Source organism: Podarcis muralis, chromosome 1 (assembly GCF_964188315.1).
Source record: "Podarcis muralis chromosome 1, rPodMur119.hap1.1, whole genome shotgun sequence".
NCBI classification, from domain to species: domain Eukaryota; kingdom Metazoa; phylum Chordata; class Lepidosauria; order Squamata; family Lacertidae; genus Podarcis; species Podarcis muralis.
This window is the reverse complement of record NC_135655.1, coordinates 63,397,677-63,469,765: the sequence shown is the minus strand read 5'-3', so window position 1 is coordinate 63,469,765 and position 72,089 is coordinate 63,397,677. Positions and strand designations below refer to the sequence as shown.

The window sequence follows — 72,089 nt, the reverse complement described above, 5'->3', positions numbered from 1 at the left end:
GGCTATCAGCTGAATACAACCCATAATATTCCTTATGGTGTTCTTAAACGTCCTTCTACATTGGGTTGTGGGAGCCCACACTGGAGTGATGCGTGAAGCTTACTCCACAATAAAGCTTGCAGAAGTCAGTTGAACTTAATTAGAAGTAAACATATTGACTGAGGTGCTAATAAGTGATCCTGCTGAATATGCCCTGGCCACACTGTGGTAATTTGACCCGTAGGTCTTACACAGTGGACCTAAATGTGCCATCACTGCCACCTAGTGGGTGATTAAATTAGCATATTCAAACCCCTCTATGGCAGAAAGAGCAAGTGATGGTTCTGAAACTTGATCCAAACTTTGAATTTAGCACATACTTCATATGTATAATGAGCCCCGACTTTAGAGTTTGATCCAACAAAATTTTACAGTTCCCATAGCATTTGGCGTTGTTTAGCTGGTTCATCAATAAGAAAGTGGCAGCAATAATATTTGAACTTAACAGTCCTGGGGGACCCTAGTTCAAATATTCATTCAAACACTGAGTGTTCTTGGATCTGCTACTGCCTCTCAGGCTAAACAACCACACAGACCTGCTGTGGGTAAATGTAAAAACAGTGGAGGGAGATTACTCAAGTAGGATCCTTAGGAAATGGGCAGGATAGAAATATTCCTATTAATTGCAAACAATGGATTTGATTAATCTCAAGATATTAATGTATATTAAGAATAGCGTTTATTTATTTATTCATGCAGGGACACGGGTGGCGCTGTGGATTAAAGCCTCAGCGCCTAGGGCTTGCCGATCGAAAGGTCGGCGGTTCGAATCCCCGCGGCGGGGTGCGCTCCCGTCGCTCGGTCCCAGCGCCTGCCAACCTAGCAGTTCGAAAGCACCCCCGGGTGCAAGTAGATAAATAGGGACCGCTTACTAGCGGGAAGGTAAACGGCGTTCCGTGTGCTGCGCTGGCTTGCCAGATGCAGCTTGTCACACTGGCCACGTGACCCGGAAGTGTCTGCGGACAGCGCTGGCTCCCGGCCTATAGAGTGAGATGAGCCCACAACCCTAGAGTCTGTCAAGACTGGCCCATACGGGCAGGGGTACCTTTACCTTTTATTTATTCATGCAACTATTTCTGTACCACCATACCATAATGTATCAGGGCAGTGTCCATTGTTAAAACTTAAAACACCACTTAGATAAAAATATAAATGCAAATAACTTGCCATGTAGCAAGAAATGTGCTCTGTGGGGGGTGAGGGACCTGCCAGAATATATTGTGGATAGGGCAGGAGAGAGAGGGAAGCCCTGCTGCATGTGTAGAAGTTGTTCTGCTCACACAGAGCACTACTTCGCATTATGCTGAATGCAGCCCTGCATTGCAATGAAACAATGGAACTCAATGTGGTTTGCCACATCTCAATAGGGCCACCATGCCGTCACTGTAGCTATGCCACTACTGAGCTGGGCAACAGATAGAAATAAACATGTAAAATGTTTTCTGGATGGAGACACAGGGATGGAAAACATGTGACTTAATTATGTCTGCCTCTTTGTTATGCCTTTTCATAAAAAAAAGTAATCAGGGTATTCATACCTAGGCCTGCTACAGTAGTACCTCAGCTTACATACGCTTCAGGTTACATACGCTTCAGGTTACAGACTCCACTAACCCAGAAATAGTGCTTCGGGTTAAGAACTTTGCTTCAGGATGAGAATAGAAATCGTGCTCCAGTGGCGTGGCGGCAGCAGGAGGCCCTATTAGCTAAAGTGGTGCTTCAGGTTAAGAACAGTTTCAGGTTAAGTACAGACCTTTGGAACGAATTAAGTACTTAACCTGAGGTACCACTGTACATTGATAATAGGGGTGATTTAACAGCTTCACTGAATGGCACCCCCTTTGGAAATCAGTATGCAGCATGCTCAGTGCAATGTTTTTCCTCCATGGAGAAATGCACAATGAAACTGTAATAACAGAATGTAAATTTCCTGTAGAATTCCAAGGAAAGAACCTTGGGTGGAGCAGGGAGTAATATAACTGTGTGTTTACAAACCTTTGTGGATATTATTCTTAGGAGCATAATTCTATGAAGGCTGATTATTATTGTGTCAGAACTGGTCCAGTTGTATTCACTGTTAATGATTTTTGTGCAAACATGTTTAGGATCATAATGTAAGAAGATTTTGTTTGAGGCTGTTGGATTATTCCCTATAGTAATGACCAGCAGTGAGATTCCATAGGTTTTGGGCTGCCTGGGGAGACTGTATCTGATCTTTGTCTGATTGTGCAGATTAGGGTGACCAGATCCAAAAGAGGACAGCGTTCCGGCATTTTTATTCATTTTGTAAAACAGTGAATGTTCAGAACTTCTAATCCTGAAAAATAAATCTCTTTTTCTACACGATTCTTAAATGTATAAGATGGGAGCCCTGCTCATTTTGATATATTCCCAACCCTTGTGTATCAGTGTCTTCAGCTCTCATTTCAGGAGGAAGTGATGCGTGCAACAACTAGAAAACAATCTGACAACCAAGGTGGATTCAGACAACCAGGACTGGAACCAAACAATAGTATACCCTCCAAAATTTAACCAATTAAAATAGGGACGTCCCATTCCATAATGATAATTTTACTTTTTATACCCCGCACATCTTACTGGGTTACCCCAGCAACTCTGGGCAGCTTCCAACATACCGTATTTTTCACTCTATAAGATGCACCAGACCACAAGACGCACCTAGTTTTTGGAGGAGGAAAACAAGGAAAAAAATATTCTGAATCTCAGAAGCCAGAACAGCAAGAGGGATCGCTGTGCAGTGAAAGCAGCAATCCCTCTTGCTGTTCTGGCTTCTGGGATAGCTGCGCAGCCTGCATTCGCTCCATAAGACGCACACACATTTCCCTTTACTTTTTAGGAGGGAAAAAGTGAGTCTTATAGAGCAAAAAATACAGTATATAAAAACATAACAAAACATTAAACATTAAAAAACCTTCCCTATACAGGATTGCCTTCAGACGGCTCAGGGTTTGGATAACTCCATACCCCCCAACATTTCTCCAATAAAAATAGGGACATCCTAAGGAAAAGTGGGACATTTTGGGATCAAATCAGGAACCGGGATGGCTTCTCTAAATCAGGGACGTCCCTGGAAAACAGGAACATTTGGAGGGTCTGCAAGAGCTATCTAAATGCCAACAGCTTGGACCTGTGCTACACATGGAAAAGTTCCCAAACACACAATGAAGCCCAGCATTTCAATCTAGTTCCTGCAGCAAGAGATGCATTTTTTGGCACGACTTTTTGTTGATCTAATTTCAAGGTTTGGTGGAATCCACAAATATACGGACCCCTCCTCATACCATTTTGGAACACAAGAATAGCTCTGCTGAAGCGGGACCAAACTCCTCTCTCATCTGGCATAACATTTCCCACAGTGACCAGCCAGATGCTTCTAGCAAGTCCACAAGCTACTGCCCACTTGCGAACAATAGTCCTCTCCCGCTGCTGTTCTCCAGTGACTAGATTTCAGACTGCCTCTCTTCCTGGGGGGTAGCATGAAGCCATCATGCCTAGTCACTATTGATAGCCTTATCCTCTATGTATATGTCTAATCCCCCTTTAAAGCTATCCACAGTGGCAGCCATCACCACATTTTGTATTCTGCACACTTCTGTTTCTGTCTACTTATTTTCTCCTGGGATTCCACCGGGTAAAAGAATTCATTTATCTGGATATTCTCCTCATATCCTTTTTTCTGGGGGGTGGAGGCGGGCGGTTGGTCTAGCCCAAGAGTTTTTCTTCCTTAACGTCACTCTGAATCCTAGCAAGCATTGTTCTTTCCACAAAGAAAAATAACCGTTTAATTTGTTTGCTAGGCTCCTCAGTAAGCTTCCTGCACTAATGCAACCAAACCTGGACAAATAGTAAATGACATATCTCCCAAAAAAAGCTGTGGAGAATCTGGGCTAAATTGGGCAATATTCCCACATCCTAATGAAGACATTAATTCAGGATTTCACAGTAGAAAAGTCACGGGAAGCGAAGCAAAAGAAGGCAACCCACATGCTATGTTTTTGATTAACATGAGCACCGACCAGAACTCATGTCAGGTCTTGTTTCAAAACAGTTTTACTTGAGACTACAGCCTTTCAGAAAAGATAAATTACATTTCCCGAAAAGTGTCAAGATTAATGAATTCATTATCATTCTTTAAAAATAAAAAAAGCACATTTCCTTTGGTAGGAAGAATTCCTGGAGGCTTACTGTGTTTTCCAATATTTGAGTTTATTTACAAATATACAGGTTGAGCATGGGTAGAAGCACACAGCTGAAACACACTGACAAAGCAAGCTTTGCAGCCTCTCCAGAGAGGGTGGCTCTTTAGCCCCCTTTGCTGTTAGTTTATACAGCTTCAAAAAGTCAGCTCAGTCCACTCTTTCTATCTCTTCCCTCACCCCAACAACAATCTGTGTCACAAAATGCTTCTATTGTTCTCCATAAGGGAAAGCCAGTGCAGCACCCTTCACATGCAGTGGACCACAACTCCAATCTTTCCTGATCATTAATCGTGTTGGCTGTATGGGAGTTGTAGTCCAAAAAAACCTAGAGCTCACCACATGAGTTACCCATGGCTTCCTACTCACACTTAGGGGGTCCGTGTGCCCTGCTTTACAGAGGGCAGTCCTCCATTTGAAGAGTTGTCAGTCATCTGCTTGAGAGAGCCCTTTCCCACTTAAAGAACTGTAAGAAAGGAGAGCAGTGGGTTTGATGTTGCCCATATCACTGTTTCTCTTTCCCCTTAATACTGTGCACACAGCTGCTGTGTGTGTGTGACCAACAGGTAACACAGCAAATTGTTCCTGTTTCCTTCTAGAACTCCTGTTGCTCTTGCTGAGAGCCAACAAGCATTGCGGGTCCAGGCATCATGCTCCCCAGTCCCCAACCCCAGATAAATAAAAGACCACTAAGACTGGTGTGGATCGAAACAGGCCACAACTTTATTGAAAACAGATGAAAGAGGTTTGGCTTGGGCATGGGGCAATCGAAATACTTCTGGCCCGCCCACCGGAAGTCATGCATGGTCAAACCACGTTCCTAAGACTTATGTACATCACATAGGGTGACTGCTGCAGGGACCACTATTTGGGGGAGTGTCTTCGGCCCTGGCCCCGCCTGGGCACACAGACATGACCACTCCCCCTGGATCCCTTTAATGGGATACCCCAGTGTTTGGCGGGGCAGGCGAAGATTACAACCTCCCCTCCATCCAAGATAAAGGATTGCCCCAGAGCCAACAAGCATTCCCCAATCCCTGCTGGGATCCATCAGGGGGCAAATTCACAGGGTTATTTGTCATGCTTATGTATGGCTTTCAGCAGAAAGTGGGAAAATCCAAATGCTATCCAATCCGCTTGTGCTACAGTTACATTTTTTTTAAAGGCCTGAGTTTCTAGCTCTCATCGACTCAGTGATATTGGGAAAAGGGAACATTTGTTTGGACGATAGAAAGAGGCAAGTAAAAACTTATCATTTTATACCATGATGAATTGCTGTAACAGTTTTGAAACTAACCATTTTATTGTGGCATCAATGCAGGCAAGAGCTCTCTTCATCAAGTACACCGTTATAGGAAAGCATCAGTTTTATATTGGAATTATAGATGAGCAGACACTAAAGGTATTGCTGTATTCTCTGGGCAACTGTTCCCTCTGTCCAGTTCTGGGCAGACAGGAATCTCAAACTCAGAGCAATCATTTATTCCTCCCCGCCCTCAAATTTTGCTGTTATCTTTGACATTTTCTTCTTGATGCCCCCTTTTCTTTGTTAAACCCTGTGAATCAATGGGCAACATCTAGCTGCAAGATAAGACTGTGATCTCCATGCCACTTCAGATTCTTAATTTCCTGCCTGAATTACCTCTTTATCAAATTTTCACATTGGCCCTGCAGCTGTCATCCAAATTAAATACATGTGCTTTCTAATCATGTGATGACATTCTGGGAATAAGCAGAAGGATACTTGCATAACAACACCTGTCAGATGTGGAGGATGTGTTGAAAAGCCTTGCCTGAAGCCACAGAACAACACCCTTTAGGCAAATCTCAGAAATGCCCTCTTTGTCTAAAATCGCACGTCGTCCTATTAACAGTGGCATGCTCTGGGAAAAAGCGCTCTTCTTTCTGTTCAACATACTGGTCCTCTTAATGTTTTAAGAAACCTTTCAGATCAAGTGAAAATGACTACAAACTTACTCTCAACTAGCAAAGAGAGATGGGGCAAAGATTCCCGAAGGCTTTCACTGGTTGATTTGAGAACACTGAATGTTTTAAGGGGTGCATCTATGCTACAAATGGATTTCAGCATTATAGTAGTCTAATTGTGTGTGTGTGTGTGTGTGTGTGTGTGTGTGTGTGTATAAATAAAACACTTGTCGTTTGCTTTTCACCTCCCATCAGGACCTCCATGGGTCTTCACAATAGTAAAAACACAACATTCAAGAACATTGAAACCAGTACAAAAACAATGATATCGAACCCCAAAGCCAGCAAAAGTTAAAACATACAGTTAAAATCCATTAAACGCCTGGTGAAATAACAACATTTCTTCCTCTTGGGAGGGCAAGATCAGTTTTAAGTCTTATTCTTTATGAATTGTGGTGCTGAATAACTGCAAATCATCGTGAGCCAATAAATTGGAGCCAGAATGCTCAAAGGACAAGTGAAGCAATGATATAGGATGGTGAAGCTGCAGGGTTTGGGGGTTTCAAAGGAGACAGGTGGAAATAAATTCACAGATGGAATTGATAATACCTTGAGGACCAGCTCTGGACACTAATGAAATGTGGAAATGCGGGAGAAAGTCATTATTGCCCAAATGGGAACTTGTATATCTCTCCCCATGGGAGATGTGCATCATATGCTTCTCTTTGCAGGGAAGATGCACGTCCACACTTCAGGTGTTAATGAGATGTGCGAATAGGGGAAACGCAACGTGAAAGCTGGCAATTAAACAGAAGGGGTTGTACAGTGCCTAGCCCCTGCTGGCGCTAAATAAAAGTTAAACAGTAGCAGCAGCGTTCTTCCAGTTTTAAATATATAACTGCAAGCTCATTTATCATGTGAGCTAGGGAGAACATCCACAATTCAGAAATGGTGTTTTATACAGGGTGAGGCTGTCATAAAGAACAAACAGTGACTTCAGATTATCAGCAACCTATGAGAAATCACCTTAATGCATGTAAAACCATTAGCTTGTCAAATTCACTAGTGTCACAAAGTATCCTACAGTTTCCTATGTTTTGGGCAGCGGTTGTTCTTATATTTCTATCTGGGATTCCTTGCTTTGGATCATATACAGTGGTACCTCGGTCTACGAACAGCCCTGTTAACGAACTACATATTTGGTATACGAACTCTGAAAAACTGGAAGTAGGTGTTCTGGTTAGAGAACTTTACCTTGGTCTACGAATGGAAGCCGAACGGTGGAAGGGCACCGCCAGCGGGAGGCCTCAGAAGGGAAAGCGCACCTCAGTTTAAGAACGGCTTTGGTTTAAGAACGGACTTCCGAAACGGATTAAATTCGTAAACCGAGGTACCACTGTACTTTGTTTCATAGGCTGGCTGAGTGGCTGCATGTCCTGCCCTCCCACCATGTACATAGAGTAATGTGAGGCAGGTACTCCATGTGGAGGACCAACTTTCAGAGGATAATGATGTGACTTCCCTGCAAAAGCGCTGGAAGAAGAGACTGTGCAAATTTAGTTTATTGCCAGTACATGCTTCTCTAAGGATTACCCATTTCACATGTTAAATTATGTTGTAGTGTGTGTGTGGGGAACTCAGGTCTACTTTTCACCACATGAAGGCTTGCCTTAACTAGGACTGTGACCAACTCTCAGTACAGGGGTTGCCAACCCCTTTGGTCCAGTGGGCACATTTAGAATTTGGAGAGGTGTTGTGGTCCCTGTCACAAAATGGTTCCCGTGAGGCCATGGCATATCACAAAATGGATGCATGGGACATGGCATAACACAAAATGAATATTTACTTAGACCTTCTGTGGGTGTCCTAAGAGATAACAGAGGTCACACTGGAGCCTGCAGGTGCCACATTGGCAGTCCCTGACTTAATGTAAACAGCTGAGATAAGTACCACCCAACCAGCTTAAGGTATTCAGCCTTCTGAGCTTTTTTCATCCTGCATCAAAAGAGCAATTATGTGAGAGAACATTTTTGCCATCCACAGTGAAACATGCATCCGATTCTTTTTTTTTTACTTGCCCACCGTTGCCATTACCTGTTTTTTGAATTCATAGAGATTATTTTAAGTCTAGAATGACCTACTTAGCTGAAAAGAGGTCTAATTGATTATAATATTTTAAAAATGTTTTTATCTGCCAAATATAGATTATTCCTCTTTCAGAGACAACAAACATACTGGAAATCATTATTGCACCTACTAAGACACTTGGTACCGTAATGTCTGGAGACACAGATATTGTTTCTGTTAAATAGAAAATGCAATCAACAGGGCTCGCATATTCAAATGAAAAGCTGTGCTTTAGTTCTTAAAGAGAATAACGACATAGCTAAAGGAGATCCTGAATTCCCAAGCTAAATTCCCACTGAGAAGTGAAAGCAGGCTTAGGAGAGGTTTATCTATTTATTACAAGCCACAGTTTAAGCCACAATTATGGTACCAAGTGTTCATCAGAAAAATGGCTTCTAAAAACTACATGTTCGAGGGCAAATATATCCCCCAATGTGACGTATTAAACAGGGTTTACATCCATAAATGTATTTGCCATATTTGCAATTTGCCCTTCCTCAAGGGTACATACACCGGGTAATCTCTCACTGTTATCCTAAGCTTAGCTGCACTTTATGACCATCATGTCAATGCCATTAAAAAGGCATTGCCTTGGTGAGTTTTTATTTTCCTTGGTGTAAAATCCAAAAGTCCCCAACATAACATGTATCACAGCAGCCTCATCCCTTTTCTCCACGTCCACCAGCATAAGATAATAGAGAGATGGAATAACGAGTCTGTTCCACCCTGTTTTGGTCCGTGAACATCTCAGATTATCTCCTACCCAGTTTCTGATTAGATTTTAAGGATAATTCCAGGAAAATTCTAAAAGATCCTCATATTAAAAAATTAAGGTAAAGATAAAGGGACCTCTGACCATTAGGTCCAGTCGTGACCGACTCTGGGGTTGCACACTCATCTCGCTCTATAGGCCGAGGGAGCCGGCGTTTGTCCGCAGACAGCTTCCAGGTCATGTGGCCAGCATGACTAAGCCGCTTCTGGTGAACCAGAGCAGTGCACAGAAACGCCGTTTACCTTCCTGCTGGAGCGGTACCTATTTATCTACTTGCACTTTGATGTGCTTTCGAACTGCTAGGTTGGCAGGAGCAGGGACCGAACAACAGGAGCTCACCCCGTCATGGGGATTCGAACCGCCGACCTTCTGATCGGCAAGCCCTAGGCTCTGTGGTTTAACCCACAGTGCCACCCGCGTCCCTTTTATTAAACTAAATTTAAATTTTATTAAATTAAATTAAATTAAAAATTTTATTAAATTAATTTGGGGGGAGCGTTAATTAAAAAATTAACACCCCCCCCCAAAACCACACCCCGAACACAAATTACTCTGTAAACTGTGCAAACTATGGCATCATCACATTGGATAAAAAATATTTTTAATGGTGCAGGAAGCTACGACAGTCCACTTCCTATCTAATTCTATGTACTGTTGGGGACAGACATTTTGTTGTATGTGCAGTGGCCCCTTGTGCGTAGAATTAAACAGGAAGTGATGTGCCACAGCTTCCTGCACCATTAAAAAAATGCCTTCTTATGCTATTTGGTAGAGGTTAGAAGCAGGGAGAGGGGAACCAGAATAGCCTCAGTACACCTTATAAGCACAATAGTCAGACCAGTCCTCATAAAGGTTTGTAGATCTGTAAGCTAAACTGCAGATCTACAGCTCTTCCCAAATACTAGTTCTTTGAGACGAATGAGGGAGGGATTTTCATTGAAAAATCTGGCCTCTATCACAATTCTCTGCTTTTTCCCAGAAGTAACTAATGCCAGGATGAGGATGCATCATGTGTGGCGTTTTCTTACACATTACAATGGAAAAAAGAGCTAACTCACTACAACAATGTTGTTGTCATTGACATTCCTACAGCAAGTGTAACATGTATTATTATAATTATCTGCAGCAACAGCCTGCCTTTTTCTGTGATGGGACTCAAGATGGGACTACAGAGAAAAACAAGAATTGCTAAAAACATAGAAAAAACAATCATTTAAAAGCAATGAAATATTCATACAATTGAAACCATATACCTATATAAAATCTGTGTAAAAAATACCCATGATTGCAATAAAAACAGCATTAAAAGCAATCCGTTCCCAAAAGCCTGGTCTTCACCTGCCAGTGGAATGACAACAAGGAGGAAGCCAGTCTAGCTTCCCCAGGGAGGGAGTTCCAAAGTCTGGGAGCAGCCACTGAGAAGGCCATTTTCTGTGTCCCCACCAAGAGTGCCCATGAGAGTGGTAGGACTAAGAGAAGGACATCCCTGGATTTCAAAACCTGAGAAGGTTTGTATTAGGGAAGATGGTCTTTCAGATAGCTTGGACCGAAGCCACGTAGGGCTTTATAGTCTGCAACCAGCACACATAGCCTGACTCTTAGTTGAACAGAAGCCCCATTAAAAATCAACAGGACTGAATTCAAAGGTAATGTGTTCTGGACTGTGGTGTCTATGAGTTCCCTGCTGGGTTTGGCAGATGTTTTCTGATGCTGCTGACATTGCTTCAAGAGGCCTTGCTGCTGACAACGATTTTTGATAGTGTTTATGGCTGTAGTAATGAATTCTTTCTGCTTCCCTTTCCCCACTTGGTAGCTGACTTTGCACTATACCATGGGAGTCTTTGGATTAGGCTACCTATTTTGAGTCATTAAAAGTAACAACACACCTTGCTGTGCCTTGGCTAAAACTGAAAGACTCTGGACTGATTTCATGCGCTTGCATGCACAACATGCAGTGGCAGCCCACAAACTTGCTGGCTTTCAACTTGGATAGTTTTCAAAATTGACTGGGCAAATCCATATAGAATAAGGTGTGAGAACAGGATGCTGGGTGGGGTGCCAACAAAATGTGTGTGTGTGTGGTGGAAGCCCAGGTAAGCCTCACCTCACAAAATTGATCACAAGACACATGCATCATTTGAATGGCAATGTGCATCAACTTGGGGAGCAGCCCTCTCAAATATTTTATTGGGGGGAAGCGAAGGCACCTCAGCCCCTAGGTGTTGGCTCCTATGAAGCTGAACTAGATGGGCCTTTGGCCTCATCCAGTAGGTCTGCTCTTGTAGTCACGCAGCCGTCATCAGAAATATGCAATAAGCTTTGAGCATTCACACTAAAAACCTATGGAAAACATTATGAGGGCCAACTAAATAACTGCATTACATTTATGGAGACCATTGAGACACCACCCAAAGTTAAAATCTGGGAAGAGTTCTACTGGGCTGTAGTGCACTTGGTCTGATCGCAATATATTCCATATGTCTTCCTTAGTTGCCATCATGAGTTTCTTATTAAGAAGGTATCCTCAGCTCTTCCTCAGTAGCCAATACAAGGCACTGTTCAGCTTCAGTACCTTTGGTGTGCTTACTCATGGCAGTGGAGAGCCAGTGTGGTGTAGTGGTTAAGAGCGGTAGACTCCTAATCTGGGGAACCGGGTTCACGTCTCCGCTCCTCCACATGCAGCTGCTGGGTGACCTTGGGCTAGTCACACTTCTCTGAAGTCTCTCAGCCCCACTCACCTCACAGAGTGTTTGTTGTGGGGGAGGAAGGGAAAGGAGAATGTTAGCCACTTTGAGACTCCTTAAAAAAGGGAGTGAAAGGCGGGATATCAAATCCAAACTCTTCTTCTTCTTCCGATTCTAACATTTTGACTATAACAAAATCCGCAGCCAGGAGCATATGGTGGTTTGAACTCAATGCATTTGCAGAGATAACATTAGAATATCAGCATTGATTCCCATTGGCGTAAAGGGAAATCCTGCTTCAAAGACCCAACTGATGTCATCACTCATATTTTACCTATTGAAGGTAGATTTTTGGGTAGGTTTTTTTTGGCTACAGGCATTGACGTCAAATCACCAATGCTCAACTCTGTGTCCAGTTTTGGCCTTTGGGGAACTGAAAGGAGCACAGACATTCTTGTCATACAGGAAGCATGTATATCCTTGACACAAGAGTAGCATTTCTGTGGTATGTCCGTAAATTGTTCCATTTGATCGCTCCTTGGAGGATATAATTGGCATTGACGTAAAAGCAGCTGGGGCCTCAGCCTGGAGCTGTAACATGATTCTCTGTCAAAGTTGTAGTGAACTACTGCCAATCAGGCATTAATCTCATAACCTTTTTGGTACATTGCAAAGAGGACCCTCAACAATCAGTTCTGTGCTATATTTCTTTGAAAATGCATCAAGAATGTAATAACGTATGACCATTAGAAAAAAAAGTCTGCAATCCTAAACACACTGAATAATAATAATAATAATAATAATAATAATAATAATTTGTATACCACCATAATAAAAACAAAAACAAGAATGCATCCTTCAGAGTCACTCAATTTGTATCAGTACCAGAAGCTTTTCATGGGATCTCCTACTGAAATTATCAAAAGAAGTGGTCGGTTTCCATTGTACAGCCTGTGAAAGGACAAGTTTCCTCATCCTACACACAGCAAATAGTTCCATCTCCTGCATACATGAGAGGCCATGGCCTAAAAGTATAAGATTCTTGCTCATTTAAAAAAACCAACCCTATGTAAAGACAGAAAACTGGAAGTGCAAGATTCATCCTGGTTTGAACACCATCCACTGAGAAGGGTTTTTAAAAATTATTATTATAAAAACCCAATCCACACCAAAGAAGAATTCCAAGAACAGACTAAATAAAAACTAAATTGGCCCCCCTTTTGAAACATTAATAAGTTGAAGTGGGAACATTAAATAGTTGCTGTTCAAGATCACCCACTCCTTGAGGCTAAAAAGTATTGTTTGTTTGCTTTTTTAAAAGAAAAATAGGGGGAAACGTCAGAAAAGGTTGAAGTTACACTTACAAAATGACCTGGTTGGGGTTATTTTTGCCTTTTGCTAACTTAAAATTAAAACTAGTTTAAAATTTCATATTATTGGTATTTGATACTACAGGAAATATATTCTAATATGCTGGAAGTGCAGTAAGGAAGGGGCTGACTTCATATACATGTGGCAGGTATTGTCTGGCATAGATAGGGATGGCAAATCTGTCGATTTCAGTTTCTCTCTGTTTCGCCCCCCCCCCCCAGTCTTAAGTTGGGTGAATCTGTCCATTTTGGTTTCATAGAATCATACAATTGTGGAGTTGGAAGGGACCCCAGGTTCAGCTAGTCCAACTCCCTGTAATGCAGGAATTGTTGTAAAAATAAATTGGTTGCCTCTAAATTATTTCTTATCGTACCAGTTGTGAATGAGTGGTTTTATAAGACTTGGCATTTAACCATGATGGCACACATTGGCACATTTATCTGATGGACTCTATATGTGTCCTTCATGAATCAATGGTTTAAAATGGACAGCAATACATACAAGGCAGGCATAGGCAAACTCCGGCCCTCCAGATGTTTGGGACTACAATTCCCACTATCCCTGACCACTGGTCCTGTTAGCTAGGGATGATGGGAATTGTAGTCCCAAACATCGGGAGAGCCAGAGGTTGCCCATGCGTGATATAAGGCAATCTTGTTGCTGTCCTAAAATATTAGATTTACAATAATATTTGATGCAATTACATATATTTATTTGTGCTTCCAATGCACGTTTGTTTTGAGTGTATGACTTTATGGGATTTGTTTGTACACATTTTCTAATGCTCCTTTTCCCAATGATAAGAGAATTACACTGATAAATATCTACACACCATGATATATCTACAATTGCTCCCCTCCCTAATCATTTTTTCCAAAAATCCTCAAATAGTAGTCATTTCTCTATCAGCACATTCATACTGTGACCCTGTCTCCATTTAATAGTTAATATACATGTATAGACTTGTATGGGGGAATATTCACATTTGCTTGGCTTATATTTCTTTTAAAAAAATAACACCGTTTATCTGAATCTTTATGATGAAACTGAACATCTACTGAAAGATAATACTCTTAAATAAAAAGAAAGGCACATTTTACTTTTCCAGGCAAACCACCTTTGCCTGCTCTGGGGTCAGATTTTACAGCTGAATGAGAAAGCAGCAGTAGTATTGTTAAAGGCTGATATATATTTACAAGTCTGAATGCTTGTATGCTCTTTGCTCTTATCCCCATGTATCATTGCTTTCTTGATTGTATTGAAAGCAATGAATTATTGCTCAGAACACACAAGATTTAAAAATCTCTGCAGTGTTTGTGAAATGTTTTAAAATGCTATCTACAGTTTTCTGGGAGCCAGTGTGGTGTAGTGGTTAAGAGTGGTGGACTTGTAATCTGGTGAACTGGGTTCGTGTCTCCGCTCCTCCACATGCAGCTGCTGGGTGACCTTGGGCCAGTCACACTTCTCTGAAGTCTCTCAGCCCCACTCACCTCACAGAGTGTTTGTTGTGGGGGAGGAAGGGAAAGGAGATTGTCAGCTGCTTTGAGATTCGTTAGGGTAGTGATAAAGCAGGATATCAAATCCAAACTCCTCCTCCTCCTCCTCCTCCTCCTCCTCCTCCTCCTCCTCCTCTAGGGTTATCTGCATAGTTCAACTTTCACCAGCCTGGTGTCCTCCAGATGTTTTTCATTTCATTTTTTCATTTTGTAATTATAGCCTACCTTCCTCCTTCCTGGGAGCTCAATTAATCCCTCTTCCTCAGTTAATCCCAGAGCAACCCTGTGAGGTAGGTTAGGCTGAGAAATAGTGGGGGGCTTAGGATCACCCAGTGAGCTTCATGGCTGAGTTGGGATTTAACCCTGATCTTTCAGGTCCTAGTCCAAGACTCTAAGCCCTATACCACACTGGCTCTGAAAGAAATGATGCAACAATTCATGCTGGCTGGCGCTAATGGGAATTACAGTAAACTATAAAACATCTGGAAATTGGTGAAGGGTTCCTAAATTACTGGTCCCAACAACATCTAAAATACCATCTTAGGCCTATTTAATTGCTCATCTTCCAACATTGTGTATTCCATCAAATGCCAGCAGTGCCCTTCAGCTCTCTATACTGGACAAACAGGCCAAACCCTACGCCAAAGGATGTTGTTGTTGTTTAGTCGTTTAGTCGTGTCCGACTCTTCGTGACCCCATGGACCAGAGCACGCCAGGCACTTCTGTCTTCCACTGCCTCCCGCAGTTTAGTCAAATTCATGCTGGTAGCTTCAAGAACACTATCCAACCATCTCGTCCTCTGTCGTCCCCTTCTCCTTGTGCCCTCCATCTTTCCCAACATCAGGGTCTTTTCCAGGGAGTCTTCTCTTCTCATGAGGTGGCCAAAGTATTGGAGTCTCAGCTTCACGATCTGTCCTTCCAGTGAGCACTCAGGACTGATTTCCTTAAGAATGGATAGGTTTGATCTTCTTGCAGTCCATGGGACTCTCAAGAGCCTCCTCCAGCACCATAATTCAAAAGCATCTATCCTTCGGTGATCAGCCTTCTTTATGGTCCAGCTCTCACTTCCATACATCACTACTAGGAAAACCATAGCTTTAACTATACGGACCTTTGTTGGCAAGGTAATGTCTCTGCTTTTTAAGATGCTGTCTAGGTTTGTCATTGCTTTCCTCCCAAGAAGCAGGCGACTTTTAATTTCGTGGCTGCTGTCACCATCTGCAGTGATCATGGAGCCCAAGAAAGTAAAATCTCTCACTGCCTCCATTTCTTCCCCTCCTATTTGCCAGGAGGTGATGGGACCAGTGGCCATGATCTTCGTTTTTTTGATGTTGAGCTTCAGACCATATTTTGCGCTCTCCTCTTTCACCCTCATTAAAAGGTTCTTTAATTCCTCCTCACTTTCTGCCATCAAGGTTGTGTCATCTGCATATCTGAGGTTGTTGATATTTCTTCCAGCAATCTTAAATACGGCTAGGGATTCATCCAGCCCAGCCTTTCGCATGATGAATTCTGCATATAAATTAAATAAGCAGGGAGACAATATACAGCCTTGTCGTACTCCTTTCCCAATTTTGAACCAATCAGTTGTTCCATATCCAGTTCTAACTGTAGCTTCTTGTCCCACATAGAGATTTCTCAGCAGACAGATGAGGTGATCAGGCACTCCCATTTCTTTAAGAATTTGCCATAGTTTGCTGTGGTCGACACAGTCAAAGGCTTTTGCATAGTCAATGAAGCAGAAGTAGATGTCTTTCTGGAACTCTCTAGCTTTCTCCATAATCCAGTGCATGTTTGCAATTTGGTCTCTGGTTCCTACGTCAAAGGATAAATGGACATAAATCTTACACCAGGAATCACAAGACAGAGAAACCAGTAGGAGAACACTTTAATCTCCCAGGACATTCCATTTGTTGTTGTTGTTTAGTCGTTTAGTCGTGTCCGACTCTTCGTGACCCCATGGACCAGAGCACGCCAGGCACCTCTGTCCTCCACTACTTCCCGCAGTTTGGTCAGACTCATGCTGGTAACCTCGAAAACACTATCCAACCATCTCGTCCTCTGTCGCCCCCTTCTCCTTGTGCCCTCCATCTTTCCCAGCATCAGTGTCTTCTCCAGGGAGTCTTCTCTTCTCATGAGGTGGCCAAAGTACTGGAGCCTCCATACAAGATCTCAAAGCAACTGTCTCATTACTAAAGATTTTCAGAAATAGACTTGAAAGAGAAGTTGCTGAATTACAACTTATTACCAAACTGAAAACTATGGAGAGACCTAGTCTGAATAGAGATATTGGATTCTTGTCTCATTACACATGCTAAAGCTATTTTGTGGTCATCTGCATACTATCCCTTGCTTTTTCCTGTAGGACTAATTGCAGTCATTAACAGTCATTAACAGTCGTCCACAGGTTTACCATACCCATTGAGCCTATCACCCATCTCCTACTACCTTTCTGAGAAAAACCCCACCCTACCCTCCCACTATATATAACGGTCTGGTGACTTCTGAAGAAGTGTGCATGCACACGAAAGCTTATACCCAGAACAGACTTAATTGGTCTCTAAGGTGCTACTGGACAATTTTTCTTTTTATTTATTTTTATTTTGACTGCGTCATACCAACACGGCTACCCAACTGAATCTGGGTTCCTAAGTTGTTCATGCCAAGATGGAAAATATTCACATTTGTTTGTGTTTTTTCCTTTTCATTCACTTTATTTTGAATTCCTTTCTGAGATAACCTAGTAACTATTGAAACATAATCTTTTTAAGATAAAAAAAAGACTACATGTATTGAACTTTTGCAACCATGCCACCTGTTTATATTAGAATAAACTATTGGAAATTGCATTTAAAGAAACAGACAGAAGGGCTACATGAAAAATGTGAACCATCGGCCATATGATCAATTTAACTCTGTGCATTAGTTTTTCAAACTGAAAATCCTCTGATTACTGGGTTTAGTTTTCGTTCACCCTATGTTCCAGACACCAGTTTATACTGCTGATGAAGGAGAGTTGAAATCAGCAGTTTCACTAGTTTATGGTAGGTGAGGGTCACATATACTGCACTGGATCAGTATCTGTGTTGTGGCGGCAGGGATATAGCAGTTATGCTGCAGCAAAGGAATGTATTTTAATTAAGAGGATCCTTTTTATGGACAATCGAAGGTAGTGTTTCCCAAACTTGGGTCTCCAGCGGTTTTTGGACTACAACTCCCATCATCCCTAGCTAGCATGACGAGTGATCATGGATGATGGGAACTGTAGTCCAAAAACAGCTGGAGACCCATGTTTGGGAAACACTGATTTAAGGTACAGTTGCAAATCAGTTTGCTCAAAAACAATGCTGCAGACAAACAAACAAAACCAGTGGTGCCAGTTCAGTGATTTCCTATTAGCATGGCAGAGCGTAATAAGTGCATGGATCTCCTCTGCCTGTTTGATCTATTCTTTGTGCCTATGAATTGAAATGAATGAGCCTGTGTATGCAAAACCTCCATGTGTGTGTATTAGAGGAACTTCATCAGGATGCTTTTCTACCTGTTCCTTTTTGGGGGTTTTCAAGGGGCATTGGGGAAAATCAGCCACACTATACTTACAAGCAATGTCAATGTCATTTAATAGTGGAAGCATAAACTAAAAGATCAGCCAGTTTTATGGTGCTGAAGAATTGATGAACCTCCTTGGTGATGCTGGTGAACTGCTTTAGCATATGCGTTCATCTTGTAGTGCTGCGGGTTTCTTAATTTGGAACCCAGCACTTAAAGACATCTTGAACTTTGTCACAGCAGAGCCTACACTCTCTGACCTGTGACAAGATGTCCTGGATACAGATGGCCTTAATTTAGCAGCACACATAATGGTGAAGTATTCTGATCTTACTGAAATTTGTAAAGAGCAAGGGGCCAAGAGGTTATTCCCTTATGCTATTTCAGTTTCTTTACATTACAGTGCAAAGGAAGGTGAGAAAGAAGGCCAGCATTTCACGCCAATGTGATGGTAAATTGCTGGTTTCCCTCATTTACTGATATAGAGACTTGCTGTATATATTAGCATAATAAATAATACTTTATTTAGCTTTGATGCTTCCCCTTGGCTGAAGAACAAGGTAAAAAACATTAAAGAAATAAATGAATAAATAAATATTCAGCCAAGGGATGGCATCCAAATAACTTGTTCTGTAAGTGCAAGGTTTTGCACTTGCACAACAGAACTTTCCACACTCCTTCCCTTAAATTTGCTTGCTACATTGACCCACACTTGCCATTTTAATGCTCATTCACCTGGTTTGGAGAGATGCCTCTGGACCACCTGGCAACCTCTTTTTGTTTTTACCACCCTGAACAGTTTGGTGTCATCAGCAAACTTGGCCGCGTCACTGCTGACCCCTAACTCCAGATCATTTATGAACAAGTTAAAAAGCACAGGTCCCCACACCAATCTCTGGGGGAACTGTCTAGTTCAGTACCCTGTTTTCCCCTCAGTGCCCAAGTGGATGAATGGATCACTCTGATCCATTTAGGAGGGGTTGCAGGTGGCGAGGCAGCTTCAGCTCCTGAGCACACCCAGCCTCAGCAGAGGAGAACACAGAGTTGGAAGTTTAGTTCTGTATTGACAAAGCACTCGGTTACATCAGCTCCTATGGTGCAACAATCACATGCTCTGCTCCTGCTAAATGCCCCTGAGCACCTCCTTCTTCAGGCCTGTGCTCCAGTCTAATGCCTCCTCCAGAACACTTAAACCCCTCTTCTGACATGGTGCATGCAAGCAACCAACAACTTCTCCTGCGCAGCATCTCCAGCTGCTCCTGTCATTTTAAGCTCCTCCTCGACCTTGGAAACAATGGGGGAGAGGACAAAGTAGATTCCACAGCAGGCATAGGCAAACTCCGGCCCTCCAGATGTTTGGGACTACAATTCCTATCATCCCTAGCTAACAGGACCAGTGGTCAGGGACGATGGGAAATGTCGAGGGCCTGCTCGACATCCGAAGAAATCAGTCTCACACCAAGTTTGGATTCAAAGAGCCTAATAGCCAGCCTTTATTGTGCACAGCAAAAAATACACCCTCTCTACCTCCAGCCCAACGTTTGTTCTGTCTCGTACTCGAAAAAGTAACAACCACAAGAATGCAACCTTGCCCCTGCCCGCAGACAAAGAGAGTACTATCCTACGTTAGCCAATCATTAGTCTAGCATGAGGTATTCATCATGCTCCAAGCAATATCTCGTGCTGCAAAATCACCCTGCAATAAAAAGCTTTTTTCCGTGCTGTTATGTACAAACAATCATTTTCCCACAGGGAAATGTAGTCCCAAACATCTGGAGGGCCGGAGTTTGCCTATGCCTGTTCTACAGGCCCAATACTCTCTAGAACTGTCTGTTCCACCTTTCTGCCTCCCTACAGCTTCCCCCCTCCTCCTCTTCTTCCATCTTTGGCTGCCCAGCCTCTTCCTCCTCCCCCTGCCTCATGGGGGGCACAGAACCCCACAGATTACTGGCCCCTTCCCCTGGATCACCCTCTTGCTCCTCTGCCCACCCTTCAGACACCTGCCTGTCCCTGACAGTGTCGAGGACACTGGGGTTTCCCTTTCGATATAAATAGGAACGATGCGACTGGGATTCCAGAGGAAGCCAGGTAGACTGACTCAGTCTGCAAATATAATTTCTCCCTTGTGGAAGTAAACTTTTTTTTTGCTTGGGGTTTGTGACACATCCCCTTATGCAAGTAAACTCTTTGGATTCTTCATTTCCAGGAAAGTCATAGCAGCTCCCACCCTTCTGAGTCTCTGTGCTAATAATGTCCCATCGTTGGGCTCATGGAAACACAGCTACCTGTGTGTCGTGCTGTTGGTGAATCATATTTCTATTAATATATAATACTCAGACATATTTTGAGAGTTTGATGGGTTTCATGTCTCAGGTTTCCTAGTGCATTCATATTTGTGTTGATATTTAAACTGATGGCTTCCTGGCTCAGAGCTCACACATTCTTAGCCACTCTATCAGCTCTAGCAATGCGGGAAGCTGCATTACACCGGGTCAGATGATTGGCCCATCTCTTCCAGTACGCTCTCCTTTGATTGGAAGAGGCTCTCCAGGGTCGCACAAAGGGAGTGTGATGGTAGTTAGAAAGAAAAAAGGCAAAGTTGAGAGTTGAGTTATGTGATATAGAAGGTAGAAGCTGATCCTTAAAATGCAAATTATTATTATTATTATTATTATTATTATCATCATCATCATCATCATCATCATCATCATCATCATTGGAATTTATATACTGCCCTATACCTGGGGGTCTCAGGGCAGTTCACTGAATAAAATCAAGATATAAAACCACAAAATACAAAAACGAACCAATAGCTCCCCTCCCCAAACCACATTTTAAAAGGGCATAGGATGTAAATCAGATCAACCAAAGTCTGGTTAAAAAGAAAAGTTTTTGCCTGGCACCTAAAGGTGTATAATGAAGGCGCCAGGCAAACTTCCCTGGGGAGAGCATTCCATAGATGGGGAGTCACTGCAGAGAAAGCCCCTTCTCGTGTTGCCACCCTCTGGATCTCTCGAGGAGGAGGCACACAAAGAAGGGCCTCGGAAGATGATCTCAGGCTCTTGGTAGGTTCATATGGAAAGAGGCGGTCCTTGAGGTATTGCGGTCCTGAGGCATTTAAGGCTTTATAGGTCAAAACCAGTGCTTTGAATTGGGCTCGGAAACAAATTGGCAGCCAGTGCAGTCGGACCAGGATCGGTGTAATATGTTCAAACCGTCTTGATCAACTAGCAGCAGGTGATAAATAGCTTCAAACTGAGTGGCTCATTACCCCAAGGGCCATCTAGTCCAACCCCTACAGTGCAGGAATCTCAGCATTGTAGGGGGCTGGACTAGATGACCCTCAGGGTCCCATCCAAAAAGGTTTGTTTTTCACCAACCAACCAAAAGTCAGGAGTGTCAATGCCAGATGCGCTCCTGATGGGAGATGCCAGGTGCAGAGAAGGCTTTTCCTCCTTCCGGAGGGGAGGTGTTGTGAGCGGGAGACGGTTCCCGCATCACACAGGGGGCGTTCTGCCCCCTGCCCCATCCTCATGGCTGGTGCGCCACGCCCCCCAGCTGGGCACCCAATCGGGAGGCGCAGAGGGGGCGTGGTTTGCCGCTCAAATGCAGCCGCGCCAGCCATTTTGTGCCATTGCGATCACATTTTGCTATGAGTCAGGACGTCTTGCCTAAGCCAACACCTTCTCACATGCTGTAATCAATAAAGTGGTGGCCTTTTCTTGCCCATTAACCTAATATACTGTGTCCACGTGTCTTTATTCCCCAAGCGGGGATCGGGTCCTCGAATCACAAGGAGCTTTCACGTGCCACCACTCCTTTAACTTCACATTGTGGTGGAACTCTGCGTGGGAACGATGTGCACTATTTATCTCGACACATTTATGCCGAAGAAACCTGAAGCCAAATACTAATTCTCATTTGAATGTTAGGTTCTGCCCACATCGCGAGGCTGTTTTCACCTTTCGTCTGACAAGAGCATCAAATAATTAACCGGGGCCTTCATTTAAAAGAAGAATTCTAGTTACAGTAATGGAAAAAATGAATATGGCAATGTGGCCAATATGATAAGAATTCGGAAAGCACTTTGTTCAGGTAACGTCCTAAATAGATAGTGATAATAGTTGTACATTATCCCATGGAGACTTTCCATACCATCAAATTGCAAAGCTGCAGTAAAATATCCAAAAAATAAAAATGCATATACAGCAATGTTGAAGGAACGTTTCTCTCTCTCACCCCCCCCCCACTGCTCTCTTCTCCACATGCTCCAAAAATGCTGAGTTTCACTTGGGTGTTTAGGTGCTCCAGGTGATATATGCTGAAGTCAGTATTTACTATTTCAATTAACAGAACCTCCCAGTGTTGGAATAACAGGTTGCTCAAATCAGCTTGGTATTAGGTTTTGTTTTGCTTTTAGTCAGCAGCTTTAAGGAAAATAAATATCAAGTGGCGCTCGAAAGAAAAAACCTTTTTCAATACTTGCAGGCAAACATGTCTAAGAACCCAAGAATCTGCCTCCTACTAAACCAGACCATTGGTCCATAAAGCTCAGTGTTGTTGTCTGCACTGAACTGTCTGCTCTATCCCTTGATTCTAAAAAAACTCTCTATTCAGCTTACAAAAATATAAGGTAGGATGCTGAAATTATTGATAAAAACTGCTAAAAGCAAATATTTAAAAGTAATCAGAAGATTATTAAAACCAACAACAGCCAAGGAGGAATAAAATGCCTGCAGCTTCTACATTTCTGGATTGTGTTGTTGTTGTTGTTTAGTTGTTTAGTCGTATCCGACTCTTTGTGACCCCATGGACCAGAGCACGCCAGGCCCTCCTGTCTTCCACTGCCTCCCACAGTTTGGTCAAACTCATGCTGGTAGCTTCAAGAACACTGTCCAACCATCTCGTCCTCTGTCGTCCCCTTCTCCTTGTGCCCTCCATCTTTCCCAACATCAGGGTCTTTTCCAGGGAGTCTTCTCTTCTCATGAGGTGGCCAGAGTATTGGAACCTCAGCTTCAGGATCTGTCCTTCCAGTGAGCACTCAGGGCTGATTTCCTTCAGAATGGATAGGTTTGGTTTTCTTGCAGTCCATGGGACTCTCAAGAGTCTCCTCCAGCACTATAATACAAAAGGATCAATTCTTCAGTGATCAGCCTTTATGGTCCAGCTCTCACTTCCATACATCACTACTGGGAAAACCATAGCTTTAACTACACAGACCTTTGTTGGCAAAGTGACATCACATTTCTGGATAGGATTGCCTAAACAAAAAATGCTTTAAGCAGGCACCGAAAAAACAGTCATGGCGCCTGCCTGATGTCAATCGGCAGGGAGTTCTAAAGTATTGCTGCTGCCACACAAAAAGGTCAATTTCATAGAAGTGCAGAATGGATAATATGCGGCACCTGTAACAATGCAGAGAAAAGCAGTCAGGTGGGTATATTGGGGGGGGGGTGATCCTGCAAGTAAACCGCTAACAGCTTCCTAAAGTAATACAGTAATAAAGTAATACAATAAACATTCACACCTTTATTGACAGAGAACAATTAATGTGATGAAGGAATGATATAGTGGACTGTAAAAAACAGCAGTATATAATAAGGAGGACAACAAATCAGATATGGAAGCTGAGGGAAGTCCAAAGGGAGGGAGGGGGTGATGATGTGTAATATGTATGTTATTGATATGCAATGTTTGTAATGATAGAAAAGAAAATCAATAAAAAATTATTTAAAAAGAAAAGAAATTATTTAGCCCTAAATTCTTATCGGAAAAGGACTAAAAATTATATGGTTGTATACTCTGAGTAGACCAGTGGTGGTAGTTCCATTAGAACAAAAGGGCTACTGCTCCACCAACCTCAGTCTGCCCTCAGCCTTCCCAGTTGCAACTGGTCCAGGAAGTGGCACAGCCTGTCAGCTTCTTCCTCCCCCTTAGTTTCAGTGTTTCTCTTGTGGAACTCAGTGTGGACGAGGATGATGGCAAAATTAGGGTAAACTGGCTCTGCTTGTCATTGGCTGTGGCTCCCCCCACTGTTGAGCTCCATGCCTCCCATCCCATCAGCCTCAATGGGCACCAGGTACCACTGGAGTAAACCCACTGAAATGAGTAGACATGGCTCACTCAGGTCCAATTTCAATGGGTTTACTCTGAGTAGAAGTTAGTGGCACCCAATTTGCTTATCTGTATGAGGAGGAGAATGTTGGAAATATCTGTCAACATTCAACATAACTTGAGAAGTCACTTTCGTTCCAGCGGGAAAACAGAGCAAAAGGTGTTATGAAAATTAGACCAAAAAATATTGAACTCTGGAGCAAAAACTTTGCATTAATTGTGTGCTGCCTTTGCCTTTTCCTCTAGGCAGTGTTTGAACTTTAGAAGTAATATTTAGGCTTCAAGGGACAATTGGAAGGTAGGTTGCTTCTGATTAATGTTTGTGACATGGAAACAAATTCCCAGGCATTGACAAAAGCCATAACAAACTGCTGCTGCTACCTTTTAATTATTTAACTGCTCCTAAATGATCAGACCTTAGGCAAAGCAATGACACTTTCTAAATCCAGTGCTGGTTTGCTTGGGGGCTGTACAATGCACTCTGAGAATGCTTTGCTCAAAAACAAAACAGCCAAAGAAAACAATAGGAAAATGGAGATGTAATTGCCTATGTTGTGAAATGCTTCAAGGATTTCCGGAATATTTATGATTAGTGCTAAGCTGAAATACACAAAATGGGTGCATTTTTCTGAATATTTGAGCCCCTGCCAAATGGGGGGGGGGGGACATACAACTGGGACAATAATCCCCCCTCCCATTCTGGTTATCCTTGGTCTGACTGCTTCAGCAATAGAGATGCACTTCTTTTAACGACTCTGAATGAGAACAGTGGGAAGGCTTGCCTTGGCCTGAGTGACATCATTACTGTCATAACCTTGGAGTCCAGCAGTGACCAGGATGCTGAGTTGGACTATATAGTGCCATTGGGACATGGATCCAGAATGGGTTCTTGGCCTGAACTTGATATTACTGGTTGGGAGAACCACATTGGAGCAGGCCTTTGACCCTCTTGATACAGGCACACACATTGAAACTTGAAATGGCGTCCCCTGCCTTCTTCATGTATAAAATGACTGCCTGATAATAGGGTGAGAGTGACATTATTACCTCATGGAAGGAAGAAAGTGGCTGTGGGAACTGGCTCATTATGTATCTAAATCCAGTAGGACATTTGCCACAATAACAATGTGTTCACTGATTCCTTCCTCTGGTTCCTTTTAATCACCTGTACAGTTGTCCCATTTTTTACTGTAAAATTTTCTGTTTTGGAGAATGAAATCTTTTTTGCACATTTTGATGCCTTTCTTCAGCCTCTGCAACATTTCGTTTTTGCAAAAAAGCTTCCTCGCTGCACGATCCTAGACAATCAGAGATTATGGAGCAAACTTGGTGACATCATAGCACCTTGTAGCCTGTCAGCCATGGCTATGCAATTATCCTGTTCTGATCCTTGGAAAAAGCCGACAGGGCAAGAGGGCAAGGTTGGTAGGTTGTCATAGCACCATGGAGAGCTCCTAATGAGCAACTTGCTTGACAAGGTCTGGAAGTAAGCAGAAGCCTTTTGAGCCTTATCACCACGCCACCTCTATGCTCTGCACATTTTGGAGGATTACAGCCTCTTAAAAGACCAAACACCTGGCCTGAAGACTCAAAGGACAGCTTTACAAGCTGTCAAACTTTTCTCTGGCTCGGATTAAAAATGGCAAGACATCTGGGTGGTTAGATGGGCCAGGCAGCGCCTCTATTTGCAATTCAGCTGTGGCTCATCCAAGTGTTCCTCCCCAATGCTTCCTGTAAGAATGGCTGCCAACCATGGTGCTACTATCGTCACCAGTGGCAGCATTGTTCCCTTTACTCTACTGATCAAGGTCAGCAAGAGTAATTGAAGTGTTTTTTCCATAGTATGGATGAGACAAAGTACAGCGGTACCTCGGGTTAAGTACTTAATTCGTTCCAGAGGTCCGTTCTTAACCTGAAGCACCACTTTAGCTAATGGGGATTCCTGCTGCTGCCGCGCCGCTGGAGCACGATTTCTGTTCTCATCCTGAAGCAAAGTTCTTTTTTAAAAAATTAAATATTTAATTTTAATAATTTTTATTAAGTACAAATTAGAAAACATACATATTTACAACAAAAGAAAATACAAAGGGAAAAGAAAATACATATAACCAAGGAAAAAAATTAGAGAATACTTTGCCTCTTTTCATATTTACAGTTATTTATACCTCTATAAAAGTTCTTAACCCGAGGTACTATTTCTGGGTTAGCGGAATCTGTAACCTGAAGTGTATGTAACCTGAGGTACCACTGTACAGAAATCTTTTCAAATTCATTTCCCCCAGATAATGTCAACAAATAATTGAAATATGGCCACTTAATTGCATGCATTTCCCTCATTACAGGAACACCCCCTGCCCAATTATCTATTCTCAAACATTGTTTCTCAAGTCACATGCCTATGACAAGCTTTTCGTTTCCTTTATTTTTTTTAATATAAAAACGTCTGAATAATGCATCGTTTTAGAATGAATCACTTCGGATTGCTTCAGTTAAGCAAATTATGTCACATCGTTATGTGAAATTATATGCAGGGGTTCTTAAAGCAACTTAAGCATCATACTTCCTGGAGTGATTCATCAAGTCTGAAGAATAAGGACCCTCCCCCCCCCCCCCGCATTTGAGAAGTGCAAAAGTAATGCAAAAGAACCAAAAGGTACTCATTGCTTTTTCAACCCTGAATAAACCTCATAAGTCTCTGTAAAAAGCCAATGTCCAATATTCTATAAATTCTCCAACATTCCGTTAGAATGGGGCTAGGCAGCTACAAGCAAAAGCAGATTTCTTAATGGCTTAGATCACTACTAGGAATGGGGAAGAAATTACTTTTGCTTCATATTTTAATGCAAACCTACCTAATTTTCACTTTCCAAAACTATGCATAAATCAAAACATAAATCCTTCCCAAAAAATTAATTGTTATTTATTTATTATATTTTTCCAGAGTTTCAGTACATACATACATATTCACTATCCTTCAAAGTTTGCACTTCTCCAAATTCTGCAATGCAGTCCTCTAAACGTGTGTGCCTAAAATGCATATATTCATGATAATAGCATGCAAAAGACATTATATTCAGGAAAAATTGCTTGCAAAAATGTGAATATTAGGCATAACTGCATATGTAAATTTTCTTATTATTATTTCTATGTGTGAATCACTTCCTATGAAACAGCTCAAAGTGATTTCACAATACAAGACGTACATAAAGCAATTGCAAATATAAAAAAGGTTTGTATGTTTTTTTAAAAAAACTAAATTTAAAATAAATGCATACCAAAATGCTGCTGGTCTTTTGCTTTAAAAACTGCAAAATGATATGAACATGTGGCGAGTTTAGCTTAAGTTAGAAAAATGAGAAATGGAGTGAAACTGAAACTGACATATTCATCTTCACCTGGTCATTAGCATCACCAACAAAACAGGAGCAGATTTAGTCCCTATCCAGTCTTTCCCCTCCGCTCCTTGGTTCCATTCACTCCTATGCAGTTCAAAAACTAACATAGCAAGAAGCAGGCTGGTCTAGAACCTTCCTCTCCCATTTGCTAGTCTTTTACTTGCATAATTTTATTAAAATTACTTGCAGAATTTGTTGTTGTTTAGTCGTCTTAGTCGTGCTTGACTCTCCGTGACTCCGTGAACCAGAGCATGCCTTGGAAACTCTCACTTTCTTCTCAAAGCTTCTCCTTTTTATGTCCATTGAGTTTTCTTGGCAAAATACTTGAGTGGTTTGCCAGTTCCTTCTCCAGGTGGATCACATTTAGTCTAAACTCTCGACTATGACCTGTCCATCTTAGGTGGCCCTGCATGGCATAGCTCATAGCTTCTCTGAGTTATTCAAGCCCCTTCGCCATGGCAAGGCAGTGATCCACGAAGGGGACTTGCAACATTAGGGATACATAAAATATGACATCTCTCACCTGTAGTCAGAAGTGTTGCAGTCCACTCCACCTCATTCTGCTGCTGCATGTGCAAACTAGACCAAAGTATACAGTGATCACATATAGAGAAATCAAATCATGTACATGTGAATCCAACCTTGGTAAAGAAATATATCTGTATACACACATTAAGGGCTGGTTCAACCCTTTCTCCAGGAACATTAAATGATTTCTAGAAAAGTTGCCATGTCAGTTTGTTGCACCAAAAACAACAAACACTGTCACTCATGAGGACAATGGTGATGATGAAATACATTGTAACAGCTGTGTCATAGTATTAAAACTGATATCTAATTATTCCAAAGTACTAGAATTTTACCATCCCAATAGGACACTAACAAAACCTTTTGGCCATTTTTGTCCAGAAGGATCATAGCCCTTTTTCATTCTTTTTGTTCATTATTTCATTTTGTATTTCTCCTTGATCACCAGCGTTGCTGTTTTATGATATTTACCATTGATATGATCTTTCTACAGAATACGCACGAAACGATTTTGACATTCTAGTTATAGCTGCTATTACCCTCTTTGCAGTTCTACCTATTATTTGGGGAAAGGCCAAAGCTCAGTGGTAAAGTATCGGTTTTGGCTGCAGAAGTTCCCATGTTTAATTCCTTACATCTCCTGGTAGGCCTGGGAGAGATCGCTGTCTGGATTCCTTGAGAACTGCTGTAATCCTTGAGAATTGCTGTCAGTCAGTGTCGGAAATTCTGAGCTTAATGGCCCAATGGTCGACACTCTTTCTCCCCCTATTTACCTTCCAACAATATTTATCTTCAACCGTAATTAATTTCTTCTGTTTAGTCAACCATGGTCTTGCATCAGTATGCTGACATTGATTAATTTATTTGATTTCAAGTCCCCCGCATCCATAAGGCCCAAGACACCTGGGCGTCATTATCAAAGTTTGACTTCAGATCCAGGGGCAGAAGTAGATAGTTGAGGAATTAATGACTGCAGCATTAGCAGAATCACTCATGGCTTATTGAAGAACACTTCATTTTTCAACAGAGAAACAGAATGAGCAAGTCAGTCTCTTAATAGCATATACTTACAGGACATATTTTGCTGAGCTTAATGGGGCACATATGATTATACACGAAACAGACTTAAGCTGTACACTTCAGAGATCATTTTATAAGGGACATGCGTTGCATTATAATGAAACAAAAGCTAAAGGATCTGGGAGAAAAAAAGGCTTTAAAAAAACCAAGCTCGCTAAGGAAATAAAATTGTTATCAGCATAGGTAATGAAGCTGGTGCTTTCCAGCAAAGCATGTTGAATGCTGTGTTGGTGCAGCAATGTAGCTGCAATTGCTGGAATGTGGCTGCATCTGAAATATACATGCAAATATTTCTTGATGGCATTGAATTGACTTTACTAGTGCTATAGCAGATGCTATCAAGTTGCTATGGACTCCAGCTCCAGCAGCCCCAACCAGCAGCACCAGTGGTTGGGGAAGGTGGGAGCTGTAATCCAACAACATCTGAAGAACACCATGTTGGCTACCTATAGCTCTATAGTCATTTTCCTTGGAGGGGCATTTCCTTAGTAAGATACTGATGTGCTCTGAACTACACTGCTCACCTGGAAACAGAATTCTATTGTCATATTCAGCATCTCCTGCTGCAGTTCTTCTTTAACTAGCTGTTTAGTTGAGCCTGTTTAACACTTAAAATCCTTTTGTTATGGCTACCTAAATTCTCATGGCAAAGAAATGAATCCTGCCATTTCACAGACCACTACCACCCCTCAGTAACCAAATCAGACATTTTCTATTTCATGAACATTTGAAGAGTGTGAAGTCTTGTGCCGGTATAGATGCATTCATCTGTCAGCTGCAAGGAATGGCTGGATCAAGGGTGAAATGATGATTGGGAAGGGAAAGGGGAGGCCTGAAATTTATAAACTCCAAATCATAATCAAGTTAAATGAAAGCTGGTATAGCAGTTTGTAAGAAGAACAAATAACAGAGATTCAGGTTCAAATCAGTACTCAGAAATAAGGTCACTGGGTGAACTTGGGCCAGTCTCTCTCTCTCTCTCTCTCTCTCTCTCTCTCTCTCTCTCTCTGCTTATTTCATATTTCACTGTAAGACTGTAGCAATCCTTAGCAGATACACTTTATATATAAGGCATGAAAGGTGGTGGGAAGTATGAAGAATTGGACCAGTCACCTAGATTGACTGCAGAAGTTGAACCAACTGGTATAAAGCCACAAAAATAGAAGGAGCTCAGTGCATTTTTCTGCCTTTGGGCTCCAGGTGTGATCTTTACTTTACCAATTAAGCGATTTGCCATTTTTAAATGGGTTGTAAACTGAGCTGAAAGCAAAAGCAGTTTTCTAATTTGTAGGTAAAACATGAGGATTTGTTTCCTTTGACGAGCGCCCACGTTTACATGAGCACCCTTTGAGCACTTTGGACTTTGAATCGTTCACATGAGTAACTCAGACTTTAATGAAATTGTGTTGTCGGTTTCGATTTCATTTAGATGCTTTGAGGACTGATGCAAACTTAATCAGCCAGATGGTGCAAAAACAAAGGGCGCATTCTTGAATTCACAAATACTGTACTTTGCACTGAAGTGATCACTCTTGAGCTGGGTATGGATAATGCGTCATTTTACTATCTGATAACCTTTGTGATCACCATACAGTAAGACTCACAAAGAGCTAGTTAACTGAAAGAATCAAATATATCATTGGGTCCAAAGTCACTAAGCAGTTAAGCAAGCAGTATTGTTTAATATTAGTAAAAAAAAAAATGGAGCTGGCATCCAGTTCTGTCCACCTGCTGATGGAAAGCTCTTTGTTCCAATGGACACTTGTTTGTAGAAAGGGTGGGGGGAGGTGTTCCTTTCAGTTCTTCCCTTTGAAGCCCACAGTACCCTCCAAATCTGCTCCAGAGAATTGGGGAACAATTTGAACCAACAGCATGGGAGGTGGTGCAAGGCACAACAGGAGAAAGGGGAAATTTGCAAAAAGGTGTCCTTATCCACTTTCTGCTCACAGAAGGTGCCACTGGATCAAACTCCTATCAATGGAGGGACACATTTGAATAGAACTTGGAAGCAGACAGATGATTGTATTTCTGTTAAGCCATCACTTATCTTGGTGGTTTCAGCATGCAGTGAGTGTTGTAGCTTTTTAAAAGTTGCTTCGCTGTGAATAAAATTGGTCATTGGACTACAGCTACAGCTACAGTCAGTAATCTGAACCCATTAGCTTGAATCTAGGTTATCTAGATGAATTCATATCCATATTCATGGTATGCATAGCTCAGTCGGTTAGAGCGTGGTGCTGATAATGCCAAGGTTGCAGGTTCAATCCTCGTATGGGACAGCAGCATACAGTATTCCTGCATTGTAGGGGACTGGACTAGATGATCCTCAGGGTCTCTTTCAACTCTACGATTCTATGATTTTATGTAAACTAAGCTAAGCTATGTAGGAAAATATCTTGAATATCTTTATATCTGTGCAATTAGAAATCATTTGTTTGATTCAGTAGTAGCTTTGAGAGGATGATGGACAGGCAAGTGACACATGGGCATATCTCTAGCTTAAGTACTGGTTCATCAGCAGCCATTAGCAGCTATGTCTCTATTGGAGTGCAAAGGTGATTGCTTAATTCCCTCAATAAATGGAAGGGAATAATTTAAGAGCTAGGAACAGCCATTGAAGTAGCATACTGATTATTATCCCTAGAAATGACATGGTTTGCATGATGGTTGTTTTGTGACTGGGAAGGGCTGCTTCCATCCCAGTGATAAACTGCGATAGAAAATAAATAAGTGAATACACGCCCCTAACTGTTGACCTTCTTGCAACCTCACTAATGCAATGTGTAAATCGGATTTTATCAGGACTAAATTACTTGAGACAGATGATGATCCAGCCTTGAGACGACACCTAATTGATATTCTGCTCAGGGAGAAGACTCGCACACCTTGAATGATGCTCTGACCCTGAGTCTCACAGGCTTACGTCCTTTGATATTACACAACGCAACACCATCCATCAGGTGCAATATTGCCAGGTACCATTCAGAGAGTAATTAATCAATACAGCAGAGCCTCCCACATCGCGGCACCTTGTAGGAAGTGGCAGAATGTAAGACGTGACCACAGCAGGGATGTAGCTGGTGCAGAGGAGGTGAAAATGCAGAGATGGGTATAAAGGAATAGAGACCTGCTGCCTATGTGCATTATGTAAGAATTCATCTAAAGCATTGGAAAGCTGCTATCAGTGCTAGTTTAGATGGCCCATTGGTACAACACAGCTCCTCAGCTTTAGTGCAAAGCAAATGCAAAGCAAATTGGGGGGGAGGGGGAGCCATCAATTACATATTGTTCCAGACATGGGACAAATAAGTGAATTTCCACCAGCAATTTCCCCTCTGGCTTCTGTCGACATTCTCTGACATCCCTAGGTATAAAATGCATTTCCCACATCCTAACTAAAAATACTAGTGATACTTGTTTTAGTAATACTTATTGAAAATAGCTTCACAGCCTGTTGCCACGACTGGGAATAAACAGCATTCAGATTTTGTCCGGACACAGATAAAAAAAATAAAAACAGCTCCCTGCAATCAGTGAGTGGATTATGCACAATTGGAAGCTGATTGAGGAGGAAGGTAGTTCTTTTTATTGTGACCTGTATTGCCCTTTAAAAATGTATAAAGAGGGTGTTGCCTGCACTTAGGCCACCGGATATACAAACTTCCTTCTGGAAGGATTACCCATCTAACTGAGTTCTCCATATAAGACAACGGTGTCTACCTTTTCCAGTCTGAGGGCTATATGTGTTACTGTGCAACCTTCCAGGAGCCACATACCAGTGACAGGCATGGTGAGAAGCAAAAGTGAGCAATGGGTGCAAATGTTACCTTTGCGGGGTAGGCTAGTTTCCACACATTCACACTCCTCTCTCTATGCTCCACCCAGGCAAGCAAAAGTCATTATCAGAGTTCTAGGATACATTTTAGCCAGGCAAAAAGAAGTATGAGGCAAGGCCAGTGAGATATGTGGCTCGGAAAGAGTTACTATGGCTGGAGAGTGGCTGTGGCCTGAGGAGAATGCCAAGGGCAGAGGTGGTTTTAGGGTAGTGCAACTGGTACAACCGCACTGGGTGCCACACTGCACAGAGTGGCCCAAGAGTGCTGTAGAACAGAGAGCGAGAGGTGGTGTGTGTGTGTGTGTGGGGGGGGGGGATTTTAGTGTTACACAGGGCGTTGCTGAAATTTGAGAGCCAAAAGCCTGCCACTGCCATAGGTCAAATAGATAGGCCTGGTGAGGCCACATTTGGCGCCTAGGCCTGAGATTCCTAACATTGCTGTAAGAAACGAGCACATGAACATAAAATTGAATGGGAACTGTTTTGTGTTATTGTTAGATAGACTTTGATAATTTTCAAATAACATTCTCTCTCTCTCTCTCTCTCTCTCTCTCTCTGTATCTATCTAAATGAACTATTTTCTTTAACAGGAAGATGTTTCCCTTCCTTCCTTCCTTCCTTCCTTCCTTCCTTCCTTCCTTCCTTCCTTCCTTCCTTCCTGTACATGAAGAAAAGCTACCTATACCGCTACTCACATTTATACAAAACCTATAACTGGATGTGATCTTCTATATTTGTAATAAACCACTGGCAGGCAGGTACTTTGAAATCTGTCAGCTTCACATGCCTCTAAAGTCTGCTGGGGATGATATTAATGGAAATCCTCTACATTCTTTGAACTGCAATGATAAGCCTGAGAGCTTCATCCTATTTTATATGACTCCAGAATGCAATATTCTGCAGCTCTTCATTTTGTTTACTTGCTCCCAAGGAGGAAAACAACAGCCTGACAATAGAAGAGGCAACATTTTGGATGCAAAAAGAAAGAAGTCCCTGAAAATCAGGCACATTTGGGGAGCATGAAAATCATTATTTTCTTTTTTTTTCTTTTTTCAGAAAGGAATGTGAGACTTTTAATGTATTGCCTCTGAGAGTTCAGCACGTACGGCATAAGTGATGGAACAACAGACAGGCTTCCCCCTCTAGGGAATTTTAATTTTCTCTTTTATGCAGTTTCTTGAATCTGAATAGCTGTGATGAACACCTTCAGTATATTCTTTTTTACCTTCTCTTTGCCTTCTCTTCCTTCAGCTTTGTGATGCTAAGCACCTGGTTCAAATTTTATTTCAGTCAGCAACTTCCAAACTACTTTCTCAGCCTCAATCACCACTTTAATAACATGGGGATAATGAGACTGACCGACCTTACGTTGTTATTGTATTATTGATATAATGTGTGTTCAGCACCTTGAGCACTGAAAGTTGCTCATCATCATTATGTTGCTTGACACTGCTTTCCTGGTTTCCCTGTGGTTCACTGTACCTCAGTTGCATCAGGGTCGGGGGTTCAAGCCTCATGTTGGGCAAAATATTCTTGGGTTGCAGAGGTTTGGACTAGATGGCCCTTCTGATCCCTTCCAACTCTGCAATTCTACGATTTTGTGTGTGTATATGTATACGGATGTTTGAGTGTGTGTGTTTATCCATTGCATTTCTCAACAATACAATGTGCTTAAAGCAGTTCACAGAAGATTGACCAACTTGAATACATTACCAATTCATTAAGAATTCGTTAAAAACATGTCAAACATTCAACAAGCATAAACATGTGGAAAAATGCATGGAAGAGTCTTACAACTGTACAAAATTTGCCAATCTCCCTCTCTAAGTTTCCTTTGCTGCATAACAACTCTGAGTATCATTTGGTGGCAGCCGTTGTTGCTGGAATAGTAGTTTCCATGTTGCTGTGCTGATGCAACGTACATGGTTGGCTCATAATGCTGTGTGAAACAGGACAAATGATGGTGTAGCAGCAGCAAAGCATTCCTTTCACAGACCCTGCACACTTATTTGATGGTACAACGGCTCCACCAGATCAAGACGTCTGTTTTATACCGACCTGAGGGCAAAGCACAACACATTTCTCAAAAAGCTATACATTTGCAGAAGTGACAGAGAAAGAACTAAGAGCTGCTGAATCCCTAGCATTTTCCATGCTGCAGGTAAAAATAGAAAGCAGGTATCTTTGTGTCCAGCCAGCTTATTGGTTGCTTGGCATTCAGCTTATTGGTTTGTAGAAGCAGAGTGCTCAAACTAGGGAGGGAAAAAAGGATTAAATAATCTCTACCCAGCACTGCAGTAGATCAACATGCTGGATAATATAGAGTCTATTGGTGTCGTGGAAGTAGAGTTTATGTAAGAGAGAGCTTTCTCAGGAGTTGGATGAGGATGCTGAAATGTTATTTTGCTCGATCTAAAGATTGTTGTAATCCATTACCTTCTTTTCTAGTGTAAGGCATGCATGACCTTAGACTCATTTTTTTAAAAAAGAGAATTCAAACCATTTTGTCCCATTATGATAATAAATTCCAAACAAGGGAGGGGAAAAAAGATGAAATAGTCTCTGCTCAGCAGTAGATCCATGTACTGAATAATATAGCATTGTGAAATTTGAGTTTATATGCATAAATTTCAATTTTACATTAAGTGGTCCCTTTGGGGGAACAATGATAAATGTTACAAAGGAACAAACTATTAAGGGGGCTGCAGAACTTGAGACCCATTAAGCTAATCACAGCCCACAAGGGGAGACTGGCATGGAGAGAGTTATTACCACCTAGTAGTCATGTGTGGTAGTTTGCGAGTGGCTTGATATTCCTGATCTCCTTGCTTTCTTGGGACTGACCAGTATCTAGCTAATGGCCTATCATGTTCAGCTACATGAATGCCAGTTGTGTTTGTGCAGGCTTGCCCCATAGATGCCAGGGCCCTCGCTAAATGCAAAGGCCTTCTAGACATCTGAGATGCCATGTCATAGGATCCCATTCCCTTTGAAGTTGTGGTGTGATTCAAATTGAAATCCTCAAAGGAATCACAGAAACACGAGATGGGTGTCAACAGGTCTGATCAGTGACCCATCCTGTCTTCTACCAGTGCTGGCTTCAAGCATTTTTCCATGTTGTCCTATCAGCTTACACCACTGCTTTCTTTTCTTAGTATGTGCTGCGCGCGCGCGCGCACACACACACACACACACACACACACACACACACTATCCATAGACTATTCTAATAGGGTCTCTTGATCCTCATTCATTATAGCATTCCACATACCCTTTTACACTTGCCTAAGCCTCATTGCCTCTTTACCCTGGACAGCTGGAACTCTTCACCTCCTCATTCCTGCAGTAGAGTCAAATGTACTTCTTGCTAACAATTTCCATCTCCTGTAACAGGACATCAGGGACTGGTTGGGACTGCAAGGTGGACACTGTGATTTGATTGGATATTAGTTTGGGACCATTGCTTTTATCATAGCGGATCGTCCCATCCCCAATTACCCATTGTCAGGGACTGGCCTGAGGAGGAATGGTGGGGGCTGCCCCCACTGCACTTCCCAGAGAAGAGCGAGACAGTATAGATTTAGAACAGTGGTTTGCAGAAGGGCAAAGTTCAGAGGCTGCAGAGGGGAGAAGCTGGGAAATATTGGGGGAGGAAGAAGATGCACCAGGGGAGAGACAGCTGACAGACTCAGTGTCTTTGGAAAGCATGCCCCCATTCCCAGGCCCTGGCGAGCATTGAGAGTACAGTAGTACCTCAGGTTAAGAACTTAATTCGTTCCGGAGGTCCTTTCTTAACCTGAAACTGTTCTTAACCTGAGGTACCACTGTACTCTCAATGCTCGCTAATGGGGCCCCCAGCTGCCACTGCGTAGCCGCCACACGATTTCTGTTCTCATCCTGAAGCACAGTTCTTAACCCGAGGTACAATTTCTGGGTTAGCAGAGTCTGTAACCTGAAGTGTCTGTAACTTGAGGTACCACTGTAGTAGAACAGAAAGCTCAGAGGCAGAAAACACAGATCAGCCAGCGCAGGGGTGATGTTTGATAGGAGAGACAGAGGGGGTGGGACTTTACTCAGAGCAACATCATTATCTAAGAGCTGCAGCATTGCTGTGTCTCTCACTGTGAATCTTGAATATAAGGCTTGGTAAGAATTCTTTTTTATCTGCTTCTTGGCTGCCACTGTGGGAGGGATCAGATTCCCTGGCCCATTGACCTTGGGCCATTCCCTACTTCTCAACCTAGCTTACCTCTCAGGCCTTGTGTATACAATTGTGTTTAATAATAATGGTATTTTAAAATTTTTATATCCTGCTCATCTGGCTGGGTTTCCCCAGCCACTCTGGGCGGCTTACAACATATATAAAAACACAATAAAACATCAAATATTAAAAAACAAAACAACAACAACAACAAAACAACAATGACCTTTACTGCAAAAGGAGACAGAACGGGGAATAGACACACTCCTATATTCTATGCTATAGAACACATCCAATTGGTTTGCTAAGCTTTTCTGAACCAACAGATTATAAAACAAGGAAGAGACTTTGAAAGTAGATGATAGGAGAGTAGAAACAGGAAAATTTTCTGCATCCACTACACTCCCACTGCTGGTTTGGGAATCGGTGTACCCTGGATGTTAGACACCATCCATATCTATCCTTATGAAATACTGCATTTTGATACATTTCCTCCAGAACTAGCTTCGGTGTGAATTTAGAAAAATGACAACCTAGCTGCATTTTAAGACAGCAATGTGTACATAGCAAGGGCTGTTCTGAATATAAAATGAGATAACCTCTGTATACACTGCCCTAAGGTCTTTGGAGGAAAGGAAGGAGGCAAATGTGTTGTAATAATATATGATGAATAATAACATAGCACATCCTGGGCTGTGTACACGCCACACATTTAAAACATATTCCCCTCCTCCAAATAATGCACATTAAATGTACTTCAAATGGACGGTGTGTAGGCTGCCTGTGCCTTTGCCTCTCTTTTTGCTACCTATTTTAGCAGCTAGTTGAGATGTTCATGAATGGCACATTTTGAACTGGAGCCAGAATAGCTGTGAAATGATCCCAGGTAAAACTGCTTCTAAATACTTGTCACTTTGCCATTATGCTCTTTGACTACACACCTTAGTTTTGTTTAGCATCACGCAGATAGAAATGTGATTGAAGCCAACATAGTACGCCTGGATTTTCATACCCCATTGCCAAAATTAATATTTACCAGCTCAGAATGAGGGCCAGCCTTGTGTATCTGCATTATTTTAGCCTTTTTATCAGCTTAGCACCCATAATTGAGAACCACTGTGTATAAAATGGATTTGGCACACATAATCTTAGCCATCAGTCTCATTGACATAATTACATTGTTTAACAGGATTAGGATTAAAGTACAAATTTGCTACAATACCTTTTGCTTTCTATATAATTTTTTTTTACAATATTTTCAGTTTAGGCAAGTTTCTTCTTCTTCTTCTTCTTCTTCTTCTTCTTCTTCTTCTTCTTCTTCTTCTTCTTTTCCTTCTCCTTCTCCTTCTCCTTCTCCTTCTCCTTCTCCTTCTCCTTCCTGCCCTCTTCAAAATGAATATAGTCTGAATGGGTAGTCATTCTCCTACATTATTATGCTATTTGAGAAATTTTAAGATTAGTTTGAGGGTGAATGTTACAGAAAATAACGAACACTAGCCCTTGGAGGGTCAATGGTGCAGGGTGTGCCATGTTGGACTGCCATCATGATTTTTCAAGGCCATGCTGATTCTGCTTCCAACAGTGGAAGTTCCAGCTGGCCGGCGTTTATCTTAGCGGAAATAACAATAAAAAAGCCAAAGGAAAATGCATTATATAGGGAACTACTGTCTAGCATTCACTAGGACTTTTGTGTGTGGCTTGTTTGATGAGCAGCAAGCAAAGAAGAAGATGCAAAGAATTGTCCACATTGGATGCACATACAGAAGACATATCCTGGTTCAATATTTTTCCTATCACTATCATGAATCAAACTTCCTTCAGCATCACAAATGAAGGTCCCTTGGATGATTTGCTCAGGCCAATTCTCTGTGTCATGCTAACTCTCACTGTAATCTTTTTGCACAGGATTCTAGGTTACAATTCCTTTGGAAAACCTCACCAAAACTTTCTTGTTGGAATTTTAGCTCTAAATCTTCTTTCACCAGTACATAACAGTCTACTGAAGGCACTATTTCAAAATTCTTTGTCATGTGATCATAGTAAAAGGCCTTTCCCACAGGTCCTGAGGCAGCCCACTCATGAAAGGAATTCACAAACACATCCTTGAAAATCATAGACATCTCATTGGGAGCCACAGGACCTTTTCAGCAGGCAACAACTGCCTCCACTAGACCTCAGCCAGCTGAGCTCCCTCCTTCTTAGTGTGTGGCTTCTTTGCTCTTACCCAAGTCTGTCTTCCCAAAGGCAGGCATTGAGGAATTGTCTAGGGTGATCAAGTCAATGATTTGCTCCTGGATGGTGGTCTGAAAGTGCAATCATTGCCAAGCTGCCTTGTTCATCTGAAGAAACATCTCCTCCGGGGTGACTACCATGAAATCTCTGCCAATGTTCTTCCCGGGGAGTTGACTCCCTGGCTGAAATCCTGGAGAGCCACTGGCATTCAGTATAGACAATACAGAGCTAGATAGATCAATGGTTTGATTTGGTATTAGGCAGCTTTCTAAGTTCCTAGGTTCCTAGGACAACCTTGATTGCCACTCAGTGCCTCCAATACAGAATATCCCCGAGGAAGATAAATAGAAACAAGAATCTCCTCCACCACAGTGACAAAATCCACAACTCAGACTCTCTCTCCCAATCTCCCTCCAATTATTGGTCTTCACTTTGCACTTTTGAAAGGCCTCTAAATAACCATTTCTGAAACCAATGTATTTCAAAACTATTTGCAGTGTTGATTTTCTGACTTCCTTCTATTTAAAAAACAAAACAAAACAATTCTGTACAAAAGAATACGGAACTTCTAGCTTCCATCCCACCCCCCCAAAAGACATGCTTTCCCTGCAAGCAAGAATGGAGCTGTGAGGGCACCTTACACTTCATTTCCAAACTGTTGTCCAAACTCAATTGCACATTCAGTAGCAAGTGATGATGTGGGAGAGGGGAAGAAATTATGATAATTGGCCACTCCTGTACGTTTTGTCTGCAGTAAATGAGTAAATGTCAGCTATAACTAAAATGTCAAAACATTCAAAGAGAACAGGAATTCAGTTTAGACGAGCAAGGTTGTCAAGTTTAGGCAATGAAATATCTGTGCTCTTATTCCCATCAACCCTGGGCAAAAGATCTTGCTTATCAGCATCTTCTCATTTTGCTGATGATGAACGATGCAGTAATGGGATATTGAACCTACAAATGTGAAGAACCCAAACTGAGAAACACTGCACACACAGGTATGAGGTATGTACACCCCACAATGTCCTATGATGCAAACAACATATTGCTACCTGCACCCCATTCTCTGAACGAAACAGTATTGAAAGAGGAATGAATTGCATGTCCTGGCTGTGATTTGTTTGATCAGATGATTTGAATATGCCTTCAGTAGACATATGCACGGAGACACAGATTACTCAATAGCTGTTTAATCTGCAGTGAGTTGCCAGGTGATGTTCCTGGGGAATAATAATCACACATGATCTAAAGCACTGCATATGTGACCAGCCTCTTGAAATGGAATTCTGTCCTGGCACAAACTGGCTGCTCACATTTAGTCCTGCAGGAATCATTGGCAAAACACGCCTGTTTCTCTCTTTCCCCAGCCTCTGATAGCAACAAAGGGGATCTCAGGACCAGACTACATATTTAGTTTAATTTACTTTCTGTAACAGTTGCTGCAGAGACCCCCAATCTGCAATTGGGCTGTCATGTATTGGCATGGGGAACTCTAACCCTTTCCCCATGCTGCAGTCCCAGTTCAGGTTGTTCCTCTCAAACTAGTCTGAGCCATGGAGGAGGCCTAAATTCTTCAGTTTGCAAGTTCCCCCCTTCTGTGACTAGTTGCTGCTCTGGGACAGACAAAATGGATATGGAAGAAAGAGCCCCAGTCCACACACAGCATCCCCAGTCCAAATGGGGGGGGGGGGTCCCCTACAGCTACCTCTACAAAACGTAACATGTCATTGAGTGATCCAAACACAGAGCTGCAATGTAAAGTGCAGTTTGGCCCTCAGCTTACACCCTCTGTTGCTTGGAAGAAGGTGCTTTGCTCTCACCTGCTGCTGATTCAGTCAACACATGGGTCAGTTTAAACATCTCCCTTACCAAGGCTGGCATCTGGCAGCAGTCAGCTAAATGTTTCTGCCTACAAGACACAGCTATCTTAATTAAAAAGAATGAGCTACTGGAAAAAGTGTAGGAAGGAAGAGTAAAAGCGTGAAGGAAAAGATGATTAAATGAATGCACATAAGCTTAGCTGTCCAGCCCTAAAGCAATTAATTACAGGAATTGTTACAGAGGTTTTTTTGTAAATCACAATTCCAGCATTATGAAGGTCTCATGTAGCTTCAAGCCTTAGTTTCACATCCCTTTGCTTTTCCAGTGTTGCACAAGACATTGCACAAATATGGTTCAGGAAAGGACTTCCAAACCACAGAGAAGCTCATATTTTGACAACCCTTATTTGTTCATCTGTTCCCCGTTAACATCCTTAGCATGGGAACTTTTGCATTGCAGAATTATGAATATACACAAACTGTAAATAATAGGGCTCATGCAGATGTTGATTGTTGCTGCTGTTGTTAATTTGAGTTCTTATCCATCCTTCACCATGGGTCCCAAAGCAGGTTATAACCATTTAAAAATACAATATTCAAATCAGTTTAAAACGAGTTACAGTCAAGAGAATAGAATGGGTTCAGAAATATGTATCTCGGGTAAATTGGTGCAGCTTCAGCATGTGATGAAAGCTGCATAATTAAGGTACCAGCTTAGGAGCTGCCTCTACCCGGTCACCACCCGGCAGACTTCTGAGGGAAGCAGAAGGATCGTGTGGTCTCCCTCTGCTGCTCTTAACACCCAGGATGGTCAATAGGGAAGGAGGTGGTCTTTCAGATATTGCCCACATTACATTTGAGCTTTCACGAGATGTAAAAGTCACTTCCAGAGATATAGTAGAGTATAGCAGAACTATACTGGACTATAGCACAAGTTTAGCACTCATTTCCACATTCTTTGCAAATGGATTTTTCCCTGGAAACAAGTAACACAGAAATGAGCACTAAACCTGCACTAAATTCCACTGTTGTTTCAGAAGTGGTTTTTACCTCATGTGAAAGGTCAGATATAAAGCCGAACGTAATAGTTCTAGAGAGGTCATGAAAATGGAATAAACTGCTGTGTGAATGCAGTCCTTGACATAGACCTCCATCGAAAAGTGAAATCCCATTGAGGATGTAATCCTAACCACACTTTTCTGGGAGTAAGCCCCATCAATTCAATAGGATTTACTTCTGAGTGAACACAGACTTGTCCTTGCAGTTAAACTCTTGCAGCCTAGAAAATGAATATGAAAGAACTGGTGGGGTAGAGAAGAGATTGAATATATTAATATATTCCAGGCAGAATTTGCATGCTATGGGTGATATCTACATCAGTGATGGATAGGTGTCTTTCTGTAGCTCTAACTTTAACCCCCCCCCCAAAAAAGCATTGTACTGTAGTTCATCTTACCTGTTGCTTCTAATAAGATTAAGAAGCCCATGAGAGACTGAATGTCATGGCTGCCCTTCATAACTGATTCTCCAACTTTCAACGCAAATATGCCACTCTCAACCACTGCATCTTATATAAGCTGATTAATGTTACATTCTGATTGTACATTGCTGTTTTTTGTTCATTAACAGTGAACGTCAGACATAAGAGCAAAGTCACCAAAGTCATTTTTTAAAAGAAATATTATGCTTACAAAGCTTCGGATAACTCAGAATTATGTTCTTATGACCATTCCCAATGGAACAGATGACCTCAAAAACTGATGATTACATGCCTAGGCTACTCATGATTACATGCCTAGGCTACTCATGATGTAGATCAATACCATGTAGAGGTGGTCATTTAACAAGATAGACTTCTCCTGGGTTCTGCACTGCAAATGGGAATGACTACCCACCTACCCCTGCTCTGTTCTTTCATATGCATGGTGCACATTTCGACTTTGCTATTGGGGGCAAGGGGGTGTTCTGTGCCAGGGACAGGACTAAGCACTGCCTCTATATTGGCTCCTTTTAATTAAATGGCTCAGTGGGGACTGGTGAAGGGATTGGGATAAGGGAAATAAAACCTCTCATCTCCTGCACTGGAGGTGTGCGCCATACATAAGGCCGCTAGCAGAGAATGCAGGAGGAAGAGGAGGAAGAAAGACTTCTTGTTTTTATTGTTTTATCAGTGATTGCCACATAGTGGCAGCAGTAGACAGATACTCAGTGTCTGCCTGTGGTCTGTTCTCTCTCCAGCTACTTTTTAAGAAAGCCCACTCCCCATATGAGTTGCCCCTGATGGTGGCCAAATAATGCTGAATTGTGATGGACAAGAAGCAGAAAATTATCACCTTACAGGTTATTCATGCTTGCTGGCCTTGGTGTTTTATTTTCCACATCCTCCTGTGGAAAGAACCATTTGTCGTGCCATGGCTGAGGACGGCTAATTTTGCTGTTCTGTTGAAGTCGGGGACATTTTTGCTATTAGGCTTGGCATTTGTACACCTGCAAGGCTGCATGGCAATCTCTTTGACATAAAAGGGGTTTAAAAGACTTTTATGAACACATAACCGAATGGAGACAGCCTGTACTGATTTTTCTGTCCGGCTGGAACCATGCGAAACTTTAGAATCAGTTTTTAGCAACATAGTTCACTGTCCAAAAATAAAATGCCCACTGTTTTAGATTTTTGCACGATGCCCTAGAGTGATGCTACTTTGGGACGTGGTGCATAATTAAAACAGTGGGTGGTTTGAATCTGCCCAACGCAGGTCATAACACAGCTGCCTGTCACTCCCTGGGGCGGGGGGTGGGGCAATGATGTCAGGAGCCCCCACCAGACTCTACTCTCAACTTGAAGCCAACCCTGATGCCGTATCACAATGCTTTACAATACTGTTGGCACACAATGTGAACTCCCAACTGAAAACACAGATTCCAAAGTATCAAGGATTTAAATGTGTACAGTGGTATCTCAGGTTACATACACTTCAGGTTACAAACTCCGCTAACCCAGAAATAGTGCTTCAGGTTAAGAACTTTGCTTCAGTATGAGAACAGAAATCGTGCTCCGGCGGCGCGGCAGCAGCAGGAGGCCCAATTAGCTAAAGTGGTGCTTCAGGTTAAGAACAGTTTCAGGTTAAGAATGGACCTCAGGAACGAATTAAGTACTTAACCTGAGGTACCACTGCATTTTAAATTTGACCTTAATCTGTAATGTTTTGTTTCGATATCTTCCAGTGCTCTATTTGATGCTTTGAGTTGCAAACTGCTTTGAGTTTAAATTTAAAAATTATAAAACAATATACAAATGATTTAAATAAATAGATAAGTAAATAGTTTTTACTGTACATGGCCTTGTGTTATCTATATCTATATCTATCTCAGTTGGTGGTTTATAAATGTTCTTATAAATAAATGAATAAGCATATCCATGGTACAAGCTGGCTATATGCAAAAGATTGATGAGAGGAACAGAGGAGTCTGCTTGTACATTGAGTTGAAACTGCTTTATGCTCAGTCAGATCATTGGTCCCTTTAGCCCAGTATTGTCTACACTGGCTAGCAGTAGCTCTCCAGGGCTTCATGCAGAAGTATTTCTTAGCCTGGGATTGAACCTGAGACAGAACAGATGATCTCGCAGACGGTCTTTCCCTGTTCCCGAGGAGCTAGCATGTGCAATGCTTAGAGGCTTTATTGCAGCTGAGTGTGGTATATAAATGTTGTTAAATAAAAACAAATCAATAAAAGATGGTGGAGGATCTGCCACTCCATCCCAGGCCCATGGAATTACAGTGGTACCTCGGGTTAAGTACTTAATTTGTTCTGGAGGTCCGTTCTTAACCTGAAACTGTTCTTAACCTGAAGCACCACTTTATCTAATGGGGCCTCCTGCTGCCGTCGCGCTGCCGGAGCACGATTTCTGTTCTCATCCTGAAGCAAAGTTCTTAACCTGAAGCAATATTTCTGGGTTAGCGGAGTCTGTAACCTGAAGCGTATGTAACCCGAGGTAACACTGTACCCTATTGTTCCCAGAACCATGAATAGTTAAAGAATGGTAAAAGAGAAGATTCTGGGTTCAAGCTGCAAAGCAAGAAATCAGAGCTACATTCCTGATTCTTTCTTTGAAGTGGAGCAGTCCCAACCAAACTGCCAAAGGCAGGGGTGTTTTGGATCCAGTCTGCAGCTCAGATCCAGTTCTCCACTGATGCCTTGCAGTCAGTCACAGAATCTCAGGAGGAGCAAGTACTGGCAAGGCACACAACCTTTTCTTCACATGAAAATATAGCAGTTGGTTTGGAGGCTCCTGCTTGGATGCTTTCCTGCTACGTGAAGCCATGGTCATCTTCAACAACAATGGCCAATAAGGCAGATGATGGTGACAAATTTAGGGCACACTCAAAGCCAAATTTAAGTACATTAAAGTGCAACTGAGTTTCACTGCAGACATTTCAAGCCCAGGCTTAAGCACTTTCAATCAAATGCCCTCTTCTACTGAAATCAATGGGAGTTAAAAGTGAAGTATGGCTGGATCAGGCCCAGCATGACTAACCCTGTCTGGGATATTTCGGCACTCATCCACATGGATGCATCAGGAGAACGAGGGTTTCCGAGAAGTAAAAACCGCTGTTTCCCCCCTGCCATTTGTAATGTAATTTGTGGATAGCAAAAGCCAAAAATGGAGAGTCCCGGCGATATTTGTATGCCATTCTTGGTTTTTACAGCTGCCATCAGTCAGGACTTGTCACAATCTCGATTATTTTTAAGGCACATTAGGCATGGTCAGGTATTCTGTCTTTTGGCATTGGACCTTGTTGGGGGGAGGCCAAGATTTAATGGAATGACTTTCTAATTATGGGCCTGCTTATAGAAATTCATCTCCAACACCTGTTTCCTGGGAAGCATCAAGAAGAGGATGATGCTGATAAATGGGCCAGGAGGGGGGGGGGCTTTTGTACAGCACCTAGAGCGACCTAGAGTGTACACACTCCTTTGTGCAGTATGCAGTATACACAGCATATACCCAATGGTGTACATGCACACACACGTACACACAATGCACACACATATATCCATAGTAATATAAAGCATTCACATTGCTCTATATCTGTCACGATTCCCACTGATTTTAATGGGGCGTCCATGTGCATAGCTGTGCATTCTGGCCATATTATATTATTCCTGCTCCCAGTAAAGCAAGAAGATAGAGGTCATATGGGAGGGGAAGGATCAGAAGGGAAGAACTATCCCAGCACCAGCCTCTAGGTGGCTGAAGGGGCAGCAGTATTAGATGCTTCTCCCCATGTGATCTTGTCCCTCCTGTATGGTCTCTATTCATTCACTTATGTTCCCAGGAGCATTGTGGGGTGTACCCATGGGGGAGTGGCAGTCATCCTGCTTCTCCAACTTAAGGATCAGGACTTGGAACAGATGCTTCACCGGTTCATCTCTGAGGCTGGTTCAAGCTGCTTATTCTGACTTTTCAAGTCCTGCATGGCTTAAGGAATCCCTGCACCACACATCAGCCTGCCTGGATGGTGAGGCCATTCTCTTATATCGTGCTGTTCCTTCACTTATGTCAAAATGTAGTAAGCCAATAGCCAACCCTACTGCTTGGGGTGGGGGCATCATGCTCATTCTGCTGAATGGGGCCATGCCCTAAAGTCCAGTGACTTTTCCTTGGCCAACAGTGTAGAGTGGATGACACCCAGTTGTGCCCACAACCACAACAGCCTTCTGCTTGCATAACAGAACTTTCCTTTTCTCTCCTTCTTCTCGGTGCCTTCCTCCTTCCCCCAGATCTGGAGAACTCCCTTTGCTTCCACCCACGCAACGTGGTCTCACCCACTAATCCAGTTTCACTTCGACCTTTTCCCCTTCGAAACTTTTTGTTTGTTTGCTTCATTGCCTTTCCCTGAAACCCGGATACTGCAGCCACATCAGGGGCGCAGAGCTTAGCATCACCATCACTTTAAAGAAAACCTGACCCCCTTGGGTGGAAAGTTTGATTATTGGTTAAGATCATTGAATTTGGGGATATTTCTTTCCATAGATTTAACACCGAAAGGGGACGCAAAAAAGAAAGGAGAGATGGGGGTGGGGGTGAGAGAGTGGGGGCCGGAGAAAGAAACAAATGGGGGAGAAGGTGTTAATGGGAATATCGACCGCTAGGGGCCGATCGCGAGCTGGAAAACCTGGGGAACAAATCAGACCTAGCCCCGCCGTTTGTCCGTCAGTGGATAGATACGTAAACACAATTGAGAATTGGGCAGGCGACTTCTGCAACGGGGGACCGGGCAAGAGAGCGCAGCGCGCGCGCCGCAGCAGACTTGTTCCCAGAAGAATGTTGAACTAACTGATGCGCAGCGGGCGCTTGGATGGGGTCGGAGAATTCCGGGATGGGATAAAAAAACGCCACCCTCTATCGATTAGCATATAGATCGTTTTCTGTCGGGGTTAGGGAGAGGGGGGGAAACGGTGCCCAGGAAGAGCAACAACAACAACAACAACAAGTGGACGCCGCCAGCCGAGCGACTGACTTTGCACGCCGAAATTGGGAGGTGGTGGGGGGGGAAAGGCGAAGGGGCTGCAGCTTGGAGCGCGCAAGCCGGGAGGAGGGAGGGGAAGCGCCCCCAGGCAGCAGCAGCAGCAGTAGCAGCAGCAGCAGCAGCAGCAGCGCATCTCCTTTGTCAATCCTTGCAAGAGCAACAGCCTGTCTGGGCGCGAGAAGGGATTGTTGGGAACGGGTGATTTGCAACAATTGCTCAGCTCCAAAAGAGAGGAAAGCGGGGAGGTGGGGGAAGGCTGCGCTTGGAAAAGAACAGCGAGCTGTACACGCAACATCCATAATCCGAGACCATTGCAGACAAGCCCCGGCGCTCACCCCCTACCCCCGCCCCATTCTTCGTCCCCAAAGAGCCCCCCTCCTTTTTGTCAACTTCTGGGGTTTCTGCACATCCTCCTCGATTTGGTCAAGATCAAAGCTGAAAGGAGTGGCAGCCGGGTTTTTTTTGTGTTTTTTTTTGCGCCCGGAATTTTGCATCGCCCAAAGCCTCCAGGAGTCTTTTTGTTGTTGTTGTTGCCTCGGCTCGCCCAGAAGAGAGGAGAAGGCGATTCGCCGTCGCCCCTCCGCTTTATGCGCCCCCCACCCCTCCCGCGCCGCGCACCTTCCTCCTTCGGAGCGCGGCACCTGCGAAAACAGGTTGCCCAGAAAAGCCTCCCCGCCCCCGCCGACCAAGATCTCTCGCTCTCTCTTTCCCGTTTTGCAGATCCCGAGTGCTGCCTTTTCTCAGCCCATCGCGGTAAGTAGACAGCAATGCCTCCCCACGGCCCCCTCCCCGCATGATGCTTAGGGGTTATATGCGCTATCTTTAAGAAGATTGTCTCGGGAGCATGTTTTTAAATGCTAAGTGTGTGCGTGCGCGCGCGCGTACGCGTGTTAGAGCTTCATTGCCCCTGCTGTTTGACTATTCCTCATGCAGCACAGCCACCCTCTTATAATATTTCCCAACGCTCGCCTTTTGGGTGAAAATTGCCAGCATCAACTTCCAAGAGCGAAATTTGATTTTTAGCGAGAGCTGGGATGTTCTTTATACCTAATGAGTTCCAAAGATGTAGCATGCAAGCTGGCGGACTTGGATTAATTATGTATTCTGCTATATAGGTATTGTTACAGAGGCTGGGTGGAATTTATGTGTGGTGCTCTCGTGATCCAATTATTCATAATACGTCTGCATCCATGCATTTGTGGCCATGGTGGGTACCTGGAAATATTTCCTACCTAGATTTATGCAACCCACAATTTCTCTATTGCATGGACAATAGATGTGTGTGTATGAGAGAGAGTGAATACCTTTGTTATCCAGAGATAAAAAATGACAGTCTAAATGTACATTGCAATATAGATTTGCAGTCAAATGCTCTGTGTGAAATAGTGTATGGAGACACAAACCATGCATAGCTATGCACCTTGCTGCGTTGTGTGCAGGAACACCTAGTCTGCATTCATACCTATGCTATGCACAGGTATATTTCTACATATATATGCAATACAGAGCTACATCTCTGTTGCAATAGAGATTTGCATTTGAAATCCTCAATCTGGAGATAAAAGAACACTGTGTGAGATGTGGGTGTGTATATGCCTTCATATTCCTCAACTATATCTATATATAGACAGATGCACACAGACACAGAAAAACTGTGCATGCAGTGTGGGTGGGTGTACAATAGTAGGGAACGATGAGGAGTGAAAGTAGGCAAATCTGAACCCTTTAATATGAAATACCATCACGTGCATCTATAGAATATGACCCATCCTTTTCTTTTGTCCCCCCCCTTTTTTTTTTTGGTCTGTGTGCATGTATGTGTTTCAGGATAGACATTTCTACTGCATGAGAGTAACCAAAGGGTGATCCACTCCTTCCTCTCCGATGGGGAACTCAGAGCCAGCTTTTCAGCCTTCTTGTTGTTGTCCTTCTCTGGCCGCAGTCCCTCCTGCTGCTGACTTGGGCGATGCTTTCTCAAGCTTAAGACGTTGCTGACAGATTGGCGAAAGCGAGAGTGTGTTCAGACCTCCGCACTGTGTAAACAAAGTGAAGACTGGAAGTTCCTTCAACTTTCTAAACAGCTGTGTTCACCAGCAATTTCATTGCTAGGCCAAAACATCATGTGGAGGCAATTCTGGGGATGTTGGCTATTTTGCACTTGATTGTCCCGAGGAACTCAAGACCAGTGTTTGTTCTCGAAGAGTTCTTACTTTGCTTAGGTGCACTCCTCGCTTGATTCAAAGTGTCCACAGAAAATCATGAACTCGGACCTGTGGATTTTGTGTGAGCCACTGAAGAATACTGTAAGCAGTGGGATCTCAAGTGTAAAAGGACATGGTCCAGGATTATCTCTTGACGACACCAGAGGACTTTTACAAACACACCTCCATAATTTGTCTCGCACCTTCTGGGCAGTAAGATGTGGAACACTTCTCTTTGAGAAGTAATGCAGAGTGAAAACCCAGGTTATGCTAACAAGGAGGGACGATGCTTCCGAGATACTGTTTTCCAAACCTCGGTGGTCACGCTCTTCTCACGCAAAACACCCAGTGATGACTATTGAGAAACGGGACATTTTCTTCCCCTCTTGAGTGTCCGTAGCAAAGAAATCCAACATGGAGGTTGCAATGGTAAGTGCAGACAGCTCTGGGTGCAACAGCCACATGCCCTATGGATATGCAGCCCAAGCAAGAGCCAGAGAAAGAGAGCGACTGGCACAGTCCAGGGCGGCGGCGGCGGCAGCTGTAGCGGCTGCAACGGCTGCCGTAGAAACGGGGGTCTCTGGAGGAGGAGGACCTCAGCACCACTATCACCAGGAACAGAGCCGTGGGGCCTCCTCTTCATCCTGTGGTGGGAACACATCACGTAGCAGTTATCGTCAAAGCAGGAGGAGGAAGGAAAGGAGGAAAAAAGCCTACTGTCTTGGCAGCAGGGAGTTTGGTGCCTCTTTCCCCTGCTCTGATTTGCTGCCCCTGAGTGGCTCAGAGGAGAAGATCCTGAAGGACTTGAGTGAGGAGGACGAAGAGGAAGAAGAGGAGGAAGATGACGGGGAGGATGAAGAAGACGAGGAAAAGAAGTTCTACTGCAGTGATGAAGGAGGTGAAGATGAGCATTCGTTTTCCGATCAGCTTCCTGATGATGGTGCTGGGCCCGGCGGCTACACTTCCGTCCGCTACAGCGAGTACGAATGCTGTGAACGAGTTGTCATCAATGTTTCTGGCCTGCGGTTTGAGACTCAGCTGAAGACCTTGGCTCAGTTCCCCGAAACACTGCTGGGTGACCCGGCAAAGCGGGGCAGGTACTTTGACCCTCTCCGGAACGAGTATTTCTTTGACAGGAACCGCCCCAGCTTTGATGCAATTTTATATTACTATCAGTCCGGAGGACGTCTGAAAAGGCCAGTCAATGTCCCCTTTGACATTTTCAGCGAGGAGGTGAAATTCTACGAACTCGGGGAGGAGGCCATGCTGAAGTTCAGAGAGGATGAAGGCTTCGTCAAGGAAGAAGATGACAAGGTACTGCCTGAAAACGAATTCAAGAAGCAGGTGTGGCTGCTCTTCGAGTACCCTGAGAGCTCCAGCCCTGCCCGAATTATTGCCATCGTCTCGGTTTTGGTCATTTTGATCTCCATCGTCATTTTCTGCCTGGAGACGCTGCCAGAGTTCAGAGATGAGAAGGAGCTGATTTTGACCTACAACGTGGAGAATGTGAATGAGACGTTGCAGATGCCGGGCGGGGGACACACGATTTTCAACGACCCCTTCTTCATTGTTGAGACCGTTTGCATCATTTGGTTCTCGTTTGAGTTTACAGTGCGCTTCTTTGCTTGCCCCAGCAAAGCAGTCTTCTTCAAGAACATCATGAACATCATAGACATTGTTTCCATTTTGCCTTACTTCATCACCCTGGGTACAGACTTGGCGCAGCAGCAGGGCAGCAACGGCCAGCAGGCCATGTCTTTTGCCATCCTGAGGATCATCCGCCTCGTCCGGGTGTTTCGCATCTTCAAGCTCTCCAGACACTCCAAGGGTTTGCAGATCCTGGGCCACACTCTCAGGGCCAGCATGAGGGAACTGGGCCTCCTGATCTTCTTCCTTTTTATTGGCGTCATTTTGTTTTCCAGTGCTGTTTATTTTGCAGAAGCTGATGAATCTCTCACTCATTTTCACAGCATCCCAGATGCCTTTTGGTGGGCTGTTGTGACCATGACTACAGTTGGTTATGGGGACATGAAGCCCGTCACTGTTGGTGGGAAAATAGTCGGGTCCCTATGTGCCATTGCAGGTGTGTTAACCATTGCTTTACCAGTGCCAGTGATTGTCTCCAACTTTAACTATTTTTATCACAGAGAGACCGAAAATGAGGAAAATACCCAGCTGACACAAAACGCAGTCAGCTGTCCGTACCTTCCGACGATACTCAAGAAAATCCGAAGTTCGTCATCTTCGTCCATGGAGGAGAAATCAGAGTATTTGGAGATGGAGGAAGGGGTTAAAGAGTCTCTTTGTGTGAAGGAGAAAAAGTGTCAGGTCACAGGAAACGGCAGTGAGACAGCAAAACAGAACTGTGTTAATGCAAAATCTGTGGAAACGGATGTTTAACTTTGACTGTTTCCAAACCTATTTATGCATTAAAGTGCACATTGGTTTTTTAAAAAATGAAATATGCAAACAGGAGTTTAAACAAGCATATAGAAATATGCCATTTACTTGTTAAACATGAATTACAAAGCATTAGTAAACTTGTATTGCATATCAAGTCAATGGTATACCTTGTGGAGGGGGTTTTACCTGAAATAGTTTCAAAGTTTATATTTTTACTAGAATGCAGGTGTTTTGCACATGAGGGAAACAATTTTACTTTTAAGGAGGATGTGTTTATCCACCTCACTCACTGCCCAGTGGTAAAAGTTAGCATTTCAAGGTATTTACTATGTAAGAAACAATGAAGTTCAGTAGCCATGCATTCATTTGTTAACGCTTTAAGAACAGCTACCATGATTCAGTGGATTCCATAATCTTTGATTTTAAAATGCTAAAGATGGTTGTGGGGAAAAAATTATTCTATGGAAACTTCAAATTTGATCTTAAAATATTTAAAGAATCATTGTTTTTTTTAAAAAACAACAACAACAAACCAACCAACCTGGATATGTAATTGTTGAAGATACTACCAAACCCCCAGAAAATGTTTATTTTTATAATGCTTTTTTGGAGACCTTGTGGCATTTGTTGAGTAATACATGGAAGAATTGAAGTTAGAAAATGATTTAACATGGTCTGGATGCAGTGGAAAAGTGACTGGATTGCTTTTTTTGCACTACTTTATATGCTGGAGATATTCTGACAGAGACTTCATACTGTGAATGTTTACTAATGTTCAATGACAATCATTGGAAGGGTGAATCCTGCATATTTATTTTCTTGTATTATTTTTTGCGCGATGCTGATTGGCTAAGCAGCTGACTTTACATGAATTCCATAGTCTTTTAATTATGAATATCTGCTATCTGAACAAAAAAGGATTGTGAAGTAAAATTTTATAATCATTTTCCCCCCTAAATCAATCTTCTTCAAACCATCATACCAAGTAATAATAACAAGCTCATTCATAAAAGTTGCTTAAAGGATAGAAAATGTATTCTGAATAGGGGTTGTGTGTGTGTGTGTGTGCGTGCGTGCATGCATGTATGTACATGTGTTTGAACTGGAGAAGCAGGGAATGGGAATCAAATATAGCAATAGCCATAGATAAGCAAATCCAGGGCAGAAAAGATTTCACAGGATCAGGTAAATGAGGTTGCAATGTGTTGTATGTTTTTTTGTTTTGTTTTTTTTTACTACGTAATTTCACAATCAAAGTCTATGAGTAACAGAATGCACTTTGATATTGGTTAAATATTTCTGTGGACCAGACATAGTAATATACCGTTGAACTGGCAAATTGGGATCAGCAGTCTTTAACTTGCAAATGTGCTATTAGTGGGTCAGAATTTCTCCTCCCACCCACCTTAAATGCAGCATGCACCCTTCTCCGCGTGTTTTGAAACAGCTTTAAAGATAAAAAAGTGTGAGATTTGTAATAAACATGGTTAAGCCTAGGCATTAAAACAGCTAAGTATATATTCACCCCATCTGGTTCCTGACTGGGCCAATGCAACTACCTTTTCATACCCAAATGCCTCATATAGACAGTGGGAGCTGTGGTGTTGCTGTGGTTCCACCACAAGACTCATTTTGCATTCAGGAGCTGAGAAGGTCTTCATAAACCTAACCCATACTTGTAGAGGCAAAGAACAGGAGGGATGATGAATCCAGAGTTACTGATGATGGACTATATGAGTTGGGAGAAGCCTTGTGGCATTTCCACTGTTAATACAGTTGACTTCATGCTATTTATAAAAAGAATGTTGAGGCTAGGACTCGGAATTCTAAAAAGCAAAATCCATTTACAAAACATGCATGTATACCAATGCAATTGTGGGCAGAAAATAAATGTGTGCTTTAGACAGAAGAAATGCTTGAAAATACTAGTACTGAAAGAATATATTTTCTTGGGATCGAGAAAAAAATATAGATTACCCAAACTGGTACTGTACATTCTCAGTCACACTTTGTCATAGTGGCTGATCTTTTTTCTATAATTGAGGTTTCAACCTGTAATTAGTTAGTTAGTTAATTAATTGGGTTTTTTTTGATTCAAGCATTTACCATGGGTACAGGTGCCACCTTAGAAGTGAAATTATTTGTTTTTTTTCCTCATATAGGAGCGAATTGCATCTTTTAAGATGATGCCTAATGTCACGGTCTGAAAGCATATGCTCCTCTCTGTGGAACCACTGTTTTAGTTATATGTAAGTTATAATCGATCACTTCAAACTCTGCAGTTAATCAAGTAAGGTTTATTCAAGATGATGATGATGATGATGAATTTCATTCAGCTTGGGACAGATCCTCTGCTTTGAATCTTTGCAGATTTGTTCATTAATCCTAAAAAGAACTGAAATAAAGATTTACTACATTTCCCCATATCCCATTCTGCATTATGCAAATCTGGAACAATTTTTAGTACTAGTGCATTGTGTCTGATGCTAAGACATGGTGGCATGAAGAACTAAAATAAATATTTATAGAATTCGAACTCATATTCTCATATTCTGAATATGAAATGTTACTGCAAAATTTAAAGTTTGAGTACTCTAGCTATAGCATCTCTGGTCCAAGTATATTTTTGCCCATATCAAATGTGGAATGCCATAAGTTGCCACTCATCAGTTACTAAACATCATTGCATGTTATCTATCAAATCATATCTGATACTAATCACCACTTTATGTCATCTAACAGATACTGTCGAATACTAAATGCCACTGCATGTCAGCTATCACTTACTACAAACTACGAAATGCCATGTATATGCCAGCTATCAAATTCTGCCAGATACAAACTATTGCATGTCCACTGTTCAGTACTGTCAGATATCAAATGCCGAGATCAAATAGCAGTAGATGTTGAATATGAATATCAAATAATCAATGTTTGGCAAATATAAAAGAATATCCAGGTAGGGTTTAAACCTGTAGTCCTTCAGAGATGGTAGATTGGATCTATTCCTCTGATGTCAGAGACAGAGATCTGACATTGGAACTTATTTATTTGTTTAGAGGAGCTGTCCAATTGCTGTACAAATTAAATTGTTTATCAAACGCAGATAAAATTCACTATATATACATAAAACCACCATAATTAAAAATAAAGATTAAACATTCAAAACAAATATAGGTAACTAAATTATGTGTCTGCATAAGTTTGCAGGGGGAAAAACCACCCCTTCTTTTTGCTGCCATCAGCTCCTCAGCCACTCTAGTCCAGCTGATCTTGCAGTTCTGACTTTGAGATGATAAAAAGGGGAATGTTGCAGCGGAGTATTAGGAAGCATATTGGGCTCAATGGGCCCAAAGCCACCCCAGTCCCCTGACAAGCCCCCAAACAAGGAAGAAATCTAGACATGCTTCTGAGCTTTACAACATCTCTCCTTTCCTTTCCCCTTTGAAAAATCTGGAAAAGTTTTTTTTTAAAAAAAAAATTAAGCAGGAAATGAATAGCATTCCTCTTACCTTCCAGCTTAGGAGGGTATAGGATATATCCATTTGTTTCATCCCTGCCTTAGAATTGCACTGTACATGCATTACTTCAACATTCACCAAGGAGAATTCTGAGAAGAAATTGTGGGAGCAAGCGGAGTGGCCAGCGCTCCCAAAATTAAAACATGAGAGTTCTGCTCACACAGCAAAATCTGCTCCAGGGTTCCACAACCCTTCGGAGGAGATTGTTAGGGTGGGAGTCAGGCTGAAGGTAAGGAGGAAGTCCCATGATGCAAGCAGAAATCTGTCGCTTAAGCAGAAAGATAGCATTAGCTTCGACCCATAGGTCTACTTCCTGTTTCAGCCACATGGATGCTGCCTGAAACATCTGAGTGTTGCATGTTGCCAATTGAATGTTCGTTCACCTCATAGACTGCCCTCTGCATCGTGTTGAGAATTTCTGTGTCACTGGCAACTACTGAGGATGGTGTGCAAACTCCCTTTGCAATGCAAAGCATCTCCACGGCAGGCTGCTCAACGGATTGTTCCTGTATCACGAAATATAGTAAACTGTTTCAGCAAGCATCCAGTTAGCTGGTATAACCTGTAAGTTGGCTTTGCAGCATGTGCTGGTGAAGCTAAGCTCTTTCTCCCAATGCAACATTTTCACCATGTGAAACAAGTGTTAGAAAGAGCAGCAAGCATTTCCTGGGCACTCAGGTGCTACTCCTTTTTGAAGTTGCTTTAGTCCTTGCGGTCCTGATTTTGTGACATCTCATCCATGTCTTGAAGCAAGCAGAAAACAAGGTTGCTCTTCTTTTTGATGGCTCATTTGCTTATACTATTTTGACCCCACCTTTCCTCGAAAGAGCTCATGCAGAGTGGTGTACATAATAACATTTAGCAGTGGCTTGCTGAGTCAAGGCAACAGGCAGGTCAGTGTGGTGCAAATGCGCTGGCATAGCCAATTTGCCACTCCTGCCGACCCACTTGCACCTCTCTGACCACCCTGTCACCTCCCTCTCCTTCCTAGTAAGGGACAGTGACCCACCTGCTGAGAAGGTAGTGTGATGTGTCGCCCCCCCCCGGGTGAGGCACTTATGATAGCATTTAATTTTATCCTTACAAAGTCTCTTGGAGGCAGGTTAGCCTGCGAGATGGTGACTGGATCCAACTCTCTAGTTGAAGTCTTATACCCAATTCAGTTTCATCACCCTAGTTCTGAATCAGACAATTATTCCACTAAAGCGGCAGTCATAATTTTGAGCATTGTTGTATAGATAGGGAGGATAAAAGGCGTGTATGGATTGATTTTTCTAGTAGCTTTCGGAAACAGAATTTTAAAACTACCCATGCCATGTTTTATATTGCTTTTATAGATAAATGCTGCATGATAGCTCTTTAATGTGCAGACTTTCTTGGGTTTCAGGGTTTACTGATTCCTGTCAACAATGCCCAACTGAGGGATTTGCAAGGCTGTCATGGATGATGTAGTACAAATGAAGTACAGTCTGCTGCAGAATTGTTGTGGAAAATTCTATACAATCTTGTAACTTTTGTTTTTTAAAAAATGGTATTGCTTCTCATGCTTGCAGTTTTAGTGCTAAATCATGAAACAATCAATCAAGGAAGTGTCAATCTGGGCACAAGTAGTGCATGCTGGGTACATGGAAGATAACATACACAGGGAGACACTTTGAGGAGTGATCAGTAAAGTTAGATTTAGCATTTGCAGGGAATTGAGAGAGTTTATTGGCCTCTGCAGTCAGTGGATGTTGTAGGTTGAATGTAGAGAGAGGTGGAAAATAAATGTCAAAAGAAATTATATCATGAAAAGTAGGGTGTGAGATCTAATTGAAAGTTTGGATGTAAAACCCCAAAGGAGGAAATAATCAAAAATCCCCACAACCTTCATAATGTCCAAGGACACAGAGTTGTAGCCAATTAATTTCCACACAGAGTAGACTTATTGAAGGTGAAGGAGGTGAGTTAGTAATGTCCATTAATTTCAGTGGGTCTGCTCTTGAGTATGAGTAACATTGAGATACAACTTGCAGTCGGAAATCTGTTAACCTTTCAGGATAAGGAAGCAGACAACTGAGAACTTATTTTAAAAGTTGGACTTGTCAATGAATTCATATAATTGTTGTGTGGCTAGAAGGGTGTGAAGCTTAACTATTCATCCATAACCCTTCCCTGAAAAAGAAAACTGAATGGATAGTGGGGCATAAGAAGAGCAAGTGCAATGCACCATGCTGTGGGTACCTTTAGGACAAGTTCAGCTAAACACAGTCTTCAATTGGCGTGTTGCAACTGAAAATTCAGTGGAAAACAAAACAAGATGCTTTTGGTGTGACAAATAATCAAGAACCATACATGTGTTTCCTGAACTAAGCATCCCTCACCGATGCAAACAGCATAGGAGCTGATTCATGCCTGCATGTGGTACCACTTGATAGCTCATCACTAGTTAACTTACTATAACTGAGAGCTGGCTACACATCCAGAAAAAAAAATCAGGTAAAACCCTCCTGGGTCAGCACTACTTCAGAACACAGGGGAGAGACTTCGTCTTTGAATACTCAATTATGTTAAAAATCCCCTGAGTGCAGAGAATGGGCACATAAACTAAACTTTACCAAATATGTGAGCTCTATCTGCATTCTGAAGAGGCATCGTCCCAAGGATGGCAGGACTGTTTCTGACTATGTACATCAGCTCTCACTGACTTGCAGCTGAAAGTGTGGGTTGCTTTCTTTGAAAAGTATTGTGATTTGAGGTGATGTGAAGTGATATGAAAGCTGTGCCTACAGTGTTTGATCTGTGATAGCTGTTTCAAAGAGACAAATGTTGCAATCACCCATATGAATCTGCTTGGGACCTAAGATTGTTCTCAGAGGCCCTGTTCTTTGGTCCACCACTTAGGCTGATCGATTTGCTAGGTAACAGGACAGGGCCTTTTCAGTGGTGACCCTACACCTGTGCAATTCTATTTCCTGAAAACTCTCCTTGGGGCCCCTCTCTTGTGGCCTTTAAGAAACCCATAAGCACCTCTATTCCACCAGTCTTTTTAATGATCTTATTACTGGACCCCTATATATAATTTTACTAAAAGGTTTTTTGTTTCAATCATAGGTGTGTTCAGCTGTTTTAACATCATTATAAGAGATTGCGTTTTAAGTATTGGCCTTGATAGGGATTGCCATACACACACATATTTAGATATTTGATCAGGACTCAGTTAACACTTGGGGGGGGGGAATCAGCTGAGTATGCAGCTGAATGTGAGTCGCTCCCAGCAAACATTAGAATGAACATGCATAGAGAGTGAGAAGAGCCTGCTATTCTAATGCCACTCCTTCAAACCCACATTCACTGAGTCCTCTCTGAATGTCTGAAAAGGGCTGTTCAGTGATATACAAATCAGGGATGGGGAGCCTATGGCTCTTCAGATGTAGTTGGGCTACTGTTCCCATCAGCCTTCAGCGTTGGCTGTCTGGATGAAGCTGATAGGAATTGGAACCTAAACATCTGGGGGCCCATAGGTTCTCCATCCCTGGTGTAAACCACTCCTAAGTCACTCATTGGTATGGGAAGGAGTTCTGATGCTCAGCTGGCCCAAGACTGTACAACAACTATGATGACATGCTTCACTCATGATGTGTGACCAAAAACCAGTACGGGTGGGGCTATGATCTGGCCAACCACCGGACTGCTTTCTTTATCTCTCAAAAATAGTATACATTTAGCTGCTGAGTAGCAAGGTGTTTTTCCTATGACTATTTCCTGCATACAAATAAATGACTTTATGTGGAATTATTTTGGTTGTCAGGGTAACAGGGGATGAAGCCTCCCTTGCTTCACTTGGCCCAAACTGTTCAGAAATACCGATTTAGGTCGTCTTCATTAAAACTGTTATGCTGTTATTAAAACATTCTTTCTCAATGTTATTTAACACGGGTGATGGCATGCATTCCTGCTATGGGGGACAGAAAGTGTCATGGTTTAATGAACAGGTGGTGTAAACTGAGAGTTGCTCCACTACAAAAGCGCGGTCCTCTGCCAATATAAAATGACATTTATTTATTTTTTGGTTAACATTCTAGTCAAAGTTAAGCACTTCTTAAAGACCTCCTGAATGGATGACAATTCAGCACATGCTTAACTTTGACACTGATATCCCAGGGGTTGAAAAGTACTGAATTTTGGCTGGATTGTCTCTTATGTTCTGCAGCCAGGATAGCCAACATGGTGCCCTCCAGATATTGTTAGATTACAAATCCCACCGCCCCTGACCACTGGCACCATATTGGCCACCTGGTCCTACAGGGCTCGATTTATGGGGGAAAGCTACTGGGAGCCTTAATGAAACCCACAAGCAATTTCCCCACTAAATTGCCCATCTCAGTAGCCTTATGACACAAAAGCAAAGGGGGCCATACAAAATGTACAACCAGAATGTCCCACATCTGCCTCCACATACGGTAATTTGAGCACCAATCTTTTGATTTCAACAGAAGTGCATTCGGTAAATAGTATCTTTGGAAGGCAATAGTTTCCTGTACGTTTGGTTACCATTGTTTTACAAATGGGCTGAAAGGACAAGTTCTCCATTTCCTTATTGAGAAAGTCCCCCCCCTTCTTTGTAACAATTATGCTGGAATTCAACATTTGTTGGTTTATGGAAATAAATATCTAAGTTTCCTTCCCTCAACAACCCGCCCCCATCCCAGTTTTTTTATACTGAAATGAATGTTGTGTTTATGAGAGCTTGCATTTAGATCTGTTGCCTTTGAATGATTCAACACATAAAGCCTACTAGCTGCAGAAAAGCATTACTTGTGCTTTGCTTTTATTTGAAGTTTTAAAGAAAGAATGGGAAAAGGGTGCCTCCAATCTATATTCTTCTGTGGAGAAGAATGCCTATTACATTTTAGCCAGCAAACCTGCTAGCCATACATTTTTTACCTCATTCTTGCTATTCTTGATCTATTGAAGTAACGGGTCATTAATGTCGCACTCGAACTCACATTGGGAATGTAAACAAAGTCCAGAATCCTGTTCTCACCGGGGCCAACCAGATACCTATGGGGAGCCTGCAAGCATGACCAGAGCTCAACTGCACTTTCCTCACCTGCAATTCCCAGCAACTAGCATTCAGAGGCCTACTTCCTCCAACAGTGAAGGTGGAACATAGCCATCATGGTTAGTGGCCATTGATAGCCTTATCCTCCATCACAGGAAACATGTAGTTTCTAAGGATTATTGGATTAGAGAGCAGCTTTAATACTTTCCACTCTTGCGCAGCCGTTACTTGTGACTATATGCCTAAAACGACTACTTCTTCATGTACACAAATCAGCTGATAATGATACTACATTATTACTACTACAGGGATCGGTAATTAAAATGTTTGTAGTTCGGTCTTTGTGGTATCAGGAGCAAATACAAAGTCTTACATTTCCCTTGCTATGCTTACTGTGCTTTCTGATCAGACGTTCGTTGCTTTTTTATTTTTTAAAGGTAATTAAAGCTCTGTTTATTTTGATGCTTGCATTAACTATTATTTGTAACTCTTTTCTTCTGAAATTAGAACACACCCCGGGGGCTTTATCTGCAGATTCTTGGCTAGAAACTGCTACATAAAACTTACTGGAAAAGAAACCTGTTGAGTTTCTGTTTAGAATCTGGTAAAGCGTTCTGGTTGAAGAAAAGTAGGTAAGTATGATTTTTCTTTTGTCCCCCTTTCTCGTTGTACTTATGCTTGAAAGTTGCAAAGGTGCATTAGTGTTAAGAGCTCCAAGTGAAATGAATGGGAAGTTAAATAGTTTATACTTAGTGGGATAGTTCCTTTGGGCTATAGCCAATGTTAGTCATGCTGAGAGTATGACTAGCAGTGGAGATCACCCATAGATTTTAATTTAGTTATTTTATCTTGTACTAATTTATTGCAGATTAGGGTGTTGCTGAATGTTGAATGGGATTTGCTTTTAATGACTTTTTATCTATATCACAAGGAAAGAGAGCAGCCCTATTAAAGTGAATGGAAATGCCCTGTATTTGTAAGTTACAATGCGAAATGAGCTGGAAAAGCCTTCCATTTAGCATTTTGGATTTTAAAAAAGCATGTCCAATAGCTAATATTTTATCATTAGTGAATCTATACAATATTTTGGATTTAAAGTGGCAAAATGAAGTTTGGGATGAAGATAAATCTGTGCATGTTGATTTTCCTGACCATGCTGTTTTTGGCGCTTGGATCCTGGTGTTTGACTTATTAAAATGGATGCTATTCTATACTGATTAGAATTAGTTTGCTTTTTAATTGGATTTTTAAAATATACAGTGTTTAGATTGTTTTTGTATATTCATTTTTATTTGGCTGTGACTGTGGTGCGTGTCTGTTTGCCCATAGTGGTGGGATACAATTTCAATAAATACATTGCCATGTGGCAGTCATAACTGCTTGTTGCCATTATATTATGATGATATATCAGTGCCTAATAGAATGCTCTTAGTAATGTTTAGTGCAGAGTGTTCTCTAATAGCCAGCAAACAGCTGCAGCAAGAAATAAGCATTCGCGTTATGGCTGGAAAGTTGTGAGTGATGACTAGAGGAGATGAGGATGATGAGGGTGACATAGCAGCAGCAATGGAAGAGCAGCACATATTTTGAAGACCTGAATAATTCTATGACCGGATGTAAGAGGGTTGCAATATTTTCAACCATTTAGACTGCATTATTTGCAGAACAAGCTATTCTGTAGCATTACAAATAGAGAAAATATGGTAACTATGACTTGCTTTCTTTTAGCTTTATGAGGTGGGTGCCTTGGTAATTTCTTCCATGTTTAAAATGAATTGCGAGGACTCATTTGACTTGGAGGATTAAAAATCTAGAAGAGTGTTTTCAGGTTGTGCATGTATTTTTAAAGGAAGGCATGTTATAGTTTTGCTACTAAGCTTTATATACAGGGATGGTCTTCTGTTCATGGAAGCCTTTTTGATCCAGTGGAGGTTTTCATCAATGATTTCTCTCTCACCCCCTGCCCCCCCACAGCTACTTGTGCCCTCAAGTCTACTAGGGGTTTGGGAAAGAAGTGGTGTGGAGGGCACTGCAGAAAAAATGGGGAATGTGCAAATAGCCTTTTGCCTCCTCCATTGGATCAAAGAGCTTACCGTTAATGGAGAAACAGCAGTGGGTGTTACCCTATAGCTTCACTATATTTTAGACACAGGTGGGTTTCTTAGGAATGAACTCTTGAATTTCAAATATAATGGTTTGTATTCAATGAAGTCTTCCTGTTAGTGCCAGGACATCTGCCTGTGCAGTGGTACGTTCTCTCCTTCTCCTCTTCCCATGTCCCCAACATCCCCAAAGTCTCTTTTGGGTTTCTTCCTCCCTTATAGAACAGATTTGGGTGGGCAGGGTGCAGCCCTATGCACTTGTCCCTGATTGGCCTTGTGGGCAAGACCAGCCCCAAATGGAAAGTTCGGTACGGCCAGAGGTGGGTGGCAACCAGTGGCCATCTCTCTCCCCCCTCCCCGCCACACAGGAAGATGATGGCCTCCCAGGACCAGCTGTGCTGTGCAGCAAATGCCACCCCCAACTGGAGCTCCAGATGAATGGATTCCCCCCCTACCCTCCAGAGCAGATTTTGGAAAGGTGTGGGAAGAGGCGGGAAGAGGAGAGGGAGTCTCACTATGCAGGTGGAAGTCCTTGCATTCATTGCATTGGATAAAACCAGTATGAGAAGTCGCCCTTTATTTGGCCACAGTTTCTCTGGATCCAAGAGGAAGAAAGTGGATTGAACTGCCAAGCTCCTCATTAGCTTCCAAGAGGCTGAGATTCCACATTGCAGAATGTGAGGAAGGAACTGTTTTATTATGATTCATATTGGTAAGAATTCTGAAAATGCCACTGTTCTGAAACATCACCTCAAATTAAAGCTATATGGGAGCGAGCATGTAAAAGTGAGAGTGTAAGTGCATTCATAGAGTTACACCAATATCAAAAGTGAGATGCGTATCACTTTGTGTTGTGCCTCCCATTGTTAGGCAGTTACCTGCTGTGATAAGCAAAAAACCAATAAACTGTGACATCTCTATGAAAGCAGTGTAGCATGTTCAGATTATCAAAATGGCAGCTGTGAAGCCCATATGAAAGATGCTGTGTGTGCATTTACCATAGGTGCCAGAGGGATTCTTCCTTGGGATATAGCAGGACCAGCATGCATGAAGTTTAATCCCCTCCATTTGTTGTTTTCTTCATGTTAATACAGCTTCTAATGAAATCAGAATGTCTACCAGTGGCAGTTCTCCACCAATATAGAGAAGCATGCATTAAAGATACCCACAAAGGACAAGTGATTTGAACCAAGGTACTTTTCATTTTGCTGGTCAAAGAAAGGATATTCTTGTCAGAAGGAAAGGTGCCAGAAGGGTAGCGTGGTTCAGAGATGTGTAGCTGCAGATTAAATAATAAGCTCTAGAAATGAGATCTGAGTTTCTAGTGAGTTCAGTGAACCAGGGCTTCATTTTATGCTTTTTATGGTCTTCATCCTGAATGGTGCTGTGACATTTTGCTCCATACTGAAAAGCAAAGGAGTTTAAGATTATAAGAATTTTGCAGCAGAAGATCTGGGCCTTCTCTGAGATTACTGTATCTGTTCTGCATAATAAGGCTGAATTTTGCATATTTTATAGCTAAGGGTTGAAATGAGCTGAAAGTATAATCTATTTGTTCTTTTTGCATTCATGACATATGAACTGCACATCTCTATAGTCAGAAAATGTACAGGATAACCTGGATTGATGCAGAAAAAGATGGCTGATAGCCTATTTAAGGAGTGTGTGCCATATTTTATTATGTCCCAAATAAGAAAATATGATGCTTCTGACAAATATTATTATGGCAATAATCCTTCTGTCTCATTTCAAGTTGTATGGTTTAGGTATTATGGAGCAATTTAAGATTTAATTCTGCATCCATTTACTTCCATTAGCTGTTTCTAGGCATTATTATGATATATGGCTCAGAGGCCACTAAAGACTAAAAGCCACAAAAATTGCAACTAAATAGAGGCTATTCACGATTTAAGGCTGGGACACGGCATTCCTCTTCTGCATGTACAAACAGTTTCTGTGTGTGGAACAGCTATTTTCCCCATGCAATCACCTCAGTCAAAGGAGGCTTTCCTGCGGAAAATCAAAACATGGAAGGCAGACAACACTGCTGATTGTGCACATAGCTAGGATCTTGGGCTTTGGTTCTCTGAGCAGAAATGGCAGGATCAGATTTTATATCTCCTAATCGCAGCGCTCTAGCTTGCAGCCTTAGGGTGGATTTCAGCATTGCGCTGTGATGAATGTTCCATTTGTGCCAGCATTCCAGGTTGCCAGACTGAATGATGCCCCCCATCTTCCTACCGTGTGCTGTTCCAGAGTTTCACCCACACACCCCAGAGCAATTTTGGGGTGCACTGGGGTGTGTGCAGGGAGAGGCGGGGAAGCCCTGTGGTGCAAATGGAAGTCTTTCGATGAATCCCACTCTTAATCTTTTAAATTCATAGGATCATTGTAGAATATTGAATGCTAGGCCCAATGAATGCATGAACATTGGAAGTGAAAGAATGCTACCCATCAGAAGGTGAGCATTTTATGCTGATCTTCATCCTAAGAACACAAGAATGCATCAGAAGGGCCTGCCAGTGGCCCATCTAGTCCAACATCCTGTTCTCTCAGTGGCTAACCAGATGCCTATGGGAATGCATTGAAAAAGTGCGCCACAAAAGCTTATGACACAAATAGAACAGTGATTGGCCTTTAAGAGGCTACAGGACTCTTGGTTGTTTTCCCTGTGGTGTGGCTAACACTATAGCATTTTGTAGGTGCAACTAATATCAAATGCAGCCGTGGATTCAAAGGCTAGTCAACAAAAGGTTTATTGGCGTCACTTTTTTTCAAAATAAACAAGTGAGCAAATACGTTGAAAAAATGCAACATAAGAAAACGAAACCTGAAATCTCCAAGCTGTTTTAACTGCAGAAGCTTACATAGGTACATAGCTGTCAACGTTTCCCTTTTTTAAAGGGAAATTCCCTTATTCCGAATAGGATTCCTCGCAAGAAAAGGGAAAAGTTGACAGCTATGCATAGGTGGGGGGAACCTTTGATTGAATGATAGAATCATAGAGATGGAAGGGACCCCATGGGTCATCTAGTCCAACTCCCTGCAATGCAGGAATAGGTATCCATACGAGGCTCAACCCGTGACCTTGGCATTATCAGCACCATCCTCTAACCAACTGAGTCAACCTGCAAGATATTACTGAACTACATCCCCCTTCATCCCTGGCCATTGGCCATGCTTGCTGATTGAAAACCTTGAGGCTACAGAAATAGTCTTTGGGCCTTGGTGCCAGATTCAGAGACCTTGAAGAAGGCAGTCCAGTTCTTGGCCTCATGTCTGAGTTTTCAGCATTCTTGGAACTTACTTAGCAACTTTGGCTTTTGTCCTAATGTTCAAATAATGGGATTTAACAGTGTTGACTAGACGGCCCAAATAGAAACAAGGGAACAAAGTGCATGCCAACATTGTATAATGTGCCCATTGTTCTCTAACGCCTGGCTTAAATAACTTTCATCTTGGGCCAGCTGAGAACTGCTTGGCCTTGTATGTGTTAACCCTATTCACATATTATGCAACATGTACAGGGATATTTGCGCCAGCCCCGACTCCTGTGTCCTGTAAGGTCTCACTTCAGACCACATGAAGATCTGAAGTGGGTTTCTAAGCTGAAACCCCATTCAGACCTTCACCTATAGATGTGTAAGTGGAATACCACATGCTTTTGAAACTATTGCTACATTCCAATACTGTGGAATGCTAGACGGAGCCTTCCTTAGTAGTGCTTTGAAATTTCTGTGTACCTGTTCAAAGTTTTGACGTAAATTTTCACATGTATGAGGTTAAGTCTATCCTTGATTAATGTTTAAAAACTGCACTGATATTTTCAATCGATGCAGCTTTGGGGAGTCTAAAGGGTCACATTCACACTATACATTTGTGCTGTGATTCCACTTTAAACAAATTCTTCCAAACAATTCTGTGAGATGTCATTTGTTAAGGGTGCTGAGTGACCCCTATTCCTCTCAGAGAGATCTACAATTCCCTGTGAAGAGGAATTGATTTGGCAAATTGTAGCTCTGTGAGGGAAACAGGGGTATCCCAACAACTCTCAGCACGTTTAACAAGCTATGTTTTACAGGGGGGCGAAAAAGCCAATGACTGTTTAAAGTAGTTTCATAGTGCTTTAAATGTATGGTGGGATTGCAGCCAGTGGCTCCTGGATAATATTTTATTTGAGCCTTTCTTTGTTCCCCTGGTGGTACCCATTTATCTTTGGATAAGCCTTTTTGTGTCAAGGATTGTGTAGTCACGAAAGTTCTTCATGATTTGTTGCAGTTTGTTTGGAACACTGTAATGATATGCCACAAGGCAAAACAGGTTTCTGTTGCTTAGAGATTAAGATCACGATTCACAAATGCTACAATTTGTACTTGGAAATCTTGCAAACAATGAATGACAAAAGGCTGGAAGAAGAGAGGTGGTTAGGAACGATATCTTGAACATCCCACCAAATTGCTCAAGGTTCAGTTCTCTCCCTGCTGGGTTATAGCAGTTGATCATGCAGTGTATTGCAGACCATATGGATATATATATATTCACTACTTCCCCAGTCGTCTTCATTCACCCAATGAAGCAGGCTGTTACTTATGAAATAAATCCATTATGCAGCTCAACCCTAATTATATTTACTCAGAGATAATCTCATTGATTACCATAGTAGTTTACCTCCAAATATTTTTTCCCTTAGTTGTTGCCTTACAGAAAACGGGAACGCACATAATTGGCATCCACTCACTGTGTTTAGTCTAAATGTACCATCTTTTCTCCAAGACCAGGCTCAGAGAAACCAGTTCTGAATGTTGGCAGCAAAGCAGGCTATGCACAGATTTGCTTGGCTTAAAACCATCTGCCCCCTTCCCCAGAATAGTTTTTCAACTGTTTGAAACCTAATTGAGCTTTTTTAAAAATAAATTAAGTGGATGAATGAATGTAAGCATACATGCAGCAAATTAAAAAAATAAAAAGGCAAACAGCCCACCTCAAGTGTGCTGGCGGGAGGGGAGGGAAGGAGAGGAAAGACAATCAGCTGAATTAGCATTTGATTTGCTCATTAATTCAGCTGTTATTTGCATGCAAAACACAGAAGGAGTAGAGGCTGCAGGGAGAAATGCAGTGTCACTCTTATAAATATAAATCTTCATGGTCTGCAAAGTGCCGTTTTTTGAATGCTAGCAATTAACAAGGCTATTCTTTGAAAATGTGTGAATTAGTGTTGTGAGACAGTAACATGTGGTGCAAAGATAATTTTTATGAGCCAGGAATTTGTATGGCAATTGCTATATATGAACTATAGGTTTTGAAGGTTGTTGCTGAGCTGTGTATTTGAAGGCCAGGCTAGCCTTGAGTGCAGTGTGACCAACCTGATGGTGAGAATTTCCTGTGCCATGTATGGGGGATTTATAATACATTAGTGATAGTCTTCAACTACTCTTGCTCCCTCACCCCCGTGACCACTTCTCCCTGCCTCCATTTATTCCCCACAAGAGGAAAGACAGTTGTGTGGTGGCCACCTCAAGGGCAAAGCATAGATAATGCCTTTCCTACCCAGAATGCACTTAAGCACAGCAACCCAAACTACAGAAAGTCAGTGTAACTTCCTCAGGTTGCTAGGTCATGAGGTGAAGGAAGTTTGAAATAGTCCCAAATTGGTCCTTCCCTTATCCTGTCCCTGCCACACCACAGCTTAAATTACACTGACACAAGTTATGGCAGCACATCCCTGTCTCAGTTGGGATGAAGGATTTAGGCTGGCATAGTCTTAGCTTAGCTGGGAAGGGCTAAGATAAGTTGAATCCAAACTCTCTCATTCTGGCGGATCTGGACTGTGCTGTCAGCCCCCTCTTCTTTTATAGGGATTTGGCTGAGATATGGTTCTGACCTTCAGGCCTGTGGCTATCATATCTTGTTTGGCCCTCTGTCAATGATTGGGATTTGGAAATGTGGAGCTGTTTCCATTGGAAGATTATTTTTTTGTTCTTTTGTCTAGGTGAAATTTATCCTATAGAGGGGAAATGATTTTGTTTTAGAAAATTCATTGGGAAAACTTAATTTCAGAAGTGGTCTCTCACATTCTCTGACTGTGTCATTGACTTAGTTTAGTCCTAAATACTTAAGTTAAGAGGCCTGCCCTGTGTGTTTAACCTAAGGCCTCATATATTAGCAAGTGTGACCATGTCAAATCTAATAGCCAAAACGTGAAAGCAGATGGAGGTGGTAGAATTTTGAGGGGAAGTGTTAGCGTCTGTCATAATAGCAGGTTGGGCCAGGGGGCTGTCAGCAAAGGCATGGATCAGAACTTTCCCCTCCATCTTTTCAAGTGCAGATTGTTCTCTTGTTCTTTTGAACTCCATGAAATGTGACAGCCTGGGACTTTACATTTCGAAGGGCTGATCTTTTATAACGTAAAGAACTCAGACCTGTGTTTTTTTGATTACATACCCTCTTTCATCAAGGAGGTGGCTCAGCTCACGTGTTTGCTTGTCATTAATGCGACACTGCATGATGCATTGGTGCTCAAAAACACATGCCTGCGGTCCTATTTAAGAGTCAAAGGATGCAATACAGCAAAGGAGTACAGCTTGTTGATACTGTTCGCAGCTTGCAGCTTGTTTTTGCAGATGCCATTGCCTAGTTCAGACACATCGCAGAGGGTTGTGGCTGTTGCATCGCTCAGCTCTATGCAGCATCTCTTAACTAGGAATTTCTGCCAGGTGTTTTGTGAATGGCAGTTGAGAACACCTTGGGTTTGATTTCTGTAGCTGCACAAGATCAGGCCAAATGGTAACCTGCCTGCTATTGCTGCTATGTTTTACACACCTGGGAGTTAAGGAAGGATTATGCTGGAACTCTTTTTTAATGACACCAATTTCCATGGTGTTAAATAAATAAGAAATAAAATATAGAGAACCAGCTCTCTTTTTGTGATATTCCATACTTTACTTAGCAGAAATTGTTGTTGTTTACAGTGGTACCTTGGGTTACATATGCTTCAGGTTACATACGCTTCAGGTTACAGACTCTGCTAACCCAGAAATATTACCTCGGGTTAAGAACTTTGCTTCAGGATGAGAACAGAAATCGCACGGCAGCGGTGCAGCGGCAGCAGGAGGCCCCATTAGCTAAAGTGGTGCTTCAGGTTAAGAACAGTTTCAGGTTAAGAACGGCCCTCCAGAACAAATTAAGTACTTAACCCGAGGTACCACTGTACTAGATTGTTTACCTGTCCTTTACCATAAGATCCCAGGCAGGTTATAGCAATTTAAAAATGCAATATTAAAACAGCTAAAACAGATTACAATAAAACAGGATGGGTCTTAAAATACATATCTCAGGTGTCAAAGGCAAAGAGGTGCATCTTTGGCTTATGATAAAAATCACATAATGGAAGCACCGGATGCAGCTCTGTGAGAAGGGAATTCCACAATTTAGGGACTACCACAGAGAAGCCACCGCCCTGAGGGTGGTGGAACTACCAAGAGGGGCTCCTCTGCTGATTTTAGCACCTGGTAAGGTCTGTAGGGAAGGAGGCTGTCTTAGATATTTGAGGCATAAGTTGTTTAGCACTTTAAACACTAATGTGAGCACCTTGAACTGGACCTGGAAATATGCTGGCTAAAATTATCTAACAGAAAACAAAGAACCCATATATCTGAGACAATGCCACTCAGAGTGGGCGAGGTATAAATATCATCATCATCATCATCATCTAATGCAATGTCTTATTATGAAAACCAAACTGTTCCTAAGATATTACACTCTGATTATACCTTTCTACCTTTTAGACTTCTCTATATATCATCTATCTATCATCTATTTATCCATCAGCAAGTTAATTCTTTTGGTAACTTGAGAGCTTTCTTACTGCACCTGCTGTGAAACTAGATTTGTGCCCCCACAAAAAACCACATCCCTGAACTGAAGGGATTTTCAGTTGAGGAACAAAACTGAGCAAGGGGAGGAGGATTTTAGCAAGAGGAATACTGTATATATAATTGGGAAGACCACAGATTTGAATGGAGAGAGTGGTGACACTGTAGGCTAAAGTGTGCAATGGTCTCAGAGAAGATACATTTATTTAGTCTTATTAGTATGGTTTCTTCCACTAAATTCCAGAGTCAAGCTTGAAGTCATGATGATCACTAAACTGTGTACCATTCCTCTGCTTTGAGGCTGCCTTGTTCTCCTTGATTTGTGCGAGTGTGAAAGATGTGACCTGCTTTAGCAATTTGGGTAGCTTTTAGGAATCAGTAAAAATGTAAGCTGTTCCTACCCTCAGGCCTCTCCTGCTTTTGCAAGCTTTGTAGCCACATCTGACCTGCAGCCAGAATGGCACCCACTACAGTTGACCTTTGATCATAGATCAGTTGTGGCTTTTCCTCTAACCACAAACTCTGCAAACCAAGTCCTTACATCTCTGGTTGCGAACAGCAGAAAAGGTAGGCAGACAGAATGCTTGGCTATTAGCACCCATGCAGTGAGTTTTCCTGTTTTCTGGGTAGAGCTCAGTAGAGTGTGGATTAGATCTCTTTGCAGCTGTTGGCAGCCAGCAGGAGGTATTCTCTACAATATCTTTTAGCAGTCACAGCTATCTGAGCTGCTTTTTCCCTTAGAAAAACACACTTTGTGCCTGCCAGCATCCCGTGTCTCTCTCTCTCTCTGTGGGTATGAGAGAGAGAGTGTGTGTGTGAAAGAATGGGGTGGCTGGACCTTTTTCTTTTGCTTGAGGGCTGCATTCACATTCGGCCACCCCTCCTAAGGGGATGCATGCCAGTGGCCTGTGTGGCCTTGTGTGCCAGAATCTGGGGTAGTTACACTAACTTTTGGCCCCTGGCAAGCAGTTCAAGATTTTCCAAGGATGAATGGGACTAATAAAACATGTTAAGTCACAAAGTCTCCATAC

At 42.3% G+C, this 72,089-nt stretch overlaps 1 protein-coding gene across 1 annotated transcript; it reads left to right on the top strand.

The window, feature by feature from the left end:
* The first annotated feature begins 47,617 nt into the window (after positions 1–47,617).
* On the top strand, positions 47,618–62,302 carry KCNA4 (potassium voltage-gated channel subfamily A member 4). Its single transcript, XM_028729578.2, has 2 exons — positions 47,618–48,669; positions 49,744–62,302. The coding sequence occupies exon 2, from the start codon at positions 50,532–50,534 to the stop codon at positions 52,515–52,517; it is 1,986 nt and encodes a 661-aa protein (XP_028585411.2). The 5' UTR covers positions 47,618–48,669; positions 49,744–50,531; the 3' UTR covers positions 52,518–62,302.
* Positions 62,303–72,089: the final 9,787 nt, after the last annotated feature.

What these genes read in the sequence shown, in the direction of transcription:
- KCNA4 (XM_028729578.2), top strand. Translation starts at nt 50,532, where the DNA reads ATGGAGGTTGCAATGGTAAGTGCAGACAGCTCTGGGTGCAACAGCCAC.